The 72,089-nt window shown below is 36.2% G+C and overlaps 1 protein-coding gene, 1 long non-coding RNA gene and 3 pseudogenes across 5 annotated transcripts; 3 read left to right on the top strand and 2 right to left on the bottom strand.

The window, feature by feature from the left end:
- The first annotated feature begins 21,703 nt into the window (after nucleotides 1-21,703).
- On the top strand, nucleotides 21,704-22,453 carry LOC148937448 (uncharacterized; annotated as a pseudogene).
- Nucleotides 22,454-31,251: 8,798 nt separating this feature from the next.
- NFRKB (nuclear factor related to kappaB binding protein) lies at nucleotides 31,252-45,313 on the top strand. Of its 3 annotated transcripts, none has more exons than XM_089073006.1 (15): nucleotides 31,252-31,534; nucleotides 32,357-32,614; nucleotides 38,937-39,169; nucleotides 39,252-39,517; nucleotides 39,625-39,974; nucleotides 40,054-40,400; nucleotides 40,519-40,764; nucleotides 40,855-41,088; nucleotides 41,162-41,383; nucleotides 41,601-41,983; nucleotides 42,435-42,752; nucleotides 42,858-43,050; nucleotides 43,134-43,920; nucleotides 43,997-44,296; nucleotides 44,540-45,313. In XM_089073006.1, exons 1-15 carry the CDS (start codon nucleotides 31,529-31,531, stop codon nucleotides 44,978-44,980), a joined length of 4,584 nt encoding a protein of 1,527 aa, XP_088929132.1. In that variant the 5' UTR covers nucleotides 31,252-31,528; the 3' UTR covers nucleotides 44,981-45,313. The 3 variants fall into 3 exon arrangements, with proteins under 3 accessions (XP_088929132.1, XP_088929133.1, XP_088929131.1); XM_089073007.1 differs by having other exon boundaries at nucleotides 40,516-40,764; nucleotides 44,000-44,296; XM_089073005.1 differs by having other exon boundaries at nucleotides 40,516-40,764.
- Nucleotides 45,314-45,495: 182 nt separating this feature from the next.
- Nucleotides 45,496-46,928, bottom strand: LOC105434180 (uncharacterized). Of its 2 annotated transcripts, none has more exons than XR_016138398.1 (2): nucleotides 46,006-46,928; nucleotides 45,496-45,941 (listed from the first exon to the last, which is right to left on the bottom strand). It is a non-coding gene; the product is annotated as an uncharacterized LOC105434180 (long non-coding RNA). The 2 variants fall into 2 exon arrangements; XR_016138397.1 differs by having other exon boundaries at nucleotides 45,496-45,930.
- Nucleotides 46,929-58,511: 11,583 nt separating this feature from the next.
- On the bottom strand, nucleotides 58,512-59,610 carry LOC148937447 (uncharacterized; annotated as a pseudogene).
- A 6,321-nt stretch (nucleotides 59,611-65,931) lies between these two features.
- On the top strand, nucleotides 65,932-67,739 carry LOC148937446 (uncharacterized; annotated as a pseudogene).
- The last annotated feature ends 4,350 nt before the right edge of the window (nucleotides 67,740-72,089 follow it).

The raw sequence follows: 72,089 nt of genomic DNA, 5'->3' as shown, positions 1-72,089 counted from the left end.
TTCCAAATTGGCATAGCCACGCGATTATTAATGATAATAATATAAATGAGAAAATACAATGTATAAAATGTCATAAAATACTTCTAAAATTAAGAAAACTATTAGATTGTGAAAAATGTATTAGAAATTATATACTAGAAAAAAAACCAATAACGGAAGAAATGTACTTGTTTTAACATATAATATATAAAATAAAATAAATATTCAATAATACAATAATCACTCAATAAAATAAACAAAAAATACGAGACAGATATTTATTTTTTACTCGGCGGCGACGGTGGTCGCCCAACACGCGCCGTCCCCCCTCCCTCCCTCCCCCCTCCCCGGAGCTCCTCGGTTGCGCGCCGTTCCCCCCGCACATCCGCACCCCCCTCAACGCTTCTGGGTTAGAACCCGCCTTATACTATTATTACTACTAGTATACGAAGTAATGAAAGTAAGATATAAAGTATATTAAGTAAATAAAGTATAAAGTACAGTGTAAATAAACATATATATGTAAAAATAAAAATTTATTATTAATATTATAAAGTCACAATTTCGCAAGAAATTGTTTTGTTTGTTTCTTTCTCTTTGAATCGAATTATTTTCTTCAAAACTTCTTGTTAACTGTTCTATCACTTTTACCCGTTTCTCCTCAACTGCAATCAATTTTTTTCTCAGATTGTACATCTCCTTTGAATCTCTTTTTTGATCAATTTTTGGAGTAGAATGTCCAGATAGTGTATCTAACATTTCTGTTGAACTCGGTCTATCATTTAAATATTTATTTTCTAGCGTGCAATTAGATTTACTATTATTGACATTGGTATTTGATTCTGTAAATTCTGAATCAGCAGCAGTCAGATTAAACAATGGCGAAGATCTTGCACTCGACTGTGGAGACGGAGTAGCAGATGGAGTGCAGTTCGTTGAGAGACTACTTGGTCTTGGTATAATCTTTACAGGTGCACTCATCTGTGGAGAAGGTGTGAATCGGCAGTTTGTTGAAATGCATCTAGACACAGTCGCTGATGGCTGATCTGTGACTAGATTAAACAAAGATATCGTCGAACCAAAGCTTTATGCTCGTCAAAAAATATATCTTCAAAAATATCATAATATTCCTATGTAATTCTACTCCTTCTACTGTTGAGGTTTTTTATTATTATCTTTAATAGAACGGTAAGTTTTCTTTAAGTTCCGTAGCTTTCGATTAAGAATAACCTCGTTTATGTCCGTATAACCATTTTATGCATTTCCTACTGAGACATGGCGCCTTGAAATCGCCAATCACAAGATGCGGCTGCTCCGGTGCGGAGCATTTCTAGTTCCTGCGTTCACTCGTTAGAAGGGCGAAAGTGTAGGCAAGCTATGAATAACGCGAATTGCATGCGTAATTGCGCGAATTTCCTTGTCTTTTTTTGTTTTTATTACTGTCGTTTCGAGTCTAGCTTCCGCAGTATTAGATTAGATTGACGAGATTGACGACTGCCGTGAAGTTCACCCACTTGCCTCGACGACCAACGGCGACCAGGTCGGAAAGGACGCCGCCACCGAGTGTAAGGAATTATTAGATCGTATCGCCTTAAATAGTTGCCGAATTTTTCTCTCTGCATACCAGTTCCCGTATTGCGACATTTTCAGGAGTCGAAAGGTTGATCCATACAATGCGGGGATCGAAGGGCGAGCGAGAGGGGAAGCGTCACTTCTCGCGAAATAGCGAGGAGACCCCACACAGAAGAAGGCGAGCAAAAAAGTACGAGGACAAGTAATCTAGCCACGGGAGAGACAGCCTCTTATCGGAAGGATCGATGTACCGGGAGAAGTTGCAGGCTTGGTCGAATAAAGGATTGCTGCCTTCGAATCTCCCGCGGGGTCAGCGGAGCGCGGGCCATCTAGGATCCGCGCCGAAATCTAAAAGATCTAGTGGCCCAAATAAGAAGGGAGGGTGTACGTCACGGCGGGGCCCGACCACGAACCAGTCGTGAAAATTCGTAATTATTTTGCGAAAAAATACCACCTCAGCCAGGAATCGAACCTGAATCTCCTGCTTACCGGGCAGGCATCTTATCCTTTCGACTACCGAGGCATGTGATGATATTTATCGCAAATAATGTGTTTAGAATAACACGTCAACAATACAATGATACACATATATACGTATATTACAATATACATATACATGTATTCTCTCGAATTCCCACGACCGGTACTCTAGAGAGATGATGGTCCTATTCTCTCGATGGATGCAGGTCGGACTACAACGGCGACACCCTCCAACGTCATTGGCAAATATACAAATAATCCTCTTGGAGCACAACAGGAGAGATTGCATCAAGCATGGCTCGAACCCCTGATCGCGTCGCGGCCCTGATCGATACATAGAGAGGAGATGATGATCACCATGGTGTCGCGAGGATTCGCGAGGACGAGACACTTTTCGCTCGAGAGTGATTGTAAGTGGAACCAGTTGTCGAAGCCACGAGAACAGCTATCGAGGCAGAGGGTCGAGAAAAGAGTTGCCGTTTGGTTAGGCGAACATTACTATTGTAAGGTCGGCAATTTCGCCCGCGGATCCGAGGTATCGCGCGGGGTTGACTTGAAGAGATTTTCGCGGGGAAAGCGTTCCCCGCAGTCGCGACAGTATTATGTTATCGCCATTCATCCGGCGAGTCAGCCACGTGCTCTTTCGTGATAACTGTCGAGTCGTTTGCTATAATTTTCTCTCACTCTCGTCACTCGCGGAAAGACCACCTGATTGTAGTTTTTGTGCGATTCTCTTTTATATGGTTGCCGCATATAGAACTTACTGTTGTAAAAATGAGATAACTGTGTCGCTCGCGAGTCGTATAAATTTACTTGTTGCAAATTAAATCTGTGTCTTGTGTGAGCTCGAACCACCCGGCGAAGGCATTATTCGGACATACCGTTGCCACGCGGGTTATATGTAATCCAGGTATTTTCGGGTTATATATCGCATCGTCATATTATTTGCTTAGTGTAACAATTTTTAGTGTTACTCTTTGGCGTTATGAGATTCGAAACTCTCCGAAATGTATCGTGTTAGGAGCGGACACTCGAGATAAGTGACTGTAGTAAATTTGCCGAAATTAAAGGCATCCGTACTGTTCTCTTAGTTGATTCTTGTACATCACCTTTTGACTTCTTTTCTCTCGCGCCCCGTTCCGTGAACTTTCCCCTCTATCACCTAATTGAGCTGCCGGATTATTTGATTGCGTACGCGAATTTGGACTTTTTTTTTGTATAATATCCAGTCACTATCTTCTACTTTATGCGATTAAGCGCCCAACTTTTCGTAAGTTGCGTGGCGAGAGACCGTCCAAAGAGGCGACATTATCATACTGCATAATATCCGTTCATAAAGTCCTTTTTTTAATTTTCGAGCCATGCTTGATGCAATCTCTCCTGTCGTGCTCCAGGAGGATTATTTGTATATTTGCCAATGGCGTTGGAGGGTGTTGCAGTCCGACGTGCATCCATCGAGAGAATAGGACCATCATCTCTCTGGAGTACCGATCGTGGGGATTTGAAAGAATACATGTATATATGTATATTGTAATATACGTATATATATGTATCATTGTATTGTTGATGTGTTATTCTAAACACGTTATTTGCGATAAATATCATCACATGCCTCGGTAGTTGAAGGAATAAGATGCCTGCCCGGTAAGCAGGAGATTCAGGTTTGATTCCTGGCTGAGGTAGTATTTTTTTCGTAAAATAATTACGAGTTTTCACGACAGGTTCGTGGTCGGGACCCGTGACGCATACCCTCCCTTCTTATTTGGGTTACGGAACTTGTCTTTGCATTCCTTAAAAAGTCTCAACAAAAACTTTGTACTTCGGACTGTCCAAATACGCTGCACCGTACTTTCCTCGTCCACTGATATATTAAGAGAACCTGAAACATAAAATACATACTATAATAAAATCAAACGCTCACAATTAATGATTTAGTATTACATAATTATGCATGATAAATTGATATCTAATTGATTGTAAATAAATATTTCATTTAATTTACTTACTGCTTGCCATACGGTTGTCTAGACCTTCAGTTTGAGAAATGCTGTCAGTCGAAGGTTTATCGTGCAGTAGTTTCCAAGCAACCTATTAGATGTACAAAAAAATTCTGAGCTTTAGATTTCATACAACCGAAATTTAAACAATTTAACAATTTAAATTTTATATATCTTCCCGCCCTTTTGCGGTTTTAAAACGTTGACATTTGGCCTTCTAAAATGCCATACGGTTTGGCATTTGATGCACATAATCTCAAAAATCAGTAGTGTTCACGATGGCACGAATAACAAAAGAGCATATTCGATTTTCCATCCACTTCGCGTTTCATCTGAAGAAAAATGCTGCTGAAGCCACTGCAATGATTTGTACTGCATATGGAGAGAACGCTGTAAGTCATACTACATGTAAAAGATGGTATCAAAAATTTCGCCAAGGAGATTTCAGTCTTGAAGATGAACCGCGTGCTGGACGCCCTCAAAAGATTGAAACGGACGAAATGCAAGCACTGCTGGATATAAACTCTGCGTAAACTGAAAAGGAGCTTGCAGAACAGCTTGGCGTTACGCAGCAAACCATTTCTGTACGTTTACATACGATGGGAAAGGTTCAAAAGGAAGGCAGATGGGTTCCGCATGAATTGTCCGAAGACAACAAAAATCGTCGGCGTGACACTGCACTCACTTTGCTTTCAAAGTTCCGGAAAAAAGATTTTCTGCACAAAATCATTACAGGCGATAAAAAGTGGATTCTTTATGATAACCCTAAACGTAGAAAATCATGGGTTGACCCTGGTCAACCTTCGACATCGACGCCAAAACTCAATATCCACGCCAAGAAGGTTTTGCTCTGTACCTGGTGGGATTGGAAAGGTGTGTTGTATTACGAGTTCTTACAACCGGGTGAAACAATCACGACAGACCGCTACCAACAACAATTGACCAATTTGAGCGATGCATTAGAAGAAAAGAGGCCCTTTACTGACCAAGGACGTCGTAATCTTGCTTCATGACAATGCTCGACCACATGTTGCGAAAGTGACTCAGGACCATATCTTTGCGTTAGGCTGGGAACTTCTCTCGCACACGGCGTATAGCCTAGACATGACGCCTTCCGATTACTACCTATTCCGGTCGCTGCAGCATCATTTGGCTGATACACATTTCGTGAGATTTGAAGAGATACGAAAATGTATTGATGACTTTATCGCTTCAAAGCGGTGAGCTTCTATCGTCAAGGAATTCGCAAGCTATCCGAAAGATGGCAAAAAGTCGTTGATGCAAACGGGGAATATTTTGCTGATTAATATTTTTTTGTTTGTTTTTGATTAAAGATTGAATTTAAAAAAAAAAAGCTCAGAACTTTTTTGTACACCTAATATTGGTTTTCATATAGGAAATTAAAGAGATTGGAATCTAAAATAGAATTAGAACATATTTATTAATTATAATATTTATTCATATGAGAAAAACAACATTTATTAATTATTTACAACATTTATTAATCAAATAACATTTATTAATTACCTATCTTTACAATTTTTGCATAATATTTTATTATTAAAAGAAATAAAATAGCAATGAAAGATTGTTTAATTATTACTATTAAAACGGTCTCGCTTTCCCGCGCGGAGAGCGGTCAGTCGGTTACCAGGAGGGGAAGCGAGGACGTTGGAGACAGAAAGTTGGTTATCGAGTTGTTAGGCGATAATTATAAGAAATAACAATGATTTATTCAACTAACAGTGGTGCGGTGGAATGGACCAAATCTTCGCGTCAATGGTTGTGGCCGTGGACGGGCGAGACGGCGATCGGCGCGCGCGGATAGTGTTTGGATACAAATGAGATATCTGGCGGTCGCCGCGATACTGGTCACGGCGCGAAGTTTGATGGCGCGGGGCGCGCGTGGCGGCGGCGGTGTCGCACGTGTTCGTTGCCGCACTCCGCCTGTTGTTCGGCGGTCCCCGACGGATGGTCGGTCGGAGGAAAATCGGAGGAGGAACGGAGCGGAGAGACACTGCGCTCCGTTATACTATTATTAACTTCACAAAAATTCGAATTTTATTTGTTAAACGATTAAAAAATGACATATATTACAAATTTTAGCTTACATCTTAACATATTTGAGATTAATTATATGTATCACTATTTAATCCATTGTGAACCTCCAAAGAATCCATAATAATCCATTATAATTATATTCACGCTCGATATATTCAGTACATATTATAGTAAAGTAACAAAAAGATTAAAATAGAATAGATTCCTTTAATTAGAAAAACAAATAAAAATGACAATAAGGGCGTTGGAAGTCAAGCGCAATAAATGAGGCGCAAATAATTATCCGTTAAATCCTATATATATTTAAGGTTCTTCTTACATCCAGACGTTTCGATCCATTTTCGGATCATCTTCAGAAGATACATATATACAAGAATGGTTTGAATGATAAGAATGGTTTGAGACCGTATTATCCATAACTTCTCCGATTCGCATCGATAAACGCAATAATGCAATATCTCGGGGGCCTCTGTTCAAACAGTTTCACAGTTGATGTAGAAGACACTGTATAATCAATATCATTTGAACCGTTTATGATATATTCACGGAATAAAGTTTTTTAATGTGTCTAAAAATGAGAAGAATAAGGAACTGTTGGAGACTCACTTCGATGATATCGCCGATTATGACAATAACTTGTACACAGAAAGAAATAAATACTGAATATTGCAATAACATGTCACAATTAAAAGAAATAAAATTTTTTAACAGAGATATAAGAAAAGAAGTAAATAAATACGTTCGAGTCTGTTTCGAGTCAATTATTAAAATGTAAAAAGATAAATAACGAGGATAGAAAGTAAAAAATTGTTATGGAGTGAATATGGTCACACGCTTACATATTGTTTATGACAGGGATGTACATATGGCTAAGAAATTCTGTGTCTGTTTGCAAATTGATACCATTTTTTGTAGTGTGATATGTAGCATTTTTAGAATTAATCGTTTGTTGCAATTTTTCTCTACATCCAGAACTTTCACGTTAGCCCAATCGAAATCGTATCCTGTGTGTACTCTGTAGTCAGTGATAACTGAATGTGTAGAGGTATTCCACCTTATGTGACTCCGATGTTCATTGATTCTCGTTTCTCTCTCTTTTCAATTGTCTACTGGTCTGACCCATATAAGATGCATCGCAATCCGTGCATTGTAGCTTGTGAATAACATTTGTGACCGTATTCACTCCACAATTTTTTACTTTTTATCCTCGTTATTTATTTTTTTACATTTTAATTGACTCGAAACAGTTAAGATGTGTTTACTTCTTTTCTTTTGTATTAACCGACTATTATCTTATATCTCTGTTAAAAAATTTTATTTCTTTTAATTGTGATCATGCTATTGCAATATTCAGTATTTATTTTTTTCTGCGTACAAGTTATTGTCATAATCGGCGATATCATCGAGGTGAATCTCCAACAGTTCCCTGTTCTTCTCATTTTTAGACACATAAAAAAAACTTTATTCCGTGAATATATCATAAACGGTTCAAATGATATTGATTATACAGTGTCTTCTACATCAGCTGTGAAACTGTTTGGACAGAAGACCCTCGAGATATTGCACTATTGCGTTTATCGATGCGAATCGGAGAAGTTATGGACTAATACGGTCTCAAACCATTCTTATCATTTATATATTAGATTGTCCCAAAAGTGTCTTTCGCTATCTGCACGCAGCTGCTTTATCTGACAATGTTTATACAAACATGAAACCTAATCCATCAAATGTTGTGATCTTTATCTTCAGTCATCCTCTAGCTGTCGTAGGATACATTTCGTTTGCATTGAAGTCTTATATACGCTCTTTCATACGCTTTTAAGTATGAAAAATTAAAAAAAGCATTTCCGACATATAATGCTGCATTGTTTTAAAAAAGGCAACAGTGCTAAAGATACTGCAACTGAGATTTGCACCGTATATGGGAATGATACTATAAGTGTTCAGACGGTTCATAGTTGGTTTAGGAGATTTAGAACTGGTAATTTTAATCTGAAAGATGAAGAATGCAGCGCCTATCCACTATAGATAGGGAATTAATCAAGGTCATGGTTGATGAAAATCCACGATATACTGTTCGTGGATTGATGGATATTTTAAACATTCCGCGAACAATGGTGCATAATAATCTTACAAAGATCGGCTATGTCAATCGCTCTGAAGTATGAGTTCCGCATCAGTTGACAGAAAGCAACCTCCTTAACCGTATTTCGACGTGTGAGTTGCTTCTTCAACGAAACGAGAAAGATCCATTTTTTAAGAGATTGGTTACTGGGGATGAGACGTGGATTCTTTACGAGAATATTAGACGTAAATGATCTTGGTCAAGGGATAAGAAGCCTTTAACGGTTAAGTTAGGTAGCAAGGTCTGGTCTTTACCCGAAGAAAGTTTTGATGTCCATTTAATGGGATTAGAAGGGTGTCATTTATTACGAACTGCTTCCACAAGGTGAAACAATTCAGTGAAATACTGTTCCCAACTGGACAAATTGAAGGAAACAATCGCCACAAAACAGCTAGAATTAACGAACAGACGAGGCGTCGTTTTTCAGCACGATAACGCCAGGCCTCATGTGTCTTTAACCGTCAGGAACAAATTGTTATCATTTGATTGGGATGTTCTACCTCATCCTCCATATTCTCCGGATATTGTCCCGTGTGATTACTACTTATTTCTTTCATTAAAAAATTCTCTCTCGGTAAAAAATTTAATACAATAAATGACATCAAAATGCACCTAGAACGATATTTTGCTAGCAAACCCCAGAAGTTCTGGAAAGATGGCATTATGCGGCTTCCGGAGAGATGGAGAAAGGTAATAGAACAAAATGGATCATACATAATTCAATAAAATAATATAAAATGTTGTGCATCTATTATTTCCTTATAATATTGTTTGCTTATAAAACGAAAGAAACTTTTGGGACAATCTAATAATCTATAAGTATCCTAAGTATCTATTGAAGATGATCTGAAAATGGATCGAAATGTCTGGATGTAAAAAGAACTTTAAATACAGATCAGGAGACACGGTAGTGTCTCGGGTGTCAAATCAACCGAGAACTACCGTGAGACTTTACGCGAGATGCGAGCATTCGAAATTATCGAATCTCAATAACGGCTAAACTGATTAAATTTTAAGTAGGCTTGATCGATAGCTTGAGTCCGACTTGCATAATAAAAGTATTTTTATTTTTCTGCTACGTGTCCTACAAGCAGAGATATTGCTACGCAAAGTCCGATTTGGAAATTTTTACTTTAAGAAACGTCATCATTATTATCGTCGCCTTTGTACGGCTGCAATGTCTGTCACGAGATGTGTTTATTAATCTTATCGACCCAGCGAATTATCAGACTGATAAGTCAGGGTTACTGTAGGATCTAGCGAATCAATGTTCGCTGGGTCCTGCAGTGACCCTGACTTATCGGTCTGATTTATCCGCTGGGTCGATAAGATTGATTGATTGATGTAAACATGGTAGTGTTTTTGGTTGTAGACCTCTCCAGTATCAATAATAAATATGCGTGTGTAATAAATACGCGTGCATTGAAAAGGAAACATTAGCAGTATTAATAAATTGCTTATTACTATTGCATAGTATGCTTACTCTTTTTCTGCACGTCCGAGTGGTGGCCAATGATGTGACATTCGCAGCGAGTTTGTGATAATTTGTTTCAGAGTATAACTCATGTTTGTGTCTACTATATTTTGCAGGTAAGTTCTATTTTTCATTTTATTATTTTATTTTTATATGAATATTTCAATTCAACTTCCGATTTTTTTTAACTAATCACGATTTTTATGAAAATTTATAAACATTAATTGAATGGCAAAGATTAATGTTTAGAAGAATTCAAGTTGAAAAAATTTTAATTCTTTTATTTCTTTTTATGAAAAAAAGATATTTATTTATTTCTTCTTCTTGTTAAAATATATAAAAGTTACATTATTGTTATTAATGTTTAATAAACGATATCCTAAAAGGACTTGATATGTATGGGTGAATGAAATCTTCTAAATTAATGGTGAAATTAAAATATGACTTTAGATAAGTATAAAAATATATATAAATGTTATAATTTTATTGTATAAACATTTCAAGTTGATATTATCTAGACATATTTATTCATATCTATATAATATAAAATAATTAATTTTATATAAGTGTGGTTGGGAAAAAATGCTAAAATTATTTAATTATTAATTGAACGACAAAGAATAAAGTTCAGAAAAATCCTTTTACATAAATGTTTCAATTTGAATTTCGATTCTTTCTAACTGTTTCTGTAAGTTGTGTAATTATTTTATTTCTTTTTATAAAAAGATATTTATCCATTGTAATGTTTTTTTCCTCTTGCAGGTTTAAATAAAAGTTACATAACAATTATCAATGTTCAAAAGAGATGTTAAATAATACTCTAAAAGGATCTCATATGTGTATATAAGAAAATAATGTTTAAAAGAGACATAAACAATACTCGAAAAGAACATGACACCTATGGGTGAATGAAATCTTTTAAATTAAGGGCGACATTAAAATATGGTGATGAGTATAAAAATATACATGTTACTATTTTATTATATGAACATTTCAATTTGATGTTATCTAGACTCATATTCATATACATATCTATATAATATAAAATAACTAGCTTTGTCTAATTGTGGTTGGGAAAAAATCCTAAAATTAATTAATTATTAATTGAACGACAAAGAATAAAGTTCAAAAGAATAGGAAGCCAAGTGAAATGTTAATATTAACATTACCATTTTACATAATTGTATAATGAATTGATAAATTTTATAATTTTTATGAAAAATATATTTATTTATTGTAATGTTTCTTCCTGTTGCAGATTTAAGTGAAAGTTACATAAAAAGTTCAAAAGAGATGTTAAATAATAGAAGAATCTAATATGTTAAAAGAATCTAATATGTGTGTACGAAAAAACAATGTTTAAAAGGTATAAACGATACTCTAAAAGGATCTGATATGTATGATGTCAATGAAATCTTATAAATTAAGAGTGAAGTTAATATTATATATATAGCTTTACATGAGTATAGAAATATGTATAAATTACCATTTTATTATATGAACACTTCAATTTAGATCATATACATATTCATATGCATATTTGTATAATATAATTTATCTAACTGTAATGAGGGAAAAATGCTAAAATTAATTAATTAGGATTAATTGAACGGCAAAGGATAAGATTAGGTTACGAAGAATGCATATATTATTAGGTGTACAAAAAAGTTCTGAGCTTTTTTTTGTAAAATCAATCTTTATTCAAAAACAAACAAAAAAATATTAATCAGCGAAATATTCTCCGTTTGCATCAACGACCTTTTGCCATCTTTCGGGTAGCTTGCGAATTCCTTGACGATAGAAGTTCACCAAGCTTCGAAGCGATAAAGTCATCAATGCATTTTCGTATCTCTTCAAATCTCACGAAATGTGTATCAGCCAAATGATGCTGCAGCGACCGGAATAGGTAGTAATCGGAAGGCGCCATGTTTGGGCTATACGCTGTGTGCGGGAGAAGTTCCCAGCCTAACACAAAGATATGGTCCTGAGTCGCTTTCGCAACATGTGGTTGAGCATTGTCATGAAGATCACTTTACGACGTCCTTGACCAGTAAAAGGCCTCTTTTCTTCTAATGCATCGCTCAAATTGGTCAATTGGTAGCGGTCTGCCGTGATTGTTTCACCCGGTTGTAACAACTCGTAATACAATATACCTTTCCAATCCCACCAGATACAGAGCAAAACCTTCTTGACGTGGATATTGGGCTTTGGCGTCGATGTCGAAGATTGACCAGAGTCAACTCATGATTTTCTACGTTTAGGATTATCATAAAGAATCCATTTTTTATCGCCTGTAATGATTTTGTGCAAAAAAATCTTTTTTCCGGAACTTTGAAAGCAAAGTGAGTGCAGTGTTATGCCGACGATTTTTGTTGTCTTCGGACAATTCATGCGGAAACCCATCTGCCTTCCTTCTGAACTTTTCCCATCGTATGTAAACGTACGGAAATGATTTGCTGTGTAACGCCAAGCTGTTCTGCAAGCTCCTTTTCAGTTTGCGCAGAGTTTATATTCAGCAGTACTTGCAATTCGTCCGTTTCAATCTTTTGAGGGCGTCCAGCACGCGGTTCATCTTCAAGACTGAAATCTCCTTGGCGAAATTTTTGATACCATCTTTTACATGTAGTATGACTTACAGCGTTTTCTCCATATGCAGCACAAATCATTGTAATGGCTTCAGCAGCATTTTTCTTCAGATGAAACGCGAAGAATGGAAAATCGAATATGCTCTTTTGTTATTGCCATCGTGAACACTACTGATTTTTGAGGTTATGTGCATCAAACGCTAAACCGTATGGCATTTTAGAAGGCCAAATGTCAACGCTTTAAAATCGCAAAAGGGCGGGAAGATACATAAAATTTAAATTGTTATTTCGGTTGTATGAAATCTAAAGCTCAGAATTTTTTTGTACACATAATATATTTTACTATAACATATATTATATATATTATATATTATTATTTATATATAAAAAAATATATATTCATAAGAATAATAATAAGAATAATAAGTTTTCAAATGTTTTTTAATCCTATCCTTTTCCTCTTCCTCTGCCTCTTCCTCCTCTTCCTCTTTTTGCTCCTCTTCCAAAATGGTATTCAGCGGAGACCAGTTGATACAAGAATCGCATAAAGTTATGTTTTCGTCGTCGCCTCCCCGCCTGTGATCCTCTTCGTCTTTCTGTAACATAAAATACAATTTTTCTTAAAAAATAGTTTACCATTTAAACACCTGAATCATTATCTTCTGATTAGAAAATAATTATTATTATTTGAAATTACCTTGAGGATTGCATGAGCAACGGGAATTGCGAGGACGGGTGCTGTGGCGGCGGGTGCTGCGGCGGCGAGCGCTGCAGCGGAAAACACTGCTTTCTCCGTCCTAAAATCAAATTCCTAAAATGAAAGTTAAAAGGTTATTAATATTTAGGATGTTAAGTCTACTATACGAATATATATAAGATAAGACGAGTTTTTTAATTCATTGATTGATTAATCGCATAATGTTTGCATATAATACGATTTATTAATCAATGAAGTAAAAAACTCATCTGTAATTCAAAAATATGAATATAATGATGGATTATTTACATCTTCTTCGATTTCCATTTTAGAAAAAACAAATGAAAATCAAACAGCGCTGCCACTTTCATATCATGCAGGTCGCGGTAATGCTTGCCGCGCGGCGGAAGTTGACAGCGATAGCCAATTGTTCTTTTGCTCTTATGGAAAGTGATATTGATTGGCTATTACGGAGACTTCTGCGGCGCTGCAAGCGTTGTCGCGTTTTGTGTATAGAAGCTATTAGTTCCGGTCTACAATAAATGATTTAAGCTTTAAAAAACTGATCAATCATAGTCAATTATTCTTTTCACATTCGATTGTAATTGGTCAATTTCTTATGGCTTAAGACTTAAATCATCTATTGTAGACAGGGACTTATGATTCCTATTATTAGCATTTTTTATTGCGTATATAAATATTACGCCACAGAAAGTCGCTGATGCATGCGATCATATTGTAATATCGAATGTATTAAAAAATTCATTGACATAGTTCAATGTCTTACAAGTAAATATTAATGCGATTTGTTTGTCGTGATATATTAGTATTTTTAATATAATCAGACAGTGAGACGGAAAGAAAGAGAGGGAAAGAGAGGGAGAGAGAGAGAGAGAGAGAGAGAGAGAGAGAGGAAGAGAAAGAGAGCCGAAGATTGCAAGGTAAAAATTTTTTTATTTAAGAACATATATAATAAATAAATTCAACTAATGTTTAGATATTTTAGATAAAAATTGTGAAAAAATACTAAAATTAGTTAATTAATTGAACAACTACAAAGACAATTACGAAGAATCTGAAGTTAAATTGAAATTCATGTAATAAAATGGTAACATTGTTTTTTAAAAGACATATTTTAATTTCACTTTTAATTTAAACGATTTCATTCATCCATACATATCCCTTTTTAGAGTATCGTTTATGTCTCCTTTAAACATCGTTTTCTTATACACACATACTAGATCCTTTTATTTAACAGGGTATTATTAAACATCTCTTTTGAATATTGATAACTTTCATTTAAAAAATGCTAAAATTAATTAATCATTAATTGAACGACAAAGAATAAAGTTTAGAAGAATAGGAAGTTGAAATGTTAATATTAACATTATCATTTTACATAAAGGTTTTAACTTGGTTTTAGATTTCTTTGTAATTGTTTTTATAGTCGTGTAATAATTGATTGATAAATTTAATAATTCTTTCATTTCTCTTTATGAAGAAAAGATATTTATCTATTGTAATGTTTCTTCCTCTTGTAAGTTTAAATAAAAGTTACATAAAAGTTATCAATGTTGAAAAGAGACATAAATGATATTCTAAAAGGACCTAATATGTCAAATATATATACAAATGAAACAATTAATGATGAAGTTAAAATTATGGCTTTAGATGAATATAAAAATATAAATGTTACCATTTTATTATATGAACATTTCAATTTGATGTTTTTGGATCATATTCATATATATATTTATATAATATAAAATAACTAACTTTATCTGTGGTGGGGAAAAAATGCTAAAATTAATTAATCATTAATTGAACGAAATTAATTAATCATATGCTGAAATTAATTAATCATTAATCATTAATTGAAATTGACAAAGAATAAAGTTCAGAAGAATAGAAAGTTGAAATATAAATAATTTTTTTTTTTTTACGGGAGGAAATGCTGTTACGCACTAACCTCTCGGGCGTTTGGGCTCGCCTGGGAGAGTGTGGGACTCGGGCCGCAATTGGTGCGGCCCCCTACTCACTAAAAATCTCACGGGTGCCGTCCAAGGCGCATGATTGGAGCGATCGGGGAACACTTGCAGTATACTTCCCGATCGCCCTACGCCCGTGCGCCCTTTTGGGGCGTGCTCCTCCCGATGGGGGAGTTGCCCTCTCCCCCACCATACTCTCTTTGGGAAGCGGACCACTCTTCCCCTCCATAAAAGGGGGGAAGGATGAGGAGGGGCGGGCGGCACCAGCCCACCCCATCCTGACACTCGCGTGCGCCGGGGGGGGCCGTCCGGTAGGGCGTATTTGCTGGCCGCAGGGGGCAGTGCACCCAACAAGTCCCCAACCTGTTGGGCGCGCGCCTGACCTCCCCAGCCCTCAGATATTCGACCCCGCACCGGGCCGCCACCGCCTCCGCAACCTCATCTGAGGTTACGGAGTCCTCCAGGCTCTTAATGCAGAGATCCGCGGTCTTCTCCGACTGCTGGACCTTGATGTCCTCGCCTCCTTCATCTTGAGGACGTCCGCCTTAGCTCTCCCGTCCTGACCGAGGACTTCCAATATGAGGGCGCCGGTCACCGCTCGTCTCGGGCGTAGTCCTGAGATGCCGAGTGCCTCCAGGTCCACCACCCGGCGGACATGTCGCATGGCTTCCTCATATTGGCCCGTGGGGTACGTGAAGTGACCGCCGCGGTGCCGCCGAGGGGTCTCTTTCTTTGGAACTTTTTACCTCTTTTTGAAGGGGTTTGTCCCCGGGGGAGACCCCCCTTCTCCCCACCCTGGACTGGGGATTTCCTCTTTTTGGTTAAGGGAAGGGGACCGGAGCTCTGGGGGACCACGTTTGTTCCCCCGCTCCTTCCCCTTCCCTCCCTCCCCCTGCGCACGACCGTCGCCCATTCATCTTGGGCGGCGGCAAGTGCGTCAGTCGGGCGGAAGGGCCACGCCCGGGTAGGCCCGTCAGCCCTGGTGGGCTGAGGCGTTCCTCGGGCAGCCCCTCTCCGCCATTCCTATTTTCGGGGTTGGAGTGGGAAGCTGGTCTCTCGGGCTGGGTGGTCTTACCCGGGGGAGGTCCACTCCCTCCCGTCGGCCCAGTACCCCGGTTTTTGCCGCCCTGCGTTTTTGACGACGGAGGCGGCCCGGGGGCATCGACTCCCATACTTTTCAGGATCCCGGGGAGGACTCTCCCCAGGATCCTCTCCAGGTCTCCCTTTGTTACGGGTCCGTCGTCACAGTGGGCCCCAACTGGGCCCGCTATCACCGCGGGTGGCGCCCTCCCCAGTCTCGGTCTAAGGATCGGGGGACCAGGAGGGAGGGTCTCCACGCTGATGATGCGCGGCCCTCCCCCCTTTTCTCTCCCCTCCGTTCCGCCCGGGTGGCGGGGAGAGGGGGAAATTCATCCATCTCCATGCGGGCCCTTCCCCCCCAGATCATCGGGAGGTCCCCCCGATCTCTGGGCGTGAGGTCGAAGGACCCGCGGCGGCGAGAGCGGAGATCCGCCACCTCCGCCCTCAAATCATCTACCGTCGAGCGGAGGCTCTCGTTGTCCTTCTCCAGTTGAAGGACCTGTTCCTTCAAGAGCTTCCGCTCCGTCGCCGTCTCCGCCGGCGTCTCCATCAGTCCTGGTGTCCGTCCCCAAGGCCCTGATACTCAGGATCTCGGAGGCGGCCAGCATCCGGGTCGTTGCGTTCCATAGGGACCTGACACAGGTGCCCTTGAGATTCTTGGAGGTCTGAGCGACCTTCCTAATAGCCTCCACAGCCTCCCAAATCTGATTTCTTATGGCGGCGGTGGAGTCACCTTGCCAATTGGTCGCGAGGCTCTTCTCCTCCGCCGCTGCCTCGTCCAGCCGCTTTCCGGGCTTCGGGTGAACCTGGGGGTCGAGGGTCATTTTTATGGCCTCTTCCTCCTCTTCGTCGCGCTTCCTGGCCCTTCTCTCCGCCAGTTTCTCGGCGGTGAACTGGTCGTAGTGCGTCGGGTCCTTGGAGGGGCGACCCCTCCTATTCCTTCTCTCTTTTTTGGGAAAGTGAGGGGTCGACGACGCCGAAGAGTCCGCGGAACGGATCTCCTCGACCGGCCCGGTGCCGGGATCCTCCCCCCCCCCCCGAGAGCGGCCCCTCAGCCGTCCTCTTGGCCCCCCCTGTTGAGGCGTGCGATAATAGCGACGTCCTCGAGCCCGCCGATGGAGAGCGCGAATGCATCTCTGCGTCCCCGTCCTCATCCCAGGCCATCATCCTGGAGCGGGGGTCAGGCCTGCGGGCCGGCACCGGCGTTGGCGGCGGAGTTAATTTCTCTTGCGATGTTTGCAGGGGTGGGGGTGGATCGTCCCCTCCCCCCCTTAGGCGGAGAGTCTCCGCGTCGGAAGTCGTCCAGACCCAAATAAGAAAAGAGGGTCACGGCGGGGCTCGACCACGAACCAATCGTGAAAACTCGTAATTATTTTGCGAAAAAATACCACCTCAGCCAGAAATCGAACCTGGATCTCCTGCTTACCGGGCAGGCATCTTATCCTTTCGACTACCGAGGCATGTGATGATATTTATCGCAAATAACATGTTTAGAATAACACGTCAACAATACAATGATACATATATATATATATATATATATATATATATATATATATATATATATATATATATTACAATATACATATATACATGTATTCTTTCGAATCCCCACGACCGGTACTCCAGAGCGATGTTGGTCTCTCACTCGATGGATGCAGGTCGGACTGCAGCGGCGACACCCTCCAACGCCATTGGCAAATATATAAATAATCCTCCTGGAGCACGATAGGAGAGATTGCATCAAGCATGGCTCGAGCCCCCGATCTCCAGGGCGTTGGAAGTCTCACGCTTCCCTAATACCGTTTTAACTGCCCTCTTCAGCGGTAGTCACTTCCACTGCAGGGCCCGCTGGCAACCCTGAGTTTCGCCCGTCGTCAGATGACGACGCGGGGGGAGACGGAACACTACTCCCCCTAGCGCGCCGGGACCTGGGGTTTCGAAGTCCCTGATCCGGTACGTTTATTTCCATCTGGTTGTACATTCCATTTGAAACATAAACGTGGTTTATTATTCGGGGTATTCTTCCTCTAGACCGGTTGCCTTCACCCGGCTCAAGAGCCCGGTCTGCTCTTTACATCACGTGTCGCCGGACCCCGACCTCGGAATATGTCCGAGCGGCTCCGACGGCACCCAGATGATTCTCTGCCCTGGAAGATGTCCAGGCGGCCCTAGGGTCCGTCCCTCTGAAGTATGAGAGCCGCGGGCCCTCGAAATATAAATAAATTAATATTATAACGACACCCGACTCACCCCCCTCAATTATTAATAATATTAAAGGGTCCCCGACCGATCAACCGTCGGGGCGCCGACACGGCAATCCTTCCGCGATCCCACCGTCGTGAAAAGCCCGTCGAACAACGGACGCGGCAAACCAGAGATCACGCGGCTTCATGTGCGCGCTGCGTGGACAAACACACACACGGTGAGGCCACCGCCGCCGGCCCCGCTACCGACCGCGCCACCGAACATCCTCACGGAATTCCCGAGCGCGTTCGGCGAATTATCGCGAGGATTCCGGCAAAGGCATCCCCCGGAACTACCCCGACCCGAATTCGGCCGACTCGTACCCGACGACTCCCGACCGATGGCCGGCTCGGGTATACTAGGAAACTCCGAGAGATAATCGAGACCTATTTCCGAAAATAATTACGAGTTTTCACGACCGGTTCGTGGTCGGGCCCCGTCGTGATGAACACCCTCCCTTCTTATTCGGGGGCTCGAGCCATGCTTGATGCAATCTCTCCTGTCGTGCTCCAGGAGGGTTATTTGTATATTTGCCAATGGCGTTAGAAGGTGTCGCCGCTGCAGTCCAACCTGCATCCATCGAGAGAATAGGACCGTCATCTCTCTGGAGTACTGGGGATTCGAAAGAATACATGTATATATATATATATATTGTAATATATGTATATATGTGTATCATTGAATTGTGACGTGTTATTCTAAACACGTTATTTATGATAAATATCATCACATGCCTCGGTAGTCGAAAGGATAAGATGCTTGCCCGGTAAGCAGGAGATCCAGGTTCGATCCTGGCTGAGGTGGTATTTTTTCGCAAAATAATTACGAGTTTTCACGACTGGTTCGTCGGACCCCGCACACTCTCCCTTCTTATTTTAATGATTATAAATATTCAAAATATCATTAATTGCTATTACTGAAATTGATTTAGTAAGAACAATAATAACTTTTCATTATATTATTATGATCTCATGAAAATATTCATTGTAATTCAATGTTTATTTTATTCATCGTTTATTTTACTCTATTGTTTATTTTACTATACTTAGTAAACACACAACTACCACGTAACTGCTTTCATTAATATAATTTTACCCCCAGAAACTAGAATCATTACTGGATGAATTTCGAAGTTTACCTTTTGTAATTTTTTTTTAATATTCGGTGACAAGCCAATTTCGACGTCTATTGGCCAATGCACTTTCACTACTTTTTTTTGTGCAATTATGTCGCTTAAAGTAACATTGCCTAAATCACACAATGTTTCAAATACAGCCACTTTATTCTTATCGTTAAAAAATTTTATTAAAAGACTGAACTCTATTTCAAAATCGGAGGTGACAAGGCTATTTTAAATAATTACCCATTTTTCTTTTATATTAAGGTAAAGATTTCTTTACATTATTAATACTTAGACATCAAGAGTGAAAATCAGAGACGAAGAAAAAGATATCTAGATGTCGATGAGAATAATCGTGATAGTCGAATACCGAGACAAACTTTACAAAACCGCTATATCGCAATGATAATTGATACTGCTGCAAAGGTATTTATATATAAATAATATTCAATATTTGTAATGATTACTTAGTCAAGGAAAATATCATAATATGCCTAATATATTTAATATTTACATATAATATTTATTACGAGAAACATATTTTACGTACTTTTTATTTGATTCATCTGAATCAGTCATTTATCTGAACTAATTTCAATACTTTAACATCTTTGCGTACAACATGATTTGAAATTATCAAAAATAATTACATGAATGTATGATTTCTGGAGTAAAATAAAATTCTTTTTATATGAACATTAATGCATAAAAGCTGAATGAAAAATATTCTTTATTTAGTTCAAAAGACGTCATTTATTTTATTATCATTTATAATTAGTTTATTTTATGATTAACAAGTAAATTTCATAAAACAATTCTTTATAAATTCTAGAAAAGAAACAATGACAATATAAATCAAGTAGATTCGTCAGTTCTGGAAACCATTAGAAGCAAAAGTTAGCGACAATTCCGATCTGCAAGAATCAGACTGTCTAATGAACATAAAAATAGCCTTGGAGCAAATGATCGACCCGAAATCATAGAAAATGTTCATCAATCACAATCTGAGATAAAAATATAAGATAAAGATAAAAATATAAATATAAAAATAGTACTTTTTCTAAATAGTAATTTAATGTTTCTTTAATATTTTTAAATTTATATTTTAAATATTTTAAGTAAATATAATAATAAATATAAAAGTTTTGAATTTAAATTTATAAATGTAGAATATATCTATAAATTACAATATAATTCCATTTAGATTAAAGAAATTTTAAATCTAAGGAATATATTGTCTAATTTTAGAATAGGATTGCAGTCAATAGTGATGTACTTCATGAATCAATAAGTTCATATCATGGAGTATTAAACAATTCATCTGATAAGGAAAATAGCAACAATTTAGATGATGCACGCATCAATCAACGAAAGTAGTAGTGATGTCACATTTCAAGAAGTTAATGTAGTACAGATGTCACATTTCAAGAAGTTAATGTCTCTGCAGATAATTCTTTACAACAAGAAAATAATATTAATGAGTTTGTTTATCCTGAAGCACAACCTGAGGTAAAGAAAACTCAGATAATGTCATTAAAAAGATAAGTTATAAATCATAAGTAAACATAGACATATTTCAAATTCAAATTTAACAATTCTAATAAAGGCCTATAGTATATGCGCACGCACGCACGCACGCGCACACATGCACACACACACACACACATAAAACCAATAAAAAACCCATAGAAGCCTTTTTAAATTAGAGATTATTAAATTATTTAAAATTATTTGAATTTCTTGAAAGTTTTATCTTCTTATTTTATAATTTAAATAATTATGTTGTTTCAGCCTCAGTTTTCACTAAGAATACCTTTATATGACGGATGTCGGCTCAATAAACAAGAAAACGAATTATTAATTTTAGCGTATGTTAATTCGTTTAATTTATCAGATGTAGCTTTAGACGGTTTGTTGCAATTAATTGATTGTTATTTGCCTCAAGATATATATAATCAAATTTATTTTTAAAAGATTTTCCAAGTATTGCTCGAGCTAAAAAGCATTTTTTTGTTCTGCCAGGGCAGTAGCTACTGCATCGACTGGAGAAAAAGTACATGAACATGAATTGTAACAATGTTATTGTGATCCGGTTCAATGAATTCAAACCTTCGTCATGTAACTTTATTAAATCCATAATAAATGGCTCCATATCCTGCAAAATATTCACCAATTTAATTTTATCTTCATCCAGGCGAATATATTGCCGTTAAAAAGAGACATTCCCATGTTTACTGTGGAGACTTGCAAACACTCCGTTGTATCGAACAACACGAGCGTGAAAAGGTCTGTGAAACCATGGAAGAGTCAATGCATGGAGTTAAAGGGTATATCTGTATATCTATGCTCATACCTAATTTTTCAGTCACTAATTCTTTTCCGCCAGATTACATGCACGGTGTATTACTTGGGGTAACGAAAATGTTTTTTTGTGAATGATTTGATATATCAAATCATGATGAAATATGGTATTTGGGAAAACATATTGAAGATATAAATATTAAACTTTATCGTTTAATCCTACTATTGAAATTGACAGAGTACCACGAATAGTTCAAGAAAGAAAATTTTATAAGGCTTCCGAATGGAAAAACTGGTTCTTATATTATTCTATAATATGTTTAACTGAAAAATTAAATAATGAATACGTTAAACATTGGTTCTTATTTGTATACAGCATACATCTTTTTAAAAGATAACATTGATAATAACGAATTTATCCTTGCCGAAGACGACATTTGCATTATGATATTTTGTTCTGAACATCGAGAAAATTTATGGACCACGCTTCATGACATTCAATATGCATTGCTTATTACATATACCTCATTTCGTACGAATGTATGTAATGGTGCTCTATGGGCGTGGTCTACATTTCTCTTCGAACATTATAATGGGATTTTAAAACATTTTATTAAAGGTACTCAATAAATTTCCCAACAAATATGTGAAAATTATTTTCGATTAAAATATGTCAAATCAGTATTTGAAAATCATTTACATCAAGATAATTATTATAGTTTTGAAGCACATAGATTGATAGAGTGATGTTTATATAAAAATTTCAATCAACGTTTTGTAGATGTCACATTTGAAAGTGTCAGGAAGTTCTAGAAATGTAAAATTATCAGATGTGAAGAAAATGTTAATTGAACACTTTCTTCAAGAGGAGATTATAGAAATAGCAAATAGTTACACTCGAATCTGTTATAATACTATAGAATACCATAGTTGTGAATATAATCGCTTTACAAAAAGAGATAACTGTACAGTATTGCTTACAAATGAATATATGAAAAGATAAAGTAAAGATATTTTAGTTGTAATTTCCAACAAATGGAGAAAAAATATGCATTATAATAGGATACAAGCTATTAAAACATAATGCACAAATGTTTAAAATAAATTTTTTTCATCAGATTTATTTTCTGCGGTTGTAGAATTTTCAAATGACTTTATATGTATCCGCGCAGAAATGTTATTAGCGAAATGCTTAAATTTGCCATTTACGAATAATAATCGGTGCTTGTTTCCGCTAAATAAGAATTTATAATATAATGCAAAATATAATGCATAAATATATTATAATAATGTATAATAACGATCATTTCTTGTAAAATGTTCAATTTTAAATGTGCAATTTTTATAATTAAATATAAATATATAAATTGCACAAAATCTATTCTATAGTAAATATCAATAAGTAAATATCCTATAATTTGCAGAGTGTATATATATATATATATATATATATATATATATATATATATATATACGTGTACGTCTATGTGAAGTATTTTAAAACCGAACATAAAAAAAATGTCATGTTCGGATTTACAATTTTATTATTATTAAATTATTAATAATGAAAATAATTTGTGAATACTCATAGTTACTATTGAATTATTCACGCATGATATCACGAATAGTTACTTTTTAGAATTATTCGCCAATAATCGTAGTTAATATTTATTCAATTATTATTTACGGATGTAGACGCCAATAGTTGGTTTTCAGAACTATTCGCCAATAGTCGCAGTTACTATTCAATTACTATGCATGCATGTAATCGCCAATAGTTACTACTCAAGTTACTACAGAAATTGAATGGTAACTGTAGAAATCTGAATAGTTCTCAATAGTTCCTTTCCATACGGGTATCTATATGACAATATACCCTAATAGCACATGATATCATTCGAATATTCTACCGTACCGAAAGTACTGTGGTCATACATACTATTGCCTAATATACCAGAGAACATTCATATCTGTCTTGGTGGTATATCATTTCTCGTATATTTTTAAACTCATCTTCAGAATATATCAAATATACCCTATCAGCACATGATCTCATACGAATATTCTATATTTATACTGAATGTACTGTGATTATATCGAAGATACTAAGATTATTCGTATAAAATCTGTGTAGAATATCATTTGTCATATTTCAAGTAGCAAGATGACATCATTATGACGATGATTTAAGATTATTTTTCGTCATTCGACGTCAGTGTACTAAATAATAACGTAAAATAAACGTAACATTTGTCATAAAATTATCGTTATAAATATATTGTCATTTAATCATCATTTTTAATGAATAAATAATAAAATAACATTATTAATCATTATCTTTTTTAATTAACTGTAATATATAAATAATATATAAATAAGAAAATAAGAAAAATATTTCCTATATTTAATACAATTATTGACAAATTAAAAAACAAATAAACAAAATATATTCAACAATTTATAAACAATTTTCATATTAAAAATAATTCTCATTCAACAATATAAGTTCACGCATCTATATATGTAATTAAATTATCCACAAGAATTACATATGCAATCGAGATTTTAAAATTAAGACTATTTATATGACAATATAGTAACATTCATTAACCAGATCTAAAGTTTGAATGTTCGGAGAATATCTTGAATATACTTGTATGATATTCTGTGAAACGTTCTCAGAATAGACGAGTACTATTAGGAATAGTAACATTTATTAACCGGATATATCATATTTTATACCAAAATTCCGTGTGCACTTATATCATTTCAGTTGCAGGTTTCATCCCATTATAGAAGTTAAGCAATATCGAGCAGGATCCCAAGTAAGATGGCCGTTTTAAAAACATGCAATGCTACAAGATAAAAAATATTTCAAAATGTTCAAAAGAGATGTTAAATAATACCCTAAAAGGATCTAGTATGTGTGTACAAGAAAACAATTAAGTTTAAAAGAGACATAAACAATACTCTAAAAGAACCTGATATGTATGAGTGAAATGATTGAAATCTTCTAAATTAAAGGCGAAATTAAAATATGGCTTTAGATGAATATAGAAATATTAATGTTACTATTTTTATTTATTATATGAACATTTCAATTTGATGTTTTCATTTGTTTCTGGATCATATTCATATACATATTTATATAATATAAAATAACTAATTTTATCTAACTGTAGTTGAGAAAAAATGCTAAAATTAATTAATTATTAATTGAATGACAAAGAAATAAGTTCAGAAGAAATAGGAATAGGAAGCCAGAAGAATAGGAAGTGAAATGTTAATATTAACATTATCATTTTAAAATAAATGTTTCAATTAATATTAACATTATTTAACTTTCGATTCTTTATAACTGTTTCTGTAGTTGTGTAATTAATTGATAAATTTTGTAATTCTTTTATTTTGTTTATAAAAAAAAGATATTAATTTATTTTAACGTTTCTTTTTCTTACAGGTTTAAATAAAAGTTACATCAAGTTTAAATAAAAGTTACATAAAAATTATCAATGTTCAAAAGAGATGTCAAATAATATCCTAAAAGGATCTAGTATGTGTGTACAAGAAAACAATTTAAAAGAGACATAAGCGATACTCTAAAAGAACCTATATATATAAAATGAATAAAATCTTATAAATTAAGAGTGAAGTTAAAATATAGCTTTAGAGTATAGAAATATGTATAAATTACCATTTTATTATATGAACACTTCAATTTAGATCATATACATATACATATACATATGTATAATATAAAATAACTAGCTTTATTTAACTGTAGTGGAGAAAAAATGCTAAAATTAATTAATTAGGATTAATTGAACGGCAAAGGTTAAGAAGAATGCATATATTATATTTTATTGTAACATATATGAGTATAAAAATATATAAACGTTAACATTTTATTACATAAACATTTCAATTTGACTTCAGATTTTTTTCAACTAATTAACTCATTTTAGTATTTTTTATTTCATTTTTTATAAAAATTTTTATAAAAATTTATAAACATTAATTGAATGACATATTAACATTATCATTTTACATAAATGGTTCAACTTGGCTTTCGATTCTCTGTAATTGTTTTTATAGTCGTATAATTAATTCAGTATTTATATATATAACGCATAAACATCACACTCCGAAACGAACTATGACTAATTATCAAACTCGCCGCGAAACTTAACGATATCGTCAACCGCCAATCGGATACGTGGAAAAAGATTAAATATGCTGTCTCACTCTTTCTTCCGTTCTTTAGCCTATTTACTCCCGTTGTACGTATTATAGAAAAAAAATCAAGTAAAATGTCGAGACACGCTTTACGAATATAGAAAGATGGTTAATACTTCAAAATGTCTGATATCACTATAAAATTACCTTTTTAAACAAAGAGTGTCAAGTATAGTGGACGCTTGAAGAAAAAAAGAAACTGTTGTTAACCAAGTTAAAAAATAAAATCTAATTGACAATATCTTTTATTTTCTTTTTACTCCAACCTATGTGATGGTAGTTTTAATTCTTTAAAAAAAAGTTATGTTACGAAATTGCCATATTTAATGCAATTTTAGTTGTGATCAAGCTAAAAATAAAATCTAAATGCTAGTATCTTTGTGATCTTTGTATTCATTAAAGAGCCTACCTATTCTAATTCAAATGGTACTAGTTTTAATTAAAAAACAAAAAAATTTGTTTCCATATTGTCAACTCAATTCAAATGATATCATTTGTATAAATGATTTCAATAGCGCCAAATTATAATCCAATTTTCCTATTCTCACCCAAATGATACTAACCTTAATTCTTCAAAAAAAGAAAATTTCGTTTCCACATTGGCAACTCAAATGATTAGTGTAAAATTTGTATAAAAGATTTGATATCAATAATTGGCGCCAAGTTATAGTCCTATAAACATGGAACTACAAGTCCACTTTAGTCAAATTATATATTTCAATCATATAAAAGATTTGATAGACCACTGTTTTAAAAAAATAAAACTGAAGTAGTAGTATTTTTAATTTAAAAATAATAAAAATCAAATTATATGTATATCTTTCTATCCATTTAGAGATCCATTTAGAGAAGACTTCTTTTTCTATTTTAACCCAAGTGGTAGTAATTATTTAGCTTTAAAATATTATTATATCACAAAATTGCTTTACTCAACTTACGTTTTTATCACAAAGAATTAAAAAATAACAGAATAAAATAAATGATAAAATTTTATTTAAATAAAAAAAATTTTTATGTAAAAACACTTGGTGCTGCTATCTCTAAGGAGAACATGACTAAGTGCATGCGTGCGTGCGTGCGTGCGTGCGTGCGTGCGTGCGTGCGTGCGTGCGTGCGTGGGTGCGTGCGTGCGTGCGTGTGTGTGTGTGTGTGTGTGTGTGTGTGTGTGTGTGTGTGTGTGTGGGTGTGTGTGTGGGTGTGTGTGTGTGTGTGTGTGTGTGTGGGTGTGTGGGTGTGTGTGGAAGATTCGAAAGGGGGGGGAGATTATTAGTAGAGTTCGCGGATTCTCATGGTTGTTGGTGGGAACATTCTATAGAAATATTGGACGGGGATTAAATAAGAATAAGGAACTCCGGGGATATATGTGGCGATGGTGTTATCAGGACGGTTGCGTATTACATGCTCCTGGAGTGCGGTCAGGTTGATGGATTGAGAGCCTATTGTAAATATCCCTTGGGGAAGAGTTTCGGTGGAGATAGAAAACTGCGCGAGGATGTCGTGAAACGTAAGTTCCTTCTCATAGAGTACTGGTGGTACCGGTGGAACCTCGCCTACGAATTTCACGCTCGACGTGGAACTCGCTGGTGAAGGGAGAATTTGTGGGTGAGGTAGCGACGGAACGCGAGGCGTCGAGGCCCGCGAAATTGAGGGAGAGGAGATAGATGATGCAGCGCGAGGCGTTGAGACTTACGAAAGTGAAGGGGAGGTTTGGCGAAAAACAGGGGATGAAGTGCGAGGTGTTGGGACTCGCGGCGGTGAAAGGGAGGTTCAGCGGAAAACGGAAGATGGAGTGCGAGGCGTTGGGCGCGGTTGGTGTATGAAATCTGTTCTCCGTTGGTGAAGCTCCGAGTTGATGGATTGGAGGAATTTCCGATAGGTCTGATCCAACAGGCTTCGCGTTCGGAACCTAGCTTCCCGCCGTTGCTGTCTTTCGATTAATTCTTCCATTGTTCACTATTAAATGAATATAAGTTACGGATGTTAAAATATAATTTGGATTGCGAAGATATGCGCGGAACGAAATTGGAAAGAAATAAACAGTTCCACTTATTTTGGATGACAGCCCTGATGCTGGAGATCCTAGCCCGCTGGAACACACTCACTCAGATTAACAAAAGCACTTTCAAAACTTGTTCACTAGGAAGTTTTCGCGATGAGAATCTTGGATGACAGAAACCTTGCAATTGCAGAGGTTGGAGAGAATGGTTACAGTAGACGGAGAAGTAACAGTGCATAGAGACAGAGGTTGCACAGAGACAGAGAGCACAGAGACAAAGAGTGAGCCGCGGTCGGTTTATGTAGGATTTTGGAGATACGAAGGAGGTTCTAAGGCGTGTTCCTTACGTCTAATTGAATTTTTTGATTTTTGGCCTTAACGGCGTATTAAATTTAATTTATCAACTAAGGTGGTACATATCTCGAAAAATGCTTCTCGGCTTTTCCCTGTTGGTTAAGTTGAGTTCCCACCCCCGACTTTTGGGAAGGGAGAAATAAAAATATGTAAAAATGATTTACAATTTACGTAATGGAATTTCAACTGTTTATTATCGTTTTATGAGCCCGTTAGGAAAATTTCTTTTATCGGGTTAGTCTCCCCCCCCAAATAAGAAGGGAGGGTGTGACGGCCCGACCATGAACCAGTCGTGAAAACTCATAATTATTGTGCGAAAAAATACCAGCTTAGCCAGGAATCGAACCTGGATCTCCTGCTTACCGAGCAGGCATCTTATCTCTTCGACTACCGAGGCATGTGATGATATCTATCGCAAATAACGTGTTTAGAATAACATGTCAACAATACAATGATACACATATATACGTATATTACAATATACATATATACATGTATTCTCTCGAATCCCCACCAATATTCCAGAGAGATGATGGTCCTATTCTCTCGATAGATGCAGGTCGGACTGCAGCGGCGACATCCTTCAACGCCATTGGCAAATATACAAATAATCCTCCTGGAGCACAACAGGAGAGAGCATCAATCATGGCTCGAGCCCTCGTCCTGTTGGCGCCGAGACTATTTGTTCAAAGAAGAGAAAAAAACGTTTAGTGGACAATATAACTTTCTCCGAGAAATGAATTTTTCGAGATATTTCGAAGTCCTTCGCGATTGTTCGAAAGGGAGGAATTATGGAGTATGCGAGACGTAACAATAATATAGGTTCACGGTTCTAAATATGTAATTAAATTATCTACTTAAAAATTACATATGCCATCGAAATTTTAAAATTGAGATCATTTATATGACAATATAGTAATATTCATTAACTGGTATCATATTTTATGTCCAACTTCCGTGTTCACTTATATCATCATTTCAGTTGCAGGTTTCATTCCACTATAGAAGTTAAACAACATCGAGCAGGTTCCAAGAAGGATGAGTGACCGTTTTAGAAATATGCCAATAATACAAGATAAAAAATGTTTCATTACTTTCTTTCATTTTTTTTTTATTTTTTCCACTTATTTTCCGTAAGAGGTGTCACGTATATTATAGATTTTCACGATCTATATATATGGCTGTCTGGGATACTCTTATGCATGTCCTACATGATATACTGTTTTTAAATCATTTTCATCCTATGGCCATACTGTGGGATATTCTCCAATACTACGGATTAGGTTAGTGAGCGGTAGTAACGATCTAAGTACATTTCACAGTATATCACAGTACGTATTTCGAATGTCCGGAGAATATTTCGAATATACTTGTATGATATCCCGTTCTCAGAATAGACGAGTGCTATTAAAGTAGTATATCAGCAGGTTTTGTCATATTTTTGAGGGTAGTTTGCTCATAATGTCAGATATTACAGACTCTGTATGCAATTTGTTGCTTTTTTGCCATCAAATATTGGTAGCAGTCTCTACTCAAAATCTGTTTCTGCAGGTTTTGCTATCGGAGCTGTTAACTTATGCCGTAACTGTAAAAAATTGACGAATCATAGTTGATTATTCTTCTATATAATTCGATTATACTGTTACGACATAAGTTAACAGGAGTGGCACCCGATTGCCTACGTTGCTGATTGGCCAATTTAAAATAAAATTATTTGATTGGTTGATCCAGTAGAAAATCTCCAGACATCGGTCACTGTAAGTGGCTGTGTCCAATTGCAACGTTGTCAAACGAGACATTCCCAGTTAACAGATTATAAGGCCTCCATAAACCAGCCCTAAGACTTAAGCCAGCGGCACACGATGCTTTTTTTTCTTGCTGGTTTGCTAACTGGATTCGCGTGCTTGTTGAACTCTTGTCTTCGATTGGTATATTTTTTTAGATCCAAAAGAATATACCAATCAGAGACAAGAGCTCAACGAGTACGCAAATCCAGCTAGCAAATCAGTAGAAAAAAAGCATCGTGTGCCGCTGGCTTTAAGCAATAAGCAAATTAACCAATCATAATCGAGAACGTAAAGCAGTAGCAAATCCATAAGTATCGGTCCACAATAGATGATTTGAGCGGATAAGACTCATTTGACCAGTTAGGACAATTTCCCGGAAAATGGAAGGATAATGTTGATACCAACGAAATCGTCTAAACGAAATAATTTTAGTTTTTATGGAGTAACACGTTCAACAATCTGTTTGCACATCCTTTTTGACATATGCGCGAGCATATACGTAATAAGTATTATATATCAGAATGTAAATATAAAATACATTATAGTATTTTATTAAAATAAAATTAAATAAAGACAAATAAGTACAAACATAATAAGTGAGAACATAAAGTAAATAAGGTGAAAAACAATGATAAATATTATATACATTAATGTTATATAATAATATACTATTATTAATATATAATACATTATATACATATAATATAATAGTATATAATTATTATTATACACTATTATAGTATAAAATAATATACTATTATTATATAACATTAATATATATAATATTTATCATTCTTTATTTAATTTTATTTTAATAAAATACTATAATGTATTTTATATTTACATTCTGATATATAATACTTATTACATACATGTTCGCGCATATGAGTAGCACTGTTCAAGTAGTAATTTGTTGGTTTGCACATCCTTTTTGACAAAGAAAAGGATGTGCAAATCAACAACTTACTACTTGAACAGTGCTACTAATCCATAGAAATACTAAAATTACTAATACTAAAATACTAAAATACTAAAATTATTTTGTTTAGAGGATTTCGTTGGTACCAACATTATCCCTTCCATTTTTCGGGAAATTGTCGTTTAATCCTGCGCGGTATGGTAGAGGAAATTGTTTTTATGCGCGTATGAACTGCGCATGAAGTAAAACGGAATGACCTCATACATTCTCCATGCGTGCAACGAAACGCACCCTAATATTTCAGTGGAAGCGCTAGTATATAACAGAGGATTCAACGGTTCTATGAAAAAGACTGAGATGGCCATTTTTAGATTTCTCTGATGATACGTAGTTTAGATATATATTTAGAGTTGATGATAAGTGTACACACATGTTAGTGGAAAGACAGTTACTTCGATAGGTACAACGTAAGTGGTGGAAAGAGTAACAAGATACTCTAAGTAAGAGTGCAAGGTTGAAAAATTAGAAAAATGGAGGTTAGTTTTTTTTTATTGTAACGAGAAATATTACATTGATACAAGGTGTAATACGAATTCAAATATTGACGTATATTTATAAATGCAATATAACAAATGATTTAATTTGCACATAATATAATTTATAATCTTTTCTTTACTTTTTAATATTAATTGTAATATATAATAGAATATAAAGAAATGTATGTATGGCGCGTGTGCATATGCATATAGATAATGTCTTTAACATCTTTAATATTTCAATATTTTTAACATTGATCTAAGTTATTCTACAAAAGAAAAAGAGATTTTTGCATAATTTGTACATATATAAATATGTGTATCTATGTATATAAATCATAGTAAGCACATCCTTATCCAAACAGCCAACTCTGTCAAGCACAGATTTTGCAAAATGTCTAGTACAAATTTTGTTTATAGAACATATAGAGCAGAAATATAATGAAATTTGCTAACAAAATGCAATGGCAAAGAATCAATTAGAATTTGTTATTTTACAATCATTTAAGATTATTTTCTAGTAAGAGATAATAATCAATATAAGTTTAATTATTTGTTCTTATTTAACATTTGAAAGATGACATAAATAGATAGAATTAAACTTATATCAACTTATGTCTATAGTTAAAAAATACCTTATATAATATTTATTCTGTTTATACATTTATAAAATAACAAATTCTATTTGATTTCTGCTACTAGATTATGGCAATAATTTTATTAGCACAAACTTAATATAAATTACATTTATATTAATCTGTTACAATATTCTGTTAAAATTTGACAAAATATTAGTATAGCTAATATTCTATTTGAATATAGATAGATGAATGTTCAGCTGGTGGAGACAGTTCAGCTGGTGGAGCAGAAGAAGATGAAGAAGAAGCTTCAATGCATGATACTAGAACTGATAGTAGCAGTAGTAGTATGAGTGGTAGTAGTACAACAACGGATAGCGAGCAAGATAGTGCAGAAGATCATGCTACAAGCAGTAGTGAAACTCATAGTTCTCCAGAGGAAGATGAAGATGAAAATGAAAATACAGAATACATGGTAAACATTGAAAATCCTGATGCTTTGGTAAGATTTATATTAATTATTATATATATTTATGCTTAAAGGAAAAAATATATTTAACAAAATCATAAAGCGACTTCATCATTTATTTTAATTTTTATATTGCTTTTTTTATAATTAAATCGACACATTTAGATTAAATATTAACAAAAATGATTCTCGGAGTTACAACAATGGGAAACAGGGATAATTGAGGACAATTCAGTAAGGTATCAGTGCTATAGACGATACGCAATTATAGTACAATTCAAATTCAGTTTATTAATAAAAGTTCCAAATGTTTCAATTTGAGTCATCTTCAATAGTAGGATAAAGTCAAGGTATAACTCTGTATTCAGTTGATGAGTTCAACCATAAGAATTGACGGTGTTATATCAATCATATCAGTCAACTGAATGAAATTATTAATTAATAAATTTTAAATGTGAAACATGTATCTGTCATCTATCATATTAAATCAAACGAAAGAGTAGTCATGAAATGATTATCAGCCACCAAATGGATACTATTCACAGTAAAAAATGGAAAAAACACTCAAGAGCATAATCAGCATAAATCACGCTACAGAAATATATTACAAAGAACATACACCTTGAGCTCAAGACAAGAACTCAAGTGACAACCATTGATTTAATTTTTCATTCAATTGACTGACATGATTGATATAATACTATCAATTCTTATGGTTGAGCTCATCGATTGAATACAAAATTATATCTTGAGTTTATCGTACCACTGAAAATGATTCAAATTTGAGTTGAAACGTTTGGAAATTTTATTAATAAACTGAGTTTGAATTGAAAGTGTAATTGTACCCCTCTACAGCGCTGATTCTCAATTGCCCTACTGTTTCTCATATTTATATCATTTTTACTTTTTATTTGTTTTTATACAAAATGTCCCAAAGTTATCAAATATCCTTTCACAGATACTGTAACCTATTCTAAAATGAAAATTTTTTTGAAAATGTCAAGATTATAGTTTTGATTGAAAAGCATTTAATCGGTTTATAAAAAATTTACGTTTAGGCATGGTACTTGATATAATAGTAAAAGTATTTTTATATATTGATTCAGTTTTTAGATAATACTTAATATGATATAATACTGCATATAACGATAAGGTAATTACTTTTTAGTTTTGTTTTTTTATACACATAATTATTTAATTTACTATATGTATATAAATTCGGCGGTCTGGCAAATTGCCAAGAGTATCTTTGTCACGGAAATCTCTCTCAATCAAGCCGTTCGGATTCGGCATGAAATTGTAGGTATGCCTGTGTACAATCTGCGTGCGCATCACAGGTATATGTAAGCGAGAGAGGTAGGTGTATGCCTGATTTGGACTATAGCGCCATTGATGATGATATGCAGAGTTGGCAAAGTTATTTTATAAAAGTAACTCATTACCGTCATTTTTTTTCTGAAAGGTAACTCGTTAGCGTTACTCGTTATCGATTCAGAAAAGTAACTTGTTATCATTACCATTACTCAAAATTAACGAATCGTTACTATTCTCGTTATTTTTTTTATATTTTTTTACTATTTTACATAAAATATATACGAATTTCTGCGGTAAATGTAAATAACTTTATAAAATTTTATTTTCTAGTAAAAAATATTATTCAAATACGATTCAAAATATATGTCAAATACATAATTATATTAAACATATAATTTGAAATCAATATTCTTTATTACATTAATATTTGCGAATATCATATATTTGTATATGTATCTAATATATATATTCAATTACAATTACAAGTAATTTCCGAAATTATCTTTAACTAATTCTAACAATTTCTAAAAACTTCTATATTTCATAGCAAAAATTAAATATAATCAATTAATTGTTGCAAATCATTCAATCAATCATTGCAAAAAATCTCTTTTTATTTTTGTACAATTTAAACGCAATATCTAAAGCTTAAATATCTAGTTTTAAATAATAGTAAAAGGAAAACAAAAAAATTATGTTCATGTGCGCTCTACGCTCGCATAATTCGTATGCGACACTAGAATTATACAGTGAATTGTGAAGTTCGCTGGAACATAGTCTGATTTATTGGCATTATGTATACATTACGTCGATAAGTCGATGAAATGGAGCCGATAAATTAGATTGCTATGATCTAGTAAATTAATGGATTAAAAAATAATGAGAAAAGTAACAGTTATAACGTTACCATTAGCGACAAAATGTAACTGCGTTACTGTTGCCATTATAAATTATGAAAAGTAACGCCGTTACTTATTCGTTACTGAAAAAAAGTAATTGTAACGGTAACGACGTTACAAGTAACGCGTTATTTCCCAACCCTAATGATATGTATATAAAGATTAATTCATTAGTCAAATTATTAAAACTATTAAATAAAGTTTGTCTTGAGTTGGTGAATGAATGTAAGTTGTCTGTATACAAGATTATTTTTATTGTTGTGTAAAGAGCCTTATCTGAGCATGTAAATTTTCTACAAACACATTGATTAATTTTAAATGATTTTTATTAAAAATTATAGTCTTTTATATCTTCAAGACTTTTTTTTTAGAATATATTTTAATAGAATCCTCATCAATGAAAGGATATCCGGTAATTTGAGACATATATATATATATATATATATATATATATATATATATATATATCTTGTATACTAGCTATAGTAGCTATATCTTAATCAAATTTTTTTCCTTTTTTGAATTTTAATTATTAGTTGAAGGAAATTAGTTTCTTGCAATAAATTAGCAAGGTTGGATAAGTTAATATTACTTTTTAACTAAATTAAGTGAGAGATAATGGCTTATAAAAAAAACTAACTTAATTAAAAGTTGCATTAAAATTAAATTAATTTAAATTAAAAGTTAATTTTAAAAAGTATTAAATTAGAATGTAATTTTTTTAAAATTAAAATATTCTAAATAATAAATAATTACAATATAGATCATCAAATAAATTTAATATTTTATGTAAATTAAATTTATAGGAAATAAAAAAATATTGTTCTTTTTATATGAGAATGCCTTTCTTCTCTTATATTTTTTTTCTACATAAGTAAATTTTTAGGAAAAAATTAATTTAGGAAAAAAATTAATAAAGTTAAAGTTAATGTGTTTTAAAAATAATTAATTAAAAAAAATTAATTAATTTATAAATTAATTCATTTAAAATTAAATTAAAAGTTATTAACTTTAACTTTATTAGTTAACTTTTGATTTTTTAACTAATTATTACTCAATTTTACAGATTACTAATAACTTTTAATAATGTTTTAATTTTTTAAAATTGATTAGTTATAATTTATTTAAAAGATAAAAGGTAATTTTTCATAGAAGTTAATAGTACTTGAAAGATTTTGATGCTATTTGACATCATCATAACATAATCCCTCTTCTTCTCTGTTCTTTATGATATATTTTTTTTTTTATTATTTCAAATCAAGACTATAGGTTTCACATAAATATGTTATAATATTTCAATATATGTAAGATTGTGGAAAGATATTTAGAAAGATATTAATATAAAATATTGTTTTTATTTATATGGTTTATTGTTTATCATTCATTCTAAATTTATTTTTATTGACATTTTTACTATTTTAGTTATTATCACTATGGATTTTTTATCATTTTTATTAACTTTTTATTAGTAGTATTATTATATGATGTAATTAAGTTATTTTTATTTTCTAGTTTTATTTAGTTTTAATATATTTTCTATTTGTGGACATCTTATTAAAGCTAAACTTTTATAAGTATCAAGCTAAGATATAAAAGAATATTAAAACATAAATAATAGAATTTAATAATAATTGTGTATAATTAAGAGATTAGTTATACTACGTATTGTCTGTTTTGATACATATAAAGACTATATGTTTTTATTCCTTTTTAGACATTTTGAAATTTAATAATAATAATAATATTTTATTAGCGATACGAACCCTAGGGGTTACGCTCTTGTATACACATAGTTATTCTTATAATATTCTTACAACCTACTTCCGCTTTACATTTCCGCTTTTCATTTTCTTAAACTGTTTTAACTTAATTTACTCTTACCAATAACTTATGCTAGCTTAATCTACTGACTTAACCTACTCTCCCACTCTCCCCCCTTCCCTATCAAAACACGCACACACGCTAGGGGACTTCCGCTTTCTCTTGCATATGCTCTTTTTGGCATGTTCCGTTTCCCTTCCCGGATGCCCTCCCTTTCCCATACACTCCTCTCCTTTCTCTCTCTCCCTCTTTTCTTCTCTTTCTCTTTATCTCTTCCTCTCCCCTCATCATTCATTCCTTCATTTTTTCCATCCCTCCTTTCCTCCTCTTTTCTTCTATCCTGTGCTCTATTTTCCGTTCCATTTTCCTCTTGCTCCTTTCTCTTTTCTTCTACCTTCCTCATCCATTCCTCTCCCTCCCCCTTCTCTCCTAATATCTAACCTACCACTTCCTGCCAACTCTTCCCTCCTGAGTTCCACGCCCTGCATCTTTCCCACACATGCTCCCATGTTTCTTCCTCACTTCCGCATAATCTACAAGTTCTCTTATCCCTTCCCAATACTCATTTCTCTCTCATTTTATTACTTAACTTGAATCTTATCACTCTCTTTCATCTGCTCTCCTCCCACTCTTTCCTCAGATATTCCGGGAAACCTTCCGTCCTGACTGCGCTATACCATCTGCAGAATCTAGATTCTCTTATCCTCTGTAATCTTCCTTCCTTTGTTTCTTTTTATCCTTTTTTTAAATTTCTCCGAACCACATGTTCCCTTCCGTCTTTCTCCTCTCTACCTCCTTTATATCCCAATCTCTGTCTTCAAAAAATTTTCTTCTTTCCTCTTCCCACTTCTTCCCTGCCTTCCCCGCCTTCCCTGCTTTGCCCCTCTTACTTATTTCCTCCCAACATAACCTCGTCAACTCACTTCCCTTTCCCTCTATCAGTCTTTTTTCGAATCCCCATGCTCTTATTCTCGCTCTTTTTTTCAATTTGCCTCTTTTCGTTTCCTCCCTCCACCAAATATCTTGGTGTTCTTCTATCCAGTCTAATACCCACCTTAAATATCTTTCTTTCATTCGTTCCATTCCCTCCCTTTTTTTCCACTCCCAAATTTCCACACCATAACTCATCACTGTCCATACTAATCTATCGAATATCCATATCCTTCTATTCCTTTTCGAATCTTCTCTTACCTATTTCCCCCATTATCATGGCTGTCTTCTTAATCTTTTCCTTCATCTGGGCCCCCTATCCTCCATTCCTTTGCAGCATATACCCTAAATACGTGAATTCCTTAATTTCTATTTTCTTCCCTTTCCATCTCCAATCTTTCCTTCCTATCCTTCCGCCTCCTTTCCTAAATCTCATAATCTTAGTTTTGTTCACGTTCAGTTCCAATTTTTTCCTTTTCATATATTCCTCCAGTCTTCCCATCATACTCTTCATCCCTTCTTTATCCTCTGCAAGTAACACTATGTTATCAGCGTACGCCAATGAGTAAACCCTTCTTTCTCCAATTCTAATTCCTCCCCACTTAACTTTCTCCAATTCTTCTTCCATCTGCTATCACTATACTAAATAGCATCGGACTCAGTGGACATCCCTGCCTTACTCCCCTTGCCATCCAAAAACTTTCTCCCATCTCTCCTCCAACTTTCACTCTACTTTTTGTCTCCTTTAGTATCTCCCTAACTCTTTCTATTAGCTCCTCTTTGATTTCTCTTTCTCTCATTGCTTTGTATAATATCCTTCTGTCCATCGAATCGAACGCCGCTATCCACGAATAATGCCACCGTTTTTTTTTCTTTTTCCCAATTGTCTGTTTATCAAGTAGTTTACCACATATATATTGTCCATCGCTCCCATTCCTTTCTTAAACCTTTTGGCCCTGTTTAGAATCATCTTCTTCTCTTCGCATTCTATTCTTAATCTTTCCGCCAACACCATTACATATATCTTATACATTGCCGTCATCAGTGTAACTCCCCTGTAGTCTTCTGCCTTCTTTCCTTCTTCTTTTTTAATTATTGATATTATCATTCTTTCTTTTCAGTCTTCCGGCCATTCCTCCCCTTTCCAAATTCTGTTGCAAAAATCTCTTGTCCATTCCATTAATTCTTCTCCCCCGTATTTCCACACTTCTCCTAGTACACCGTTCCCAAAATTTAATAATTTTACACGCTGTTTTTTAAAAAATAGATAAGAAAAAGTTCTATTTAAAAAAATTATCTTAAGAAACCTTTTGGTCATCTTCAACTGCATCTTTCCCTTAAAGCATTATCATTAATTAATTATTACATTATGTTACAAATTCACTTTTTAGAGATGGGAAACTTGTGTCGCCGCTAATATTAAAGTAAAATTACCACAAGATCTTTGTGAACACTTCAGTATTTTCAAGGAAATGTTAGATTATCCTCGTTTTTGGAATGAATGGCTTACTGAAAGTCAACGAGAAACATTATATAATCTTTTACCAACATTTCCAAAAGATTCCAATATAGAAGCACAAATGGAGAAATCTCTAGAAATGCTTTTTAACAGAGAAAACGAAAGGTAATAATTAAAAATATTTTACAAAGTAAAATAATTTAAGATTGATTCCTAAAAGAATTTAATTAGCATTTTGGAAACATAGATTTGGTGTAACGACATTGGATGCGTTTCATCATCATCTTTCCTCTGGTCATTATCGTCCTGATATTAAAAAAATACGTGGTTTAGTTTGCAAAGCACAAAAAAGAAGATTATTGTTTGAGGAACAGAAACGATCGTACGAATTAGCAAATCAATTACTTAAGTCACGAGAAAGTTTATTATCAAATGCATATAAACAAGGTTTCAATCAACCGGTAAACCGAACAGTATCTAAACTTCATTGGCGCAAACCAAAGCCAATAATGGGTACGTGTACTCTTTATATTTAATATTTTTCTATTATTTGTATTTCTCTTGTATTTTGATCAAAGAAATATAACTGAAAGATAGACTAATATAAGAACAAATAACAGTTGAAGAAAAGACTCAGCTGCGTTATATAGAAGAACTAAATGCAGTCAAGGCAGAACTTGGAGCTAACACAAGACTATCTGCTGATACGACATCCGAAAATGAAGAGAATTATCCTCATTATCAAATGATTGGAGTTAAAAAGAGAAAACGGCGTTTTATTACAAATTTTCAAGGATTGTTAGTTAAAGGCCTACAACTTAATCATGAGGATAATACAATCCGACCTGTATTTTCCACTTTACAACGATTGGAATACGCTTCCAGCAAATCATTATTTGTACATGAACAAACAGAAGAGACTTACCGTGCTATGTTGATTGCACATAAAAAACGGCGAGCTCGTCGTGACGTATGTATAATATTTCATTGGTTGTTATTATTATTTATTATTATTTATTTAAGTAATGCTGACTAAATTAAATATGTAGCTTCATCCGGAATTGAATACTCAAGGAATTGCACTTGCTGATCTCACACAAAGATCACAGATTGGTCAAAAACAAAAACTCTCAATTGGTAATTCTATGAAAATTACATCCATGAAAAAAAAAATCAAATTAGAACAAAATTTATTATGTTCGCCTGCGACAAAACTAACAAGCTCCAATTCGGTGAAACATGAAAGCGATAACAGTGATTATTCTCATATAACGGAAGATAATAGACAACAGTGTAGAGACAAGTGTATAGTGGATATAGATTACAATAAAATAACACCTACAAAATCGGAACCTGTTGAAGCATATGAAGCACATCAAGTAGCTAAAAAGAAAATGTAATTATAATTTTATATATATATATACAAACACAAACACACACACACACACATACATACACATACATATCAGATAAATATAAAATCGTGTTTCCATTATATTTCTTATTTATAGCAGCTCAATGACTCAAAAAAGTAGCAAATCAATAGTAATCAATACATCAGAGATAAAAAAGGAAGTTGAAGATATAGAATATGACAAAATTAAAACCAAATTAAGTTTAAGTATAAACGAGGATATGTTGGCTGAAACTGAAGAGGAAGAAGAAAATGAATCTAAAAAAGAGCTTGATTTAGATAATATTGATATGATGCAGTTACCAATTCAACTTGATGATGGGATTGATATACTGGACGATGTTAAGTAAGTTTACTACTACATATAATGTTTATTACAATAATTGTAATTAGTCAAAAGAATTAATAATCACAATATATAAATTAATGTTCATAGATGTGAAGATGAAGGAGTTATACCAACATCTGAAAAAAAATTAATTGTACAGTCTAGTGAAGGTACTATAGATGTGAACAATGGAGCAGAATTAATGCAAGAGACGCACACATGCTTTTTCTCTCTGTTACGAGATGCTTTTACTTCTAAGGGAGAATACCGAATGAGTGCAATAGAAATGAAAGAAGCAATAACACAGTGGCAAGGCAATCCTATTTCACCATTGAATGATTGGTAATATCACATAAGATACTATAATATGTACAATTGAAGATAATATTTCTTAATAAATTTTATGATGTTGTAGGTATTCTTTAGTACCTTCATGGTCTACTTTAGTACCATTAGCTCTAGGATTTCTTGCAGGTGAATTAATGTATTCTCAGGATTTGGATCAACGACAAGAACGAGATCAGGAACTTGTACCTTATCTGGAAAATAAAGGTCGAGGCGTATACGCATGGATTGGTGCTGGAAGAGACTCTGATACCCGACTGCAGGATCTATGTACAAAATTCCTTATGTACAAGTAAGAAGTGATAAACGTTAATCAGTTAATTTTTTTATTGCTACATTATAAAACATTATATTCTAACAATATCAAATAAACGCTTGCATTTTTTTCTTGTCAATTCATTTATTTGATTTAAATTCTTTTGCTCGTTTTTCATGAGTCACAAATTAAAGAGCATTTATATTGAAATATTTTTTATATAAATTGTTCACGAATAATTATACTTTTATAGAGACATGTTGGCACCGCCGCATACTTCAACTACCAATACTGTAACAGCTATAAAACCACAATCTCAACTTTCCTCTTTGAATAATAATGGTACAAGTAGTAACACAATTGTTATGAGTGGAATCTTGCAAAGTAGTAGAAGCGGAAGTCCTATACTAGAAGCTAACAATATAGATGCTAGTGCTGCTGGAACTGATTGGGAACCACCTCGACCACTATTCCCTACAGAATGGAAAATTCGCCCGTCCACAATAGAAGAACGTGAAGAATTCAGAAAACAAGAACGTATGCGTTATGCTGCACCTCATAAGGCGTTTACTTATCGTATGCATGGCTATGCATCCGTAGTCGGTCCCGTTAAAGGAATTTACCAGCATAATGTTGGTATGTTTGAATTATCCTTTATTACGCACGTTGACAATGCTAAATTTGGCTTATTTAAAAATTTATAATTTGTAATTACAAATCAATGTAATTAGTAAATGTAAATGTACATACAATATATAAAAGCAAGTCGTATACTAGTTAAAAGTATATAAGAAATTTGTACGCAATGGAATCAATTGAAATATTTTGATTTATACTAAACTATTCGCTTAATCTACTTTATAAAGCATTTATAACAGATATATTTTATTCCTCTTATTTTTACATTATGTTACGATGAAAAATTTTACATGATTAAAATTCTATATGCTAAGGAAATTTTATATAACTAATATCTAAACTTTTGATAAAAAACTTATAAATTTGATATTTTAAAACTTATTTTTAATTATTGATTTATTAAAGATATGAGATTATATTGGATTATAATGATATTATTTATATTAAGCTTCAGGACAAGCTAAAGCACGAGGACATTCATTGTTGGTGCCAGATCGTCCAAACTTCGTAACAATTTTAGCATTAGTTAGAGATGCTACTGCCCGACTTCCTAATGGTGAAGGGACTCGAGCTGATATTTGTCAATTGTTGAAGGATTCGCAATATATTATAGAACAAGATAATGATGAAAAAGAAGGATATCTTCATTCTGTAGTATCAGGAGCGCTTGATAGACTACATTACGAGACAGATCCTTGTGTTAGATATTATCCTCGTCGAAAAGAATGGCTTTATCTTCATCGAGGACGATCTGAATCTGAATTTGGTTCGTTTTCATTTATTTTATATACTGTTTATTATGAATTAAATACTTTTGAAACATATGTGATTTTAATTTGCTTATGAAAAAAATACTTCTTATCTTTTGCAGAAATGGTTCATCAACAATTGCAAGGTATCGCGAAGAATAAAAAAAGCGTTGGCAATACGTCGCGAAATAAAGTAGTACAACCAATTCTCAAATCAACCAATATAAATAAGGAACAGTCTTTAAATACTAAAGAAGTTATTCTCAAAAAAGAAAGGCGAATGGCAACTATGCCCGCGCAATCTGTTGTTCCCAAGTATCTTTAATACTTACTTAAAAACCATTTAACAATGTTTAGGAGAAGCAATCGTATGTTTATTATTATTTTCTTTTTTTCAGAAAAGAGCAGCGTAAAATTGAAGAAAAAATTATCAATGAGCATCCTATTGTCACTGAACATTCCGTTAATACTAATGTAGAAATGGCCATTAGTACAATAACGCCAACCATTTCTACCACTGAAATTCCTGTTTCTGTTGCATCAATTGTGACTTCTTCGGCTATAGTCACAAACGTAGTAAGCACAGAACGAGATAACATTGCAATAGATACGAAATCGCAACTTGCTCCAATAACGATGGTGAAAAAGGCATCTACTATTGGAGGAAAACCAATTGCTGTACTCAAAACAAATGCTGCTCAAAGTCTATTGCAATCAAATCAACACAATTTTCCCCATCACCAAATTCAAGTATCAACATCTGCTGGTCTACAAACCATTCGTTTGTCTGGACATTCTGTATTGCAATCTGCACAGCAGTCTATTTCAGCTAACAATAATTCAAATGTAGTAAATGGAACTACAACAAATTTAACAACGATATTACCATCTACAAAAATACAAAATCAGCAACAATCAACTACAATAACTAATCAAGCAGGAAAAAGTATTTTACAAACGACTAATATAAAACAGCAATCGCAACAACAATCACAACAACATGTATTGCCAAGCAAAACTCTCTTAGCATCACAAATTAAATTAGTTAGTTCTAATCAAATTAAATCATTACTCACAAGTCATGGTCTTCAAGGTCAAACTATATTTATCAAACAATCCTCGACACCTAGCAATCAATCACAACAGCAATTACAACAACAGCAGCAACAACAACAACAACTAAAGGTATCTTTGCAAACAATCTTATTTTTACTAAGTTTATTATATACTTTTATTTTGATTAATTTTATTCTGATCTTAGCAGCAACAACTTCAACAACAACGAGTTGCATCTAGCCAACAACAATCTGTACAACAAAATCCGGGAATGCAACGCATAATTGCACAAATTGGAGGAAAACCGATTGCTGTCCAAATACAACAATCGCCTCATCATCATCAACAGCAACAACAAAAAATATTAGCAAAAGTTTTAACAAACAGTAGTGGAGGACAGATTATATCTGTTGAAAGTCTGCTTGCTCAGAAAGGATTGAAACTAGCTACTGGTCATACTAATCAGCTTAATAGAGGCAAGCAAGTCATACAGGCACAATATCAAGTAAGTTATATAACAAATTAATTTTTTTTACTTATTAAAACAAATTTGATAATAACATTTACAGTTATAAAAACGTCAATGCTACATAAAATATTACTATTAATAATAGTAATAATATTGGCATAAATCATAAAATACCAAACTCATAATTATTATATTTAAATAATTAAAACTTTTAATCTTACCAATAGTTTTCAATAGTATACAAACATATTTTTTTTTATATTGCATGAATATTTTTAGGTGGTGCCACAAGCGCAAACGTCTTCTAGTCAATCTAAGGTAATAGCAGTCAGTACACAACATCAGCAATCTCAACCACAACAGACTGTCCGGATGGTCACCGCTCAACTTGCAGGAAAACCTATTGTATTAGCGAGTAGTAATAAAAATGTTGGAGTTGCGGTAAACACCAGTGGTGGAAATGTAGTATTGGGCAAACAGCCAACCTCACAACAACAACAACAAACACAACAACCAATTATTTTGCCGAGTCAATTGCTTAATATCAAAACATTGCATGGGCTCAAAGTAATTCCCACTCCAACCGGATTGAAAACTGCGGGTGGTACCGTATATGCTCGTGTAATTACTCCTACGACAATAGCTTCTACACAGGCTACATCTAATCAGCAGACTCTTCAAACGCAATCACCAAGGAGTACTTCATATGGCGCACCCTAATAGAATTGATATTATTTATATATATATCGATATTTAATATACTTGACGTCATCTCTTTGATTATTTGTTAAATTATAAATTTAAATTGTTTAAAGCAATGTCTTGTTATACACACATACGGATACATACACACATACACATACGAGACGTTTGCTTTTTTAATATAATGTAATGTATATGTGCTTACATGTATATATATATATACGTATCATACAAATATAATACAATAAGTCTAAAAAAAATCTAAAAAAAAATTATATTACTAATAACTGCTCTTTAATAACAATATGTAACCATAAAAGTAAATAAAAATGGAAAATTACATAATGAAAATACACGAATTAAAATTAATGTTTATAATAAAGTGAATGGATAATAGATCTGAATTCCTATATTTTTATCATTGAATTTAGATTATGATCCGATTAGAATAATGATATTAAAGAGGAATCCTATTATTTCGGCTCAAAACATGACAAAATTTGCGAATTTTTTTTAAGAAACTAGCAATTCGATTTATGTAAAATTTATACCATGTTTTTATTTACGTTTGAACAACTTACAATTTTTTTATATTAAATTTTAATAATAAATGTAAAAGATATTAATAATCGAATATCACGTCACGCAAACGCCTTCGTCGTCCATTGGTGTACACGATATTCTTCCAGGTAATCTGAAACAAAAAATCAAATGGCGTTTTACTTTATACACATGTAGCTTCAATTTGATGAACCAAAATTTAAAGAAAGTAATTATTATGGAAATGGTGAGTTTTCAAATCAGAACTATAATTTTTACTATCAAAATTCACTCATTATTTTTATGTAATAAAAAAAATATGTAACTTATCTATTTTGGTTCATCAAACGATAAAGTAATGTTTGCTGAACATGCAGGCCAAATTTGAAAGTAATCGGTTCAGTGGTCAAAAATATCGTGCACACCATCTGCAAAAATACTATTTTGAGAAAACAGCATTTAAAGTTTTAAGTTTAATTTATATAATTATATCAAATACTTACATCATATATCTGTTACTCTGCTATCCCAGGGGCATATAATAATCTATCCTTATTTTCATAAAATTGATTTTAAGCCATCTGTTCTTCGTTTTATTCGAACCTTTTTCGTAGAAGGCTCCGTCGCGTTGATTTTTCAAAGCGATGATCTCGCGCGTTGCAAAATATTTTGACGTTTCTTTGTCTTGAATACTGATAATTTTTCTGCTGATGTACTTGCAAGTGAAGTATTCGTTTCCCAAATGTGAATATTATCCGTGATTTTTCTTTTTTTTTTTGGTCTGTTAACACGTTCATACATGTTTTGTGAATGTCTGCGATTCATTGTTCTTTATTTTCGTGCGTTAGTTTCACACAGGCTAAATGATTACTGAAAATTTCACTGTTAAATAACACAAGTGTCCCCTAACTTGATTCTTGTGCTGAGAACAAAACTGGAACAGCTATCGATTATTAAAAATCTTATGCGCTTAGCCAGGTACTCGGTCGGTTAAGAGCTCATAACTTCTGAAGTTTTACGAATTTCGATACAAATTTTGGAGATATTCTTAAGATATTAAACTAAAAGATTCCGTAAAAAAAATCGATTTTTTTTACTCGAAAAATGAGATTCCCCCTTTAACATGAACGTATCACTTATGTCAAATAAATAATAAAAAATTTTTTAGCTTTGAGTAGGCTACGTTGCAAGCTGATTGATTTAACGACACATAGTTCGCGATAAGCATTGTCTTGAAATTCAGAAAAATAAAAATTATTCGACACGTAGATCCAGTCTGCCGAGAGAAGCCATCTATTGTCTATTTATTTGAAACATATTGGCTGTAATTATCATTATTGTTATTCTTCATGCGGCACTTAGCGTTCTTTCAAAATTATTTATCCGGTTGTTACAATAAATATTACCACATGCCTCAGTCGAATGGATAAGATACTCGCATGTTAAGCGAGCGATCCAGGTTCGATTCATGGCTGAGATAATATTTTTCGTAAAAAAATAATTTTCAATAGTCGGGGATTAATCGATTTCAAATTTGATTATCGATTTAATAGGGAAAGTGTGAATTTAGATTTAGCTTTGAGCAGGCTACGTTGCAAGATCGTTAATTTAACGACACGTAGTTCGCGATAAGCATTGTCTTGAAATTCAGAAAAGTAAAAATTATTCGACACGAAGATTCAGTCTGCCAATGGAAGCCATCTATTATCTATTTGACAAAATTTTTTGTTCTGATCTTTAAACACAGAATCAGATATTTATAAATTTTTGAATATTGAAAATAAATCTGACTAAAATTTAATAAAATAATTTATATTTAATAAAACAGACTTGTAAAATATACCAAAAACTTTTTTCATTCTGGTAATCAAGAAACAATCATCACATCGCTAGAAAATAATTGTGCCTAATCAACAAGAAAGTTACAATTCAATTCTAGATATATAGCTATTAGTTAAGTAACAAGAGAAAAGCTTTCGATATATTTTACAAGTCTGTTCTATAGAGTGAATTTATTTTGCAAAAATTTTTATTATGTGTTTACTAGCTTCTGATATCATTATTGAAGATAGCTGCAGTGAAGCAAGAGTTTTAATCATTAAATAATCTAAAAGTTAAATACAGAATAATATAATATAATATATCTAATAAGTTCAGAATATCTAATAACTGTACCTCACTTCTTGTGAGAAAATTGTGAGTTAATTGATATAAAGAAAATACATAGTTACTGTTAAAAAAATGGAGATGTGCAATATGCAACAACGTAAGTAGGTATACTAGGCCGTAGGTACTAGGCCGTATACTAGGTTCTAACTCAGAAGCGTTGAGGGGGGTGCGGGTGTGCGGGGGGAGAACGGTGGCGCGGGGAAGAAGGGAGGGGAAAGTCAGAGGCGGCGATCCTTTGAACTGAGCTGTGGGGGAGGAGATAAGATAATAGGATTCGGTGAAGGGGACATAAACAAGTGAATAAAAAAAGATAAACAAATAGATAAAAACAAGAAGATAAATACATAGATAAACAAATAGAAAATTGAGTGAGATAAACAAATAGGATAAGCAAGGCGATATAAACAAAATGGGCGGCGAAAATGATATAAAAAACTTGGACAGGACGCGTGGACATGACGTCAGGAGGGGGCGCCGCCGTCGCTGCCGCCGCCACCGCCGCCGAATAAAAAAATAAATATCTCTCTTGTATACCTATTATCTCTTCCGTTGCGGTTCTCTCCCTTCTTCCAGACTCTTTTCGTATCCGTAATGATTTTTGACTTTTTTGAATTACATGTGTTTATATATTTGTTTATACATGTGTTTATATGTTTTGTAAAAGAAGATTTTTTTTACAGAAGAGTATAAAAATATGTTTTAGCAATTTGTGTTTTGGATGGCGGGGAAAAAGAATAAAAAAACATAATTCGTATATCATATTTATTTTATTCATAGTTATCTGACCACCAATTAAATAATTTGAATACATTTTGTAATGCGCAATTAGTATAATGATATCCGCATAGTATTATTAGCGTCCAGATTGTTTAGAGAATCTACGTCTTCGTAATCAGCATCCAGAGTTTCGATGTACACGCGCTCATCGTCCAGAACCAACCACAGCCATTGTCGTTTTTCATGTCCCTTGACATATACGACATCATCGTCGTCGTCGTCGTCGTCGTCGTCTTCTTCCATTCCATGCACAGCCTTTGTAATCAAACTCTTAGCTTTGCTGTATGGAATCGTTCCGTTGTCCCATCGCAGTCTATGATGATGACGTATCACCCAGCGTGCGCGAGACTTGTCGGCACTTGCGAGGAAATGCCATGGGATAGGGCTTGCAAAAATGTAATGAGAGAGAACGGTCCGTTTTCTGAGAGCGGCAAACTCCTTTACAATAAACTGTCCTCCAACGAGAAAACCTTGAACGAACGTGATGCAGATCTACGAACGTTGGCACGACCATGACGAGCAATTTTTGGAGACTGCGGTCGATTTCGATATATCGTAGATTTTATTATCTCTCTCTCTCTCATGTGCCAGCAATGCTCTTAGGTGATCTTGCGTATAACATTGGTCAACGGATTGTAGTGAACCACGCGATCATGTATAATAAGACAGTACGCGGTGGTATTCATCGGTACGTTCTCCTTAGTCTCAAATTCCAATCTCACGTCCACGGTTGCGCTCTTGATCGATTCGTTTTGTCGAGAACAATCGATGATTACGAATGGACCGTTATGTAGAAAAGATGTGACGGTGAGACTCGGCTCGAGATATCCGTAGTAACCCTTGCAGAAACGCGCGTATGTTTCATACGACATGGACCATCTGTTTTTGTCGAAATTAAGATTCATATCGTCGTACGGATAACATTCCGAGTTCAGATAGAACGTTGGTTAAGTTTCACGTTGGTTAAGTTGCAGTCGTCGAATCGGCTCGTGTCCTCAGCCATGACATTTTTGCGACCTGCTTGCAGAGCGAAAATGACGTATCGCGGCTTCTCGAGCTGAGTAGCGGTCTTGATGGCCCACGAATGCTTGGTTGTACGCTGTAACAGCGGAAACTCGTACAGATCCCACGAGCGAAAAGCCATGCTCAAGTATCAAGTATTCGCTCTCCAAAGTGCGCAGCATTGATAGTTTTTTTATCTCGCTCAATAACACGTGCGGCATTCGCCATTGTATCTTGAATAAGTCGACCACGGGATCCAACATCGAATTTCCCATCAGGCAATTGTTGTCGTTACGCGATCGTATCAAGATCAACTCGTGACGAGCGTTGATTACCACGCGTCTGTAATCCTCGCAGAATCCCAACAGTGCGTAGAGAGATACGCAAAAGTTAAAATATCCATCCGGTTGGGATCCACATTAGTACGCGCATCCCAACCGGCATTCCTCAGAATCACGCTTCTGTCGGATGATGTTGTTACGTAATATTTGAGCGTACTGGTTATGCTCACGTTTCTGTTACGATCAATCTCCACACCATCAAGCTCGTATCAAATCTCATCGAACAGGAACGCGACAAAATTATTTCCCAACACCACATCAGATCCTTCGACAACTCTGTTCTTCGTTAGTTTTCCCTCGATATATAGAAAGCTTTCGTACGACAATGTGTACAGATCCTGTTGCTGTATGGGTATTCTTATCTCATCGCTGTATCCGAACGTCGTATTGGCGAATGGGTTGTACACATGAGTGTCTCAATCTTGACGATGCGATCGTCAAAGATTGGCTCGTTTTCGATGTTTAAGATATCAGTCATTTCATAAGTTGCATACCGCGGATCCTAAAGCTTGTAAAAATTTAACGTTCGACGCGTTAAGTTTTTTCCTCTTCTTGACACAGACACCGGATGAGCGAGTATTATCGATCGATGTTTTCTTTGTAAAAGATGCGTTATCTCTCTGTGTATGCTTCGCTTCGTTCAACACGAGCATCTCAAATGTCACGCTCGCGTTATCGCTGTCGCCGTCGTGCAATCTGACGATGATCTCTTCTCCTCTGAAATCGAGCAATCGTCGTTCTGGTCAACAATGCGTATCGTTAGCTCCGTAATGCTCCGTATGATGACTGGCAGGTAAATGATCTGCATCGGCTTTTCTGATATCTTATATCCTGGCGGCACGCTCGGCGAAAATTCGTGTATCGTGTGCACACTTTTGTCGTTGCTGTATGCGCCCGCAGTCACGTTGCACTCTACACGGATAATGTTTACGTTCACGTTTATGTTGATGATTATGTCGATCGACACGTCCGATTCGTGCCACCTTCACGGTTGCAGTATATGCCTCGAGAATCTCAGCAGCGATCCAATGTTATGAGGCTTGTTAAAGTTTATTCTGTAGACGCATTTAATCTCACACCTTATCGTGTTGTAATTTGCGTGGAGCACTATCGGGTATTCTCCAATCTCGTCATCGCCACGCGCGGTGTCACCAGCGTTACCCTCAGGCGCGTCGCGTCGCGGACGTTTTCGTAAAATCTCACGTTTCAAAAATTCATTTATGGCATGCAGTTCATACGACCCCTCGGGAATCGTAATTTCTGCGTCGTCTTTGCCAAAATAAAATGTATTGTTCGAAGCGTTTACATTCGGTATCGTGATAAGTCTCCAAAATTGTTAGACCAAGCTCATCGTCGCTCAAATCTATGGCTGGAAAGTAATTTGCCGCTGAAGAATGCTGCTCTTTCCGCTCAGCGTAAGCGTCAGCGACATGATGGAAAAAGCGTTCGACGAATACTGAGACGTCGCGATATTTTGTCGGATTTTATAAATTCACGCGCGTCGGCCGTTTTGGAGAAGAAACCACAAGCACAACTGTCCGCAGACGCTCTGATCGTACATCTGATAGAACGTTCGATTGTACTCTATCGTAGCATCGTCTCCGAAATATCGTATCAGTTCCTTGGGCGGTCGAAGATTACCGAAACTGTCAAAGTACACAACGCGATTGTTTCTCTTTGCGTACGCTACCCAATGAGTGCCGGGAGCCATCGTGTCGTCCAGATTTACGATACCGCTTTCTTTTCGACGAGCGCCGCTAATTGGTGATGGGTCACGCATAAAAACGCCTCTAAAGTATGGTACGCGCATACGCTTCGCCAGCTGGTCCAATTGTACGTTGGTGGGTTAACATCCGTAGGTATTTTTATCGTCTCTTTGGCGCTTTTTTTTCTTTTTTCGCTGTTACTCCTCGTCCGCATTTGTACGGAGCGAGATATAGTCCCCGTCCGTATTTGTATGGAGCGAAATACAGTCCCTGTCCGCGCGTTTCCATAGCGCGACGTTGCAGTTCCTCGAATTGACGTTGCGCGGCTTTCCTGTCGTTTATCGCTTTCGTCACGCTGGCCGCTCAGCTGATCAAAGATCCGAGCGCGCCCAAAATTGACAAAATCGGTAACACACCACCTCGTTTCGCTGTTGGAAGTATTCGTTTCTTTTTTTTTGCCGGCTTTTTTCTTCGCCTTCATACCCATGCCGATCTTGGGCTTGGTTTTCATCGCTGCCCAAACGACTGCAGCTGCAGCTTTCTCGCTCAGAGCCGAATCTCTCGCGATGACGCGTCCTAGGGCTTTATCGGCGAGTACCTTGTCCGCCGCGTGTCTGTCGGTGAGATCGTTGCTCTGAGAATACGCAATGTCGTGTTCACGGCACGCCGCGTCCAATGGATTTATGCCCGTTTCAGCTCTGACTAATCGCCTTTTCAGCCGAGTTCCCGGGCCGCAAAACTGATAGCTGGGAATATGTAGTTCGAAAAGAAGCGCGTTTATTATTTGATTGAGCAGATCTCCAATGTAGCCTTCGTTTGACACTGCTGCTGACATGCGCTACAATCTTTTATCTTCGGTGCAGGACCGTCTATATGATCTTGATCCCACGATTGATTATAATGCTCGACGCAGCGACGATAGGTTTGAATCTCCAAATCCGCCTTTATATACTCCGGAAACTTGTCCCACACGTGATCGATATAGTCGCCGCACACGCGTAACAGTACGACTTTCGGTATATATTGCAACTGCTCAGCGCTCAAATCCCGAATATCGGAGGGCTGCGACAGCGCGAGATACATTTTTGCTACTGAACGATTCGCGGTTTCGCGCGCCTATAAATAGGCGTTCGATCAAAGCCTAGATAACGCAGTGCGAACATGAAATTTGTACGGCAGCCGCTGATGATATGATACGCGTCGCGAACTGTGACGAGAGAGCGCGAATGATGGAAAACATCGCGACGAAGCGCAAGCACGGTGAAATGTTACCGAGTATTATACGCGCCATCATTTGCGGGCCGTCGAATTGCGGTAAAACCAACGTTCTCATAAACTTGCTCGAGAGTCCGCACGGTGTACGTTTCGAGAACATGTACGTATACTCGAAATCGTTGCAACAATCGAAATATCGATACTTGGAAAATTTACTAACATCGATAGAAGAAATGGGTTACTTTACGTTCTCCAACAACAGTGACGTCATTCCACTGAGCGACCGGCACATCTCAATTTGATCTTTGTTTTCGACGACGTTGCGTGCGATAAGCAAGATGCTGTGAGAGAATACTTTTCGATGGGCCGCCACTCGAACGTCGATTGCTTCTATCTCTGTCAGACGTACGCGAGGATACCTAAACATCTGATACGCGACAATGCGAACCTGCTGATTCTGTTCAAACAGGATGGTACCAACTTGAAACATGTTTACAACGATCACGTGAATACCGACATGTCATACGATGAATTCTGTGCATTATGCTGCGATTGTTGGCAGCGCAAGTATGGATTTCTAGTGATAGATAAGGACAGTCCGCTTATCAATGGGTGATATAGAAAGGAATTTAATACGTTCGCGGTAATGTAACGTGATTAATCGATGTCGATACGTCAAGCAGACAACATGAATAACACCAAAGATCGCGAGAAAATAGCGAAGCAGATTGCGAAAACGAGCGATTCGATTCGCAAAAAATATCGCTCTTTGAAAATTGGTAAAATAGCTGAAGATACAGCGTTGGAGAGACGCTTCAAGCCCATCGTCGAACCTCTAAAACAGATTGTTGAAAAAACCGAGGAATCTCAATCGATGAAAAAGAAGCAAAGGATCTCGGTATTAGAAAAAACAAAAACATGAAGACAGCGATGACGACAACGATAACGATATTACTACTATTGACAAGGATTCATATTGGACGGATATTGGATGGTTGAAATTAACGCCGCAGTCTAAAAAACGACGTACAACGAAAGAATTGAAAGCCGCGTCAGATTCACTCGTGTTCGAGTCTACACCAATACAACCATCGAAAGACTCGTCGAAAGAACCATCGCTGTTCCTGCAAAAGGAAGATGTTTTCAAAACAAAAGACGTCAGTGAACCGTCATTCGAAACAATCATCAAACGGACTCTGCAAACGCAACAAGATCGAGAGAGATTATGCGTTGCATAATCAGCTGGGACTATTGGGGTAAAAGTACGTAAGCCTTCTCCTCGATGATAATGGAAAAAAAACGATACATTTGATCGCGTATACGGTGTTTATTTCGATAAAAACAGTGGTGCGATGCTTGGTGACAAGAAATTTGACGTTGATAAAAATGACTCCATAATCATAGACAATGTGAGATACAATGATACACTAGGATTGTATGAATTGATCTTCAAGAGATTTTCCGATGACGCAGTTTTTACCGAGGATGACAAACAAACGTATAAAAGTATATTGTTAACAACAAATGCTCATAGATAAATGGTCACAGCGCCCATAAAGGGCAATAGGGGATCCAAGTATATTAACATCATCACTCCGCTCGTATCTACATATGGAAGTAGCGGTAAAAAGGGTGCAGGCGTGAGCAATATACCAACCGCCATGAAATTAAACGACAACAAGATTGATTACGTGCATAATCCCAACGAACTGGTGGACCGACTCCGATTACTCGACGCTTCGCACCGAGCTAATAACAACGCTCACAACGAGATGCTGTCGATCATCGAGGAACTTCGCGAAGCCGACATTATTATAAATTAATCGCGTATCGACGAAACGAACCAGTCGATTAACGTCAGTGAGGAAAAAAACAATTTTAAATTGTATATCTTATTTACTATTAAACATCGTCGAAACATGAGATCTGATGGACGTGAAAAAAATGTCCGAGAGGCGACGACTCGTTGAGGAATTGCATGGTTCGGCGAGGAGAAATTTTCCGCGAAGACGTGTCATAATTCGGGGATACGACGATCTGTGGCAGGCTGACATCGTCGAGATGCGTCCGTACTCGAGTTTCAACAGAGGTCATCACTACATACTCACCGTCATCGATGCGTTGAGCAAGTACGCCTGGGCCGTACCGCTCAAGAGCAAGATCGGAAGCGAGACGGCTAACGCTATCGCTAAGATAATGCGAGAGAGCGGAAGATGCCCGAGAAACTTGCAAACGGATATGGGAAAGGAATTTTACAACGCCGATGTGCAAAAATTCTTGAAAAAACACAATGTTAATCATTATTCCGTATACGGTGTTGAAGGCATCGATCGTCGAGCGATTCAATCGCACGCTTAAGAACAACATGTGGAAGATGTTTACACTCAACGGCACTTACAAGTGGGTCGACGCGCTACCGCGTCTCGTGTCAGATTACAACGCGTGCAAGCATCGCACTATCGGCATGCGACCCGCTGACGTAACTCCCGCGATCGCCAAAAGACTCTTGGATATGATATACAGTACGATAAAGATCACAAGTCCAGCAAAATTCAAAGTAGGCGAATCGGTATGCGTGAGCAAGTACAAGACAGTTTTCGAAAAAGGTTACACGCCAAATTGGACCACCGAGGTGTTTAAGATCGTTAAAGTGCAGCATATTAATCCCGTAACTTATTTGCTCGAGGACTATCGCGGAAAATCGGTCGCGGGCGCGTTCTACGAGCACGAATTGCATCGCGCGACTCATCCGGACGTGTATCTCGTGGAGAAAGTACTACGCAGGAAGGGAGACAAGGTTTACGTCAAGTGGGGATTCGATAGATCGCATAACTCATGGATAAACAAAAACAGTGTGATTAATTCATTTTTTTTATTTTACAATGTATTAAAAAAATAAATATACACTGTATACATGTATACATAGAGTTTTTATTATTTTTTTCTTCCATTACATTTTTTTAAACTATACATGTATGCAATTTACGAGAACACATGTAAAACTACATGTATTAAACAATATATGTATTAAGCCGAGTATACATTAAATAAATCGAAGAGAGAATTCGGGGACTCGAGCCATGCTTGATGCAATCTCTCCTGTCGTGCTCCAGGAGGATTATTTGTATATTTGCCAATGGCGGAGGGTGTCGCCGCTGCAGTCCGACCTGCATCCATCGAGAGAATAGGACCATCATCTCTCTGGAATACCGGTCGTAGGGATTCGAAAGAATACATGTATATATGTATATTGTAATATATATATATATATATATGTATCATTGTATTGTTGACGTGTTATTCTAAACATGTTATTTGCGATAAATATCATCACATGCCTCGGTAGTCGAAAGGATAAGATGCCTGCCCGGTAAGCAGAAGATCCAGGTTCGATTCCTGGCTGAGGTGGTATTTTTTCGCAAAATAATTACGAGTTTTCACGACTGGTTCGTGGTCGGGCCCCGCCGTGACGCACACCCTCCCTTCTTATTTGGGGATAGTTACACCAAGAATTTGGTGTAACTTGGATCTTATACACGACTGGCGACAAGTCATTTCGATCACTTCATTCAAGCACCGCGTGTAATCGTCGAACGTTATTGTTCGCGTTACGACGTTATTCTTTACACCTTTCGCCTTTTTAATGTCTTTTCTGTCGTCCACCCTCACCGCGTACATCTTCGCTCTGAGTCCGACGAATTCCGTCATTATCGCACCGTTATTCTCATCCTTCATTAGACTGGGTACTTTTTTATTCACGAGAGGCATCCCGTATGTGTTGCCCCGCGGATAATCGCTCATATCGAATCTAGCGATATCGCGTTTCATCGTCTCGTACACATCGTCGCACTGGATGTGATATACAAGACTGTCCGTGTCGATGTACATGATCTTACATTTCTCGCGATACAGCGGTGACATGTATTCGTGGTGAAATTCGTACAAGCAGATTTTCGATATGTCGAGTATACACATACCCACGTAAATCGGTTTGTCGAATTTCACCTCGAGTTTACGCAGTTCGATTAAGTTTTCCGCAAAGACGCTGCGGCTGTGGAAATTTGGTTTCGCGATTGCTTCCGCGCCATACCGTCCGTCCCATTTGGTCAAAAGTTTAACGTCGACGTCATTGCGCACATTTTCCATTGTTTTACCGAATACTGCGTTGTTCATCAATTTGTACAAATTTTTTTCGAAATCATTTTTCGCACACGTTCTAAAGTGTGTATTGAGTTCGATGTAATCGCGGAGCGGCGGATTGAGCAAATTGTAGTACGCGATGTATCTTTGCGATACGAAAACCATGGCGCGTACATTGTTGCAGGTTGCGATAATGGATGACGTACCACTTCTTATCGTATAACTTCGCGAGAAGTTTATCCTGCCACGTGCCGAGTGGTTTATCGGACGTCGGACAGAAAGGTAAGTCAGTGTGTCGATCGTGCAAATAATGCGGATACCCGAGATCGACCTCGAGAATATAACCCGTAGGCGAATCCGGAGCGATCGCGCTCGCGTCAAAGTTCTCAATGTTTTCCATCCATCGAAATTTGGCATAAGGCAGCGGTTGACACATCGCCCATCCGTACAGATTATTTACGTCAAAGTACATAAGGTATGATGACGGTTTCGACGGGTTGTACGAACGTATGTACTTATTATTGGCCTGCGCATATCTGCCGAACATTGACTGAGATGGCCGCGTATACCGCGCTCGATAAACATAACCATATCAATGTCGGTGAGTAACTCAAATTTTACGCGCGTATGTTTCAACATGGCGTCCCACGTGAAACCTGGCAATGTGTAGTAATGCGCGGGATCGAGTCCATAACTCACGACACAACTTTCGCGGAAATTTTCGAAAACGTCGGCCAATAACAAGACATCGATCTTGAGATATAGATCGCTGTATTCGCCGAGCGTTTGGATGGAGAACCGCTGCCAAACGTTCGCGACGTGCGCGTAATCGTTCTCCGACACCGTGTCACCGGTCAACGAGCTATAGAACGATTCACGCGATGGTAAACGCGTGTCCTGCAACTTGTCCGCGTGATCCACGTATTCGTACGGAAAGACACCTTTGCGCGTCAACAAGTCAAAATCTTCATTTGATACCGTGGAAAATTCGGAACGTAAAATTTTCAATTTTTCTTTCGTTAGAAAAGATGCCAATTTATCGAGGCTGATATTTAAAAATTTGTACGAATCTATGAACCGCAAACACGCAATTTCGTGAATCTGATCTCTCGGTGATATCTTGATCATGTTTTGTAAACGAAATATATTTTTCTTCTGTTATTGGCAGCACGTCGATCCTGCCTTCGAACGCCGTAACTATTTCCGTGATGATAAAGTGCGCGTCATAATCGGATAAGTTGTGAAATACTATGGGAATGCAATATGAACCTTTATAATTTAGATTACAATTTGAGTGCGCGGGACCACGGTAACGACCGGTAAGATGGCAATGATCGCGTACCCGCGTGTCGTCCGACGCAAATGATTTTTCATAAATATGACAATATAACGCGTCGCGCTACGATATGCCTGCCACTGCTCTCTCGACAACGTTTCCATGGAGACATTCGCGGATAACAAAATTTTTATTCGATGCACCAAGTCTTCGAGTTGCCGAACGAACCACGCAACGCAGTTTTCGCCGCGACGAGATCGATATACCGATAACGCGTCGTTGAGCATCGCACATAGTATCTGATGCTAAATACCTCGTGCTGCTGATAAGTGTATAATGCGTCTTCCTTTTCTGCCGGTTCCGTTCGCCGTAGTACGCAAGTACTATTCCAAGTCCGCGTAAACGATGAATGGAAGTCGTTCCTTATTCGTGTGATTTTTGAATTCGAGCCACTTGACGTCCTCGCTCGGCAGTTGGATGGCGCAATTGTTTATTTTTTCGCAGTCCGTTGTATGTGACTGCAATTTTTCAGACGAACTGAAGTAATGTAGGCATCTGCAAACGGAAAATATGATTTTTTAATAAACAATTTTATAAGAAAAATAATAGAATTTGTTAAAATACATACCGGTCGCAAAAGTATTTCTTGTGTTCTTTTTTACTCAGTTGCGAGCTCACAAGACGGGACAGATCTTTGATGTACGCAAAGTGTCCCGCGTTGTCGTCACGCGGATCCTGCACGTACAATAGATTTGCGTGTTTCTCCATTTTCCTTGATGTTAGCCATATCGGGAGAATCTCCTTTCCTCCTTCGAAACCGTAAACGTTAATGGAGATGTCATTGATTCGTTCAAACTTCTTTATTTGATCTAACGTCATTGGAAACGTAATGTCTTGCAAATTTAACACTGTAACATATAATGCGGGTACGAAAATTCCCGATTTGTATTCCTTTCAGCCGGTTGCAGAGCCGCGATCACCAACCACGCGAAACACGCATTGTTCTTGGATCGTACATTGATCACCGCTCGTTTTAACATAATTTCCCGCGGTAATTCGATGTAACATCCCGCGTGCATTGGATTATTCACGTTTACAGTCAAATTTAGAATTCGCGACAACGCCCATCCACTGTCGCGTCCTTGGAATTCTTCGAGCGACGCTAATGTGGGTTCGATAACGTACTGCTCGTATCACTCGTCCACATTCGAAAGAGTGCACTATTTTTAGTGTTTATACTTTTGTTCGTGCGTTTATTGCCATCACAAACTCGCCGTTAAATGCAGTGTTCACTTTCACATTATCGTGTTTTTGTACAATGTCTCGCACTCGCTCGAGCACTACACCACCAGCATCTTCTAAAAATTGTCGCGGCTCGATATAGTCCACATTGATCACCGCACCTGTCAATAAATGGCTTTCAAATGCCATATCAATCTCGCGAGAGATCCAGTGTCTCTACTCGCGTACTCACCACCAACGTGCACGTCTTTCTAATTGTACTTTTGCATCCGCGAGTCGCGCGATCCTCGCCACCACAGATTGTTTATTTGCAACAGTGAGTCGAGGACATTAACACGGCTAAGTTCCTCGAGTTGTTCGATACATTCCTCACATCGTTGCAACCACGCGAAACACTCCACTAAGATAGCGACTTGGCTATACTGCTCCAGCAGCTCGCGTTCCACTCGCTTTAGGTGTTCCATATTGCGAAATCTTGATTCTTTTAAATTGTTGTACTGTCTCATCAAAACAATTTTATATTTTTTTTTACTTTCTTTTTTTCTTTTCTCTATAGCTGCTTTAACTCGAAGACAGTATATAAAGCGTTGTATTTCCGACATGTCCGGAGATTGATGGGAACAACCATATATGATTATCCTCGCTTCTTGGAATTATCTCTGCTACTTTTTGCCGCGAGAGGGATAGTAATATATTGTATGCGTGTCCTCTATAATGATAATATGTGCACGCTTCCAGAATTATTTCCACTCTCTCAGAAGGAGCGGAGAAGCAGAGAGTCGAATTGTAGCGTCCCTTAACTCTTGGGCGAGAAATCGGGAAATGGGGAGTTGGGGTATAGTGTCTCTTTATAAAATACACCACCACGTTCACTGTAGATGAGAGATTGAGTCCCATAATGGAGAACTTGTTAATTCTTCCAATGACCTTTCCATATTGTTTTTATATCACATCATACTCTTCCACGGAGCACTTGCATATGACTCGTTCACAATGTTATCTTTTTTTCAATTTGTGCAAATTGGGCACATGTTGCATGGCATTATCACACAGACGGACTGTTGGCAATTGGAGCAAAATCGGCTGTTTAGCGCATTGAGAGTATCTATCTCGTGCTTCCTAACGGCATACAATACTCCAATGTCAGTGTCCGCCAGACGAACTATGCATTCGGCACATAGAGTTAGTGCACCACCCAGTTGAATAATAAAATTGTATTGAACAATACTTTTTTTATTATTATTCAACGCAAGGAGTTCCGAACGGGTAGCAATTTTTTTCTGCGTAATCCATAAGGTCATCACTTTGATCACTTACGTAATTGCTATCGTCAGACAATGCGTGCTCTTCTTCAAATATCGATAAGTAGCATCACATTAATAATAATCATCGTTGTGATAGCAATAATAGTTGCAATAAAAAAGAAAGAGCAACAAAACTACTACACTAACACTAACAAAGCAACAAAACACTACTAAACTAATAGAGCTAAGTAGAAATAGCGAATTACGTAGCATAGACCGCGCCATTAAAAGAAGCGAAAGTATACGATTTTAAGCAAACGATTATAACAAAAATTGTATCAGAAAAATTTTTTGTAAAGCAAAAACCTCATATCACCGTTTTTTTTTATTAACGGAGGAGAGAGAGTATTGTAGCCAGATCTACAACTAATAATAAAAGTAGTACCGTAAGTTTTAAAAAACATCTTTCGAAAGAGATCAGAAGTGTTGTTACTCCACGATTCCTCCCTTTCGAACAATTTTGAAAGGTTTCGAACAATCTCAAAGGATTCGTTTCTCAGTGAAAAATTATAATGCTTATTTCTCTTAAACAAATAATTTTGTCGGCGCCGACAAAACGGGAAAGTCTAACAAATAGTCTAACAAAGATAAAAATTTATCTAGCGGATTTATAACATAGAGCAATAAATAATCAAAATTCATCACGTAACGAAAGCCATAAATCTTTTCTATCTTATTTGCCGTAAACCTTTTCTATCTTATTTTCTATCTTATTTATAAAATTTATCTTTCCCCCAACTCGGGGCGGAGACTTAACTTAATCAATCCAGAAAGGCCGAGAAGTATTTTTCGGGATATGTACTACTTTAGCAGATAAATTAGTTTTAATACGCTAAACGGTCATTAAGCCTAAAATCCAAAAATTTGATTAAGTGTAAAGAACACGCTCTAGAAAGCCTCTAGCCTCCCCTCCAAAAATTCTATATAAACGACCGGATCTCTCTCTCTCTCTCTCTTCTATCCCGAATTTACACTAGGCTCCCTAACCTCGGCTGTGTTGTCTGCTATTCTCGAACATCTTTTTTATTTCACGATTTTAATCCAAATGAATGTGTTCCGGCGGATGAGTGCGGACCATCACTACACACATCCAGTAAGTCAAATTATTCATCTCCTTTTTCGGTTTCCTTCCGCGGTTTTCGCATATCTTCGCAATCCAGACTAAATATCCGCAAAAATTTAAAAGTGAACAACCAATGAGTTAATCGCAAAACCGTAAGGCGTCTTCGGCGGGAGGCCAAACAACGGGCGCGAAGTTTGTTAAATCAGGCTTACCAAGAATTCCTTCATTCTACCAATCCAAGCGTCGGAACCTCGCCATCATCCGAGGCCAGATGCTTCTCCAGCAGAAGAACCTATTACGCGCGTTTCTTCCTTTTCACCATCGCGAGTTTCACCGCCTCGCACTTCATTTTCTGTTTTCCTGTGGCATAGCCGTTCGGCGACTCGGCCGTTGAGATTCGAGCGGTGGTGGGAGAACTGTAGGCGTCGCCTTCGAAATCGGACCGAAATGTTCAACTAATTCCGAGCACTGATCTAATCGAACTCTGAAATTTTGTAACCACGATCCCCCCCCCCCTCCGATAACACTATCGCTGTATTTATCCCCGGAGTTCCTTATCCATTTCTAGTCCCTATCCGATTCTTCTATAAGATGTTCTCTCCGTCGATTATAAAAATCCAAGAAGTCAGCTAAATCCACACGAAACTTCCTTCTCCCCCTCTATTCTCACACACACATACACATACGCGCGCGCGCACACACGCACGCATGCCCGCACGCTCGCACGTCCGCACGCACGCACGCACGCACGCACACACACACACACACACACACACACACACACACACACACACACACACACACACACACACACACACACACACACAAAACATATACAATGTTAAGAAATAACTACATTTATTCTTAAAACTTTAATCAGTTTAAGTTGTACTGTTATTATTATTATTTTTTTTATTTTTTTGGGAATGTATCTTCTAATGAATTTTTGGTTGTAATACTATGTAAATTATATAATCAATCTATTCTCAACTCCGCTATGTATTTGTTTTATCTTTGTTTAATTAAAATTCGATATTAAGAGTAAAATTCGTGTTTTTCACTTAAATTAAGACTATTCCAGCCATCGAAGATCGCACAAGATCGTTCGATCCTGAGTTAGAAGGATTGAGTTCCTTGACTCAAATTAACGGACCAACGTTCGCGCTCGAGGGGAGCGTTATAGCAACGTGACGTTGATCTCATTTCGAGGACCTTAATGTATGAGCGACTCGTTCTGATCGCTTATTCTCGTGAGAAGCGAGAGCGTTGCTTGTACGTCCTTCCGTTAGTCCCTCCTTATTCCCTCCTAGATTCCATTATTTTAAATAATAAACTCTTCACCTTATGAATAAGAAAATCCTGGAGTTTTGGACATAATAGTGTAATATCGCAAAAATGCGATCAGTCTTTCGAAAGACGAAGAAACGCACCACATACCATTGCGCAAAGCCGATCAGCAAATTCCTCAATTTGTAGCTCATGCGGGATACAACAGTAAATTATCTTTTATATATTTATGATAGTTTTCTTTCTTAATAATTAAATAAATAAAATTCAAAATAATAAAAAATTTTATTATGTTATTTAAAAGAATAGATCATGTTTTTTTAGATTATTTGATTTTACACTTTTTCAGATTTGCGTATCTAACCCTCGTTTACAATTCACAATGGAAATCGGTGTGAAACATAGGCTCAATTTCTTAGACGTTACCATAATCTTAGCCGATAATCAGTTGATTGGTATAAATCAACGTTCTCGGGGAGATATTACCATATTTACATTTCCTCTCTAATCACCCTCTACGCCAAAAAAGAGGCACGCCATTGGCTTAATTGATAGAGTTATTTTATTATCACCCGACTTTCCACCGGAAAAACTTAAATTTTGTAGTTGAGATTTTACTGGACAATGACTATCCACTAGATTTCGTATTTCAGGTCCTACACGAACGCCTTAAGTTCCTTTTCCATAAGATCAATTCCAATTCTGACAACACTGAGCATTTTGAAGAACTAGAGAGAGTTTCGTTCTTTACCATACCATACGTTCCTGCAATTTCGGAACAATTTAAGAACATTACTAAAGACTTAAATGTCAAACTAGCATATCGCAGTCTCAATAAATTGAATAATTTTATTAAAATTCACAAAGATTCTCATGCTTCATCTACTCACATTAATGTTGTCTATAAAATCAATTGCGATACTTGTGACACGTCATACGTAGGACAGACTAAAAGACAATTACATACTAGGATCTCTGAAAGACAAGACAAGAACCATATTCGGAAGAATACGAATAACCACTCCGTGATCACTGATCACAGGCTAGCATACAATCACGATTTCAATTGAGAGAATGTTGAGATTTTAGACAGAGAGCCACATTTACACAAACGACTAATTTCTGAAGTTTTATACATTAAAAGACAAAAGAACAGTATCAATTTGCAAATTTGCACTGATACTGAGTGCCTCCCGAAAGTATATGTGACTGCAATAGAAAAGCTTTCCAAAATTTGATTCAACGTTATTTTATTTTTATTTTTATTTCCATACGGTTTGTGTTTTACATATGTTTCACACTCTTTACATACTTTTTTAACTCTACTTATTACTCTACTATTTACTTTTCTATTGTGGACACATGTATTTTATCTGCAACTTTATTTTGATCTAATTTTAGTGCAACAATGCACTCATAATCAAATTTTGTTCTCGGTTGCTTTCGTTTTTATCATTTTTATTATGTATATTAATTTATTGCCATAAGTATATTATTATTACTTTTCGACCGTCGCATGTCCGCTACATACACTCGTGTCTTTTCTTATATGTATATTATTATCTTTCGACCATTTTTGTCAGCCTTTCCGAAATTGTTTGCGTTCGAATCTTGCTATCTCGGTTGACAACAGTTACTTGCGTCACGGCATTGCGATCGCCTCGTTTATTTGTTAGTGACCGCCTAAGTTCCGTTGCGCCCGAGTGTGAATTTTCTATTCACGTTATAACGACACCCGACTCACCCCCCTCAATTACTAACAATTATTAACAATGTTAAATGTCCCCGATCGATCAACCGTCGGGGCGCCGACACGGCGATCCTTCCGCGATCCCACCGTCGCGAAAAGCCCGTCGAACAGCGGACGCGGCAAACCGGTGATCACGCGGCTTCACGTGCGCGCCGCGTGAAACAATAGACACACGGTAAGGCCACCACCGCCGGCCCTGCTACCGACCGCGCCACCGAACATCCTCGCGGAATTCCCGAGCGCGTTCGGCGAATTATCGCGGGGATTCCGACAAAGACATCCCCCGGAACTACCCCGACCCGAGTCCGGCCGACCCGTTCTCGACGACTCCCGATCGATGGCCGGCTCGGGTATATTAAGCGAGTCCGGGAGATAAACGAGACCTATTTCCGGCGAGACAGTAACCAATCCGACACTGCTCTCGATATTCCGAATCCTCTCCAGAAAAAGCGATCTAGGGTGCTACCTATCGTGCCAGGAGCTTCTGGCCGATCGCTCCTCTAAATCCACCAGCGCACAAGTATTCACAGATTGAGGAGCTTCTCAACCTGGGCTCCACAAAGAAAGCCCTTGTGCACATATTCCTCTGACAATCGAGAAGCAGGGAGCTTCCTGCATTCGAACCGTCATAGCCTTACACACAGCTGATCCGTCATAGCACTACACACAGCTGATCCGTCAAAACAAGCCTAGCCGAAATCCCCGCGCATCGTCGCGCCCGCGCCGCGCCTATCGAGGAACGCGACGAAATTCGGAGAACCGACCGCGAGCAAACGATTGTATATAATACGTAGAAACCGCGCGTCTTTTCGCCGTACCAACGGCGAAATACCTGTAAATACTGTACATATAAAAACAGCCAGTCGACATTGTAAATATAAACCTAGATATACCAAGAGACACGATATTTTATTTCTCGTACCGAATCCTGACCAAAAACCGATCGACGCTATCCTGCAGAACCGATCGACGCGAAGATAAAGACGTTTTAACGTCGTCGGCTTTAAATTTATATGTAAGTTATTTTTAAAATTTTTTATATATCTGCGCATTCCCTCACATCGTCTCGTATATGAACCATACCGATCATTTACAGGCAATAATACAAATGCATCATAACATCATGCTCTGTACAATCTGGGATTTCTCAACTTTCGACCGTGTAATCGAGCAGTTGGTCATCCTAACAACTACTATAACTGTTTTTGAAGATGCACCATATTTTGAGAGACGACCGACGTTTTGAATTTCAATGTTTGCTGCTACATTGATTATAAATTTGCGATTCGTTTACCGTCTAAGTAGATTTATTTATATTTTTTATCTCTTGCGCTGAAGAAGGCTGAAAGATCAGCCGAAACGTCTGCTTTATGTTATTTTGATTATGTTACATTGATTACTATTAAATTTTACGCTTTTAATACTGCGCTGTGCTCTCATTGCCATTATATCCCATTCTTATATTCTTTTATCGGGAGCCTTATCTTATATTCAATTTGCGTATCTAACAATTGGTAGGGTGCAATGCCTCCAAAAATAGAAACTTGGACTAGCGAAAAAGTGGATATATTAATATTTGAAGTTGAAAAACGGCTCATATTATATGAGCTGCGAAGCATACAAGAACTGATTTAAAATATGATCAGTGGTATCAAATTGCTAAAATATTGGGCCTGTTTTTAATGGTAAAAGTATTTTTACGTTTATATTTTATATTTTATGTTTTTTGGTTTTTAAAATTATATTTAATATTTATATAAATTCTATTAAAAGTATTCAAAATAGAAACTGTTGTTTATATTATTATTTATAATTATCTATAATTATTTATATTGTAATAAAATATAACATTCTGTATTTTTCTTACAATCACATTACATCTTTTATATTTTACAGCTGACATGATACAACATCATTTTACCAGTATGAAACAAATTTTTATGACAAATTATCGAAAAGAACGTGAATAAAAAAAAAATACAGTGGAAAAGGCCTTGAAGAAATATATAAACCTAAATGGGTTCTATATGACAAGTTAAAATTTTTAAAAAAGTCATGTGTTCAGGCAGAAAGTTTGTCTAATTTACAAACTTTTATAAATACTTTGTATTCTGACAAAACAGAGTCATTAATAAAGAACATTGCTATTCAGAAAATAATAGAATCTTCAGAAGATAATTTTGAAGATATCGAATATCTAGAGAACGATATTATAGATACACAACCTTATTTACATAATATAGAGGTTTATTATAAATCTTGATTATATAATAAAATATAATATAATTAAATTTAATATATCATATTCTATTAATTCTTTTTTCATATAGTAAAACCTATTTAAAATATTATTTGAATAATAAGTTATATCATTACAAGAATATATATAGTATTTTATATTTAAAAAAGTTGTTAGCACATAATAAATACACTTTTTTAAATTATTCATATAATTTATTGTTATGTACAACAAAATATTTGATTTTAGCAATCGCGTGTTTCTAATACTCCCGAAAAGCAAATCTACAGCAGTTCAGATGAAATTTCATCTTGCTCTAGTAAAAATAATTCATCAAATTCTTTGCCTTTGCCTCACTATGGTCCTCAAACAAGTAGTTCATCTGGTTTATCAATTTCAACAAAACTACCAACTGTATATTCTGCTATAAGTATGCAATCAATCACACAACAAAGAAAACATGTATATGAAAAGAGGATCGGCTAAAAAAAGGGAGGAATCATTAATAAAAGCCAGTTGGAGCCATTAAAATATTATTAAATCAATCTACATATGAAAATGATTCAGCAGAACATTTTGGAACTTTCATAGCATCAAGATTACGGGAAATGAGTCCTCTAAGTCATAAAAAATGTGATTATGATATCATAAAATGTTTTGCAAATTATTAATATCTCTATTTCATATATTTTTTCATATTAGTATATATAAATCTTATTTTGAAAATAAGATATCAGATCTTATTAAGTTTTTGAAAAAATAAATTTAAATATAAATACAATATAATATAATTTTTATTTATTTAATAATAAAAATATTTTTGTCACATATATTATTTTGATAAATAAAAATTATATTATATTTAATAAGTTTTATTTATAGATAAATATATATCTGACACAAAAGATATTTTTTTATTAATATTAAGTTTTGATGTATAGATAAGTATTATTAATTTAATTATATTGTACAAAATGTATTTTCTGGATTAATAGGTAAATAAGTATTAAAAGTGATATAAAATATGAAACAAAAGTTGTAATACAAATAATTTTGTAAATGAATACAATAATGTTTATAATACAAAAAATAGATTAAAGTTAAATAGATTAAATTTTAATTAATAGATGATATTTAGTTAATAGATGTATGCATTAAAGAATGCGCTATTTATAAGTAAAAAAAGTATTTAGTTATATGTAAAAACTAGTCTTCTCACAATTTATTTTGGAATAAACTGAATTTATTAAAAATTAATTACTGTTTTATGATGATTATTAATACTGTCATTTGTTTGGATCTTTACGATTTTTATTATTGTACGAGACTCTCTAAAATGTGTAATCAAAGAGAGAGAGAGAAAGAGAGAGAGAGAGACAGAAAAAGATGAATACAAAAGAGAGATTGGAAGCGACTGTGTGTTGTCTGATGTGTGTGTATGTGTATGTAGCTTGGTGAGATCTGATTGATCGCTGGCGTTGACAAGCTGATGTGTTTTGCTGAGCGCAGAGCATAGTGTCTTTGACTAGCGTTGTGAAAGGCCAGCGATGCAATATTTTATACAATCGAGCAAAGCAAAAGTGAGCAGCCAGTTAGCGCAACTACTCTCGCAAAATGTCATAAAAGCGATAGCGCAAACTTTCTATGCGAAGGATATAGAGAAGAAAGATTGTGTGCACGCTCAATAACCTTTGACTAGAGAAAGAGTGTTAATTTCAATTATGCCATATATTTTGATCATTATGTACAAGTCTTGTGTGTATTGGATGTTGCGTGTGTGTATTATACGCGTATGTGAGTAGTTTCACGTTTGCATTCCGCGCGCGAACCGAGTGAGCGCGCCGTATGCGTTGGTCTCGACAGGGGCGGCTAACTCGCGTAGCCTCTGTCGCCTCCGTTTCTTAGCCCCTGCATCTCCGAGGCGCCGAGGATAGTCTTGATCCGACATCGTCGGAATGTCCCTCTTCGGTCTGCGTGATTGCGTTCGCTAAAAATCGTCGCATGTCCCTACGCGGAGCGGCCTTGTAGATAGTCCCTAGCTCAATCGCGTAGAGACGCTAGGCGATTGGTTGATCGCGGTCCTGTTCCCCGACCGATGCTGCTGTTGATTCACCAGGGGAGACTGGCCGGAGGGGTCAAATCCGACAGCGCTTGCTTTAGGTGTCAGGGAGCGTCCAGGTATTGGAGGGCACCCAAGCTCTATGTGGTCCCGCTCTTCCAGGAAAAATAGTGGGCTGCTCTCTGGTGATGATGCTGAGCCGAAAAACTCTTCGAGTTGCCTCCTCGTAGAGAGGCTAGAAATTCGACGTTTTCGCTTGTGCAGTTGCGGCGATGCAGTGCCCGGAGAAGAGTCCGGCTTCGATGCTGATGCTGATGTGACCTGGGCACTTTAGGACTGACTCCGGCGGTCGTGAATTGTTGTTGAGGTCTGGCAGTACTGGCCGCGCGGCGATCGCGGCGGCGAGAAGTTCGCCCGAACACGGGCGAATTGGGCGGCGCTTGAGGCCGCGAGGAGGCCCCTAGGAGATGATGGTAAAGTCGCAGCGTTTACAGCCGCAGAGGAAAGTGCGGCGTTTACGGCCGCGAGGGATCGCCCGGAAACGGGCGGATGACGGCTGTGAAGGGTTGCCCGGAGACGGGCGGTTGGCGCAGCGTTGACGGCTGCGGAGAATCGCCCGGAAACGGGCGGTTGACGCAGCGTTCACAGCTGCTAGGCTGGCTTTCTTCGAGGCTCTTCTCCTAGGCGAGTAGGCTCTGGCGACTGCGGCGACAGCGGTGCTGAGTGCGGCTCTTATATACTCCCGGCGGTGTAAATTGAACACGAGAAAATGGTTTCGCGCTCCGCCGCCAAGTGGCGAGCACGCGAACTACTATCATGACTGGATCACGTGCTAACGTCGTGATATGGCAATAATCGCCACAATGCTTTTATACATTTATTCATGTTCATGATTATTAATGTTTAGTATCGAGAAAGTTACTTTACTTACTAGAAGTAATTTATTATAGTTACAATTTTTCTCTCTGAAAAAATAACGAGTTGTTATTTTCTCAGAGTTTTCAATTACTTTTTGTTAAATAATTTAAAAATTTATTATTATAAGTATATAAACATTTTGCATTTCTATATGCATTTCTATAACATTATTATATAAATCATTTTATTATGTTAAATACATGCTGCATTATTTTGTATATAATGAATCATAATTATTTTAAAAATTCATCTCAAAAAATATATTTAATATATTAATAATAATTAATATATTAAAATATATTTAATATATTAATTGAATAAATAATTTATATTTATAATATTAAAATAAATTTATATTTATATTTGGAATAATTATTAAAATTATTGGTTTTAATATCTTTTAGTTTGAATGTGCGCTAAATTCAATTTAATAATAAAATCATCATATTATAAATTAATGGTTTTGGACTAAAAGAGTTATTGAAAAATTTGGCATTGCTAGATCACTAAATATAATAAACTAGTAACATTCAGATTAAATTATTATTATTATTTATAAATTAATTTCACTGTTTTTCTTATTTAGTTTAACAAAACCAAGTAATTTTTTGTAAAAAAATTTCTTATTTCAATTAAATTCTTTTATTTGAATTATAAAAGAAAAGTAACTACAAAATAACGATACAGTAATGTAAGCCGAGTATATGTTAATAACAACAAAAAGAATCGAAGCCAATTTTTGACGAGCAAAATCTTGATTGCTAAGTATTGTTACGTCCAAGCATCGGGAGAAGAATTTCGAATTAATTAGTGAAGTTAGGAAGGCCGCCCAGAACCGTTTATTCTCTCCTTATCTCTCTCAGATTGACGTTCAGAGTGTCGATCTTTGAGTCGAACCCTTTATGCACAGGCTAACGGGTCAACATCGATGACGCTATAACGCCTGCCCGTGCTGGTGCGGTCGGCGGTTCGTTTTTTGGTTAGAGAGGCAACCAGGGATAGAACCTCATGCGATCTCTGTGTAGCGAAGAATGAAGGAGGAAATAAAAAAAGTTAACTCAATTTAACACAAATATAACATTTAATTATGAGAGATGGTTAAAGAGTTACAAAGAGAATTCGTTGTAAACGAAAGCATAGCACAAGTTACAAATTACTGATTCGAATAAATAACAATAAAAAAAAATTTAATTATTACAATGAAATTCTTAACAAGACGAAAGTTACGAAATTTTGATTAACATTAAAAAAAAATGATTTTGAAGTAGAGTTTGCAGAAAGTTATAATTTTGATTTATATATGAAGATGCGATGTATATACATAAATATATGTGCGTTTACAAAAAAAATTACAATTTTGTCCTGTTACAGTTTTGTAGATAACAAATGAACATGCGCGTGTGTTTGAGAGAGAGAGAGAGAGAGAGAGAGAGAGAGAGAGAGAGAGAAAGAAAGAGAGAGAGAGAGAGAGAGAGTGCGCGCGCGCGCGCGCGCGCGCGCGCGTGTATGTTTGTGTGTGTGTGTGTGTGTGTGTGTGTGTGTGTGTGTGTCGCGATTTACATTGATTCGGAGGTTATCGGGTAGGAATTCATGAGGTTTCATAAATGGAAGACGGGGCCGGAACGCGTTACAACCGAAGTGATAAAAAAAAGGAAAATTCGACTTACTGTTATTGATTGTGGTGCTGTCGCTGCGACAGCGCGTGGATCGTGGCGATTGCATGATTGCTAGAATCTTCGGGAAATGATACACTTGAAAGAGTTCAAGTCGCGCACTGACTCTAATTGTTGAAAAAAAAAGGTTTCGCCGACTGCTCCAAGTGATGATGTCCTCGGGAAGGTAAGAAAAGAAATCTGCTCTGAATCACGATTTTATATAGGGCTTTGGATGAGTAGAAAGGATCTGAGAGCGTGATGGATCTCTGTGTTAATTTTTGAATGATAGTTTGGAAAAATCGCGGATATAAGGAAAGGAGGGGAGCGGCGTTCTGTGCATCGATTGTTTTTATGTTTCCGGTTTTCCAGCGAATGACAGAATTAGTTTATGAAAATTTCATCCATCGTTCCACACCCTTAATTTATTTATTGGTGTGTTCACCA

Source organism: Pogonomyrmex barbatus, unplaced genomic scaffold (genome assembly GCF_055798465.1).
Source record: "Pogonomyrmex barbatus isolate J1 unplaced genomic scaffold, ASM5579846v1 scaffold14, whole genome shotgun sequence".
Lineage (NCBI taxonomy): Eukaryota > Metazoa > Arthropoda > Insecta > Hymenoptera > Formicidae > Pogonomyrmex > Pogonomyrmex barbatus.
This window is presented reverse-complemented; position numbering and strand designations above follow the sequence as displayed.

Coding starts and splice junctions, on each gene's coding strand:
- NFRKB (XM_089073005.1), top strand. Junction 39,975..40,053: donor AACGGCGAGCTCGTCGTGAC/GTATGTATAATA, acceptor TTAAATATGTAG/CTTCATCCGGAATTGAATAC. Junction 43,921..43,996: donor AACAACAACAACAACTAAAG/GTATCTTTGCAA, acceptor TTCTGATCTTAG/CAGCAACAACTTCAACAACA.